This window comes from Colossoma macropomum, unplaced genomic scaffold (genome assembly GCF_904425465.1).
Source record: "Colossoma macropomum unplaced genomic scaffold, Colossoma_macropomum, whole genome shotgun sequence".
Classification (NCBI taxonomy): Eukaryota; Metazoa; Chordata; class Actinopteri; order Characiformes; family Serrasalmidae; genus Colossoma; species Colossoma macropomum.
The window spans coordinates 1,707,152-1,779,240 of record NW_023495267.1 but is presented as its reverse complement, the minus strand read 5'-3'; the positions used below and the strand labels follow the sequence as shown (position 1 = coordinate 1,779,240).

The 72,089-nt window shown below is 39.3% G+C and overlaps 2 protein-coding genes across 3 annotated transcripts; one reads left to right on the top strand and one right to left on the bottom strand.

The window, feature by feature from the left end:
- The first annotated feature begins 25,433 nt into the window (after positions 1-25,433).
- znf710a (zinc finger protein 710a) lies at positions 25,434-33,400 on the top strand. 2 transcript variants are annotated; one of them, XM_036561611.1, is made up of 5 exons: positions 25,434-25,704; positions 27,894-29,423; positions 31,273-31,464; positions 31,909-32,077; positions 32,579-33,400. In XM_036561611.1, exons 1-5 carry the CDS (start codon positions 25,660-25,662, stop codon positions 32,740-32,742), a joined length of 2,100 nt encoding a protein of 699 aa, XP_036417504.1. In that variant the 5' UTR covers positions 25,434-25,659; the 3' UTR covers positions 32,743-33,400. The 2 variants fall into 2 exon arrangements, with proteins under 2 accessions (XP_036417504.1, XP_036417503.1); XM_036561610.1 differs by having other exon boundaries at positions 27,894-29,453.
- A 942-nt stretch (positions 33,401-34,342) lies between these two features.
- On the bottom strand, positions 34,343-56,943 carry idh2 (isocitrate dehydrogenase (NADP(+)) 2). Its single transcript, XM_036561612.1, has 11 exons — positions 56,736-56,943; positions 50,306-50,397; positions 48,580-48,745; positions 47,456-47,616; positions 47,199-47,342; positions 43,832-43,968; positions 43,298-43,449; positions 42,880-42,992; positions 42,463-42,560; positions 36,346-36,438; positions 34,343-34,756 (listed from the first exon to the last, which is right to left on the bottom strand). Exons 1-11 carry the CDS (start codon positions 56,845-56,847, stop codon positions 34,672-34,674), a joined length of 1,353 nt encoding a protein of 450 aa, XP_036417505.1. The 5' UTR covers positions 56,848-56,943; the 3' UTR covers positions 34,343-34,671.
- Between the last annotated feature and the right edge of the window lie 15,146 nt (positions 56,944-72,089).

Sequence of the window (72,089 nt, the reverse complement as noted above, 5' to 3'; positions counted from 1 at the left end):
TCCTTTATGTCCGCTGGCAGACTGCCTCAGATGCAATGAACTAGACAGTAGGAGGTGATTGAGGGTCTGCTGCTAGTGTGGTCTGCACTGTTTGTATGGCACGTTATCTGCGCTTATTTGTGGCATACTGGTATAACGGTTCTGGCTAAACTTGCACCTGACAAAGACTTTTGACCAGTAGAGGTTTGTAGAGTAACCTGTGAGATTCATCATTTTCTATTAAAAATGCATCAAAAAGAGCAGAATAGAGCCTAACAAGCTTCCATTCAAATGGATGTTGAATCTACTAAGTGCCTGGACCTAGTAATTTTGTTCTCATGTTCAAGTTGCTTTTTGGAAAGATAATTTTTCCTTTTACTTGAGTCATTATTTCACAGAAGGAACAGTACTCGAGTATGGCTTAAATTGTGACCAGTTACCCAGCAGTACAGATGTTCTTGCCAATGTAACAATGAAATTAAACACAAAAAATTATTTAGTAACTTTAGTAAGTAAAGAGTAGATTACTCATTCAAAAATATACAATATGATAATATTTTATCATTCTTATATCACCGTATGCTTTTCTGGGCCGATCATGGATATCGTCACTTAAAGACCATATCATACGATATCAAAGATATCATACTCAAGGAACACTGTCTGACTACATGTTTCATTACAAAGTGAGCATAATTAGGCCTGTTTAACTGGATTTAGTGCAGTGTAGATTGTAAAACACTGTGTACAAATCATTGTAGTTATAGATTTAATATTATAGGCATAGTATTTTTTATATGTGGCACTGAAGATTCCGTTTTGTCTGTTTCAACTTATTATCTTATAATCAACTTGAAATCTCAGAAAAAAATAAATATTGTGATGCATATTGTGTATCGTGAAAATGTCTTGAAGTGTCATGATATAATATTTTTGCCATATCGCCCACTCTTAGTACAAGTAAAAGTACTATCTTGGGAAAGTACTCAGAAAAGTGCATATATCCATCAAAACTTTGCTTGGGTACATGTACATGAGAAAATGTAATCTAATTACCACCCACCTTTGATAAAAGATCTGTATGTTTTAAGTTCATGATCTTACTGGAATAACATGAGAACCAGAGTTGCTATAGGTTAATGTTGCTTTGCATGAATGACACAATATGAGATGCTATTGTTAAAATGCCCATCTTTAGTAGTCAATAAACTAACTGCTAATGTGGCACAGTTTTTTTTAATACAATTCAACGTTACTGGCTTCCAAAATCATAGAGTAAAGTAATAAAGTCACATGACTGCTATCAGGTACCCCCCCCCCAAAAAAAGAGAGAAAATTATACTTAAGTGGCTGTCAGTATGCACTGTTGCCAGTTTATTAGGTATACCTACCTTGTACCTATGCTCATTAGACATTTTATTAGCCACATCTACCATGTAGGTCCAATTTGAAGGTATACGATTACAGATCGAAGCCCATCTGTTGCTGCACGATTTGTCAGCAACCCCCTATCTTATCCATCAAAGGAAAGTGACCACCATAACACCACTGCTGAGTCTGGCCAGTTTGATCATTCTCAGCACGGCTGTGATGACCAACATGGTCAATGTGATGGTGTGTGTTGCTGTATTGCACTGGTATGAGTGTATAAGGCACTGCAGCATTGCTAGGGGTTTTAATCACTGTGTACACTTACAGTCCACTTTATTAGACATTCCTATCTTGTTGGTTTATCTTATATGGTTACAACCTATACCTTCTTTTTCCATGCACAATTTGTAATATTCATTCACTTTATCAGTGATCAGTTTCTGACCACGGGACACTGTTGGCTGGATATTTTTGGTTGGCTGACTACATTCAACCCAGCAGTGACACTGAGGTGTGTTTATATTAAAAAAAAAAACACACAACAACCAACCAACCAAACAAAAAACCACACACTGCCATGGTAACATGTTGGTGTCACTACTGTGCTGAGAATGGGTCACCACCCAAATAATATCTGGCCAGTGGTGGTTCTGTGGCGATTTCTTTCCATTGATGGACGAGGCAGAGGCTGGTTGAAAAGCTGCATAGATAGGCTACGATCAGTAATTGTACATCTAGTTTTATAAATAAAGTCCATCTATATGGTGGGTGTGTCTGATAAAATAGCTAGTGTAGGTAAAGTAGGTGTCCTTGGGAAAGCTGCCTAAGGATAGTATATCTGTGCGAAACAGGGCTGTTACAATTATTCTATTAGAATGTACATTATTGATGAATCAGCTTAGTTTGCCATTTGAATGATGAATGTGATATCAGAGCATGACTTAAAAAAAACCCACACCAGCAGGAACTCACACATACATGCATGTCTGTAGTTAATTTCAGATGCATGAAGTAAAATTGCTGTTTGCTGTTAATTACACTTCTGAAAATTCTGAAAAATTACACATCTGAAATATTTAACTAAAAACAAACAGCTTTCATGTATATGAAGTAAAAGATTTTAAGTCTAGACTGAACATCTCAGCAGACAGCTGATAGACTGCTCTCTCTCATGTTAAGAAACAAAGCATGATTTAAACACCCTTTTATATTCATTTATACTACATATATACACACACACACACACACACACATTTTCTAAACCGCTTATCTTTCTGGGTCACGGGGTACTACATGTACAGTGTGGTACAAAAGTCAGAGAAAATCACACTTTTTTATTTTTTAAATCTGGAAATAAGCAAAGTTATAGAATTTGGTAAATTCTAGAACAAAAGTCAAAAGACACATAAAATGAAGAAGAAATAGTCAAGATTCTGCACTATTTCTAGTTTTAGGTTATGTAAATTTGTGATATGTTAAGATCTTTTTACAAAAAGAAGATTTTAAGATTTTTTCACAAAAAGAAAAAATATTTCTTCAGTCTTATCACTTGCATTGAAGCTTGTTCAGACATTTCTCAAGTGTATTTCCTTAACTCATCAGAGCCTTGTTTCAGCTGATCACCTCACAACCATTGTTCAACTTGCAACGCTGTCATTAGTGCAAAAGAGGAACATACTAAATACTACATATTGATGTAAAAATTTCAAAGATTTTACTTTTCACTCAAATTGTAATGCTTATAATATTATTTGTATTGAAAAAACTATTTTAAATGGGAAAATAATACAAAATAGAAGCATTTTCACAGTGATCTCAGACTTTTGGACCCCACTATATATATATGTGTGGTGTATTTTCAAGTGACAGCCTATGTTAGATACTACTTCCCTTTTATAATGAGAGACTTTAGTTAATGAATTGCCCATAAACAGGCATAATTTCACCTCATGTCTGTGACCTATTGTGTTTAAATTACCTTGAGGCCTGTTCAGTGGCTACTGCCTTGTACTGACCTGCACACAACACTTGCAGTTGTGTGATGATTTATAATTCATGATGGTTCAGCTACATGAGATAAAGCAGTAGGTACCCCCCCACAGTGGTTGCCCCTGATATGGGATGCAGGATGTCTTAAATATTATGAATGCAGGGTGGCCCAGTCTCCTCCACACCTAGCCACCTTTCTATTCTCCATTTGAATTGCCAGCTTGGTTTATTATTGGTAGTCACGTGTAACATCGCCAAAGTGCAGCCAGAAGGTCATTGTTTTCAATTACAGATTGCATCTCTGATAGCCAGTATCAGATTGTTGATCATGACATCATGCCTGCCTGCAGGAAGAGTTAACCTTATGGAGTCTGCAGGACTGGAGAACTTTGTACTATTATTGCTGCTGTCACCAGAGCTGGGACCAACACATTGTAATACCAGTAGAGTGATGTGTGAATTCTGCCAGTATATGATTGCAGTCAATGTAAATGTATGCAGTCCTATTTGTTGTCATAGAATTCAGCCAAAGAGATATTGGCCATTTCCAAAAATAACACACTCATGGGACCGGAAACAAAATAAGGGGGGGGGGCGCGCATATCCTTTTGTCCACAGACTACGGATTCTTATATTGTAGGGGTCTGTGTCCATTTCTCCAGGTAGTGTAGGCGCTTGTGACTGCTTTGCCCATTTAAACTGTATTCTTTGTCTGTTTGCATTGCACTGTAGGAAGAGTAGCTGCAGTGTTGCTCAGCTAAAAACAAAGCCTGAAACAGTTGAAATCTGTTGTTTCTAAGCCAACTAAACAGTGCATGTATGAATTTCATCAGCTCCCAAGACTCCTTTTGAGCTACCCTGATCTAACAAATAATCTGTCTAATGAGAATGAGAACCGTTGTGACAACTGTGCATTTTAAAGCTAATAAGACTTCATTGCTTACTCCAGTCAGCCAGGCAGTGAAAGCTAATATCTCCATTTGCAGTCTGGTTTTACCATTAAACCGAGATTTCACCCACTAGTAATGTTTCACCATCAAATCCATCTGCACTGAAACATGTCTTTTTAAATAGACAACCACCCCCCTTCTCCCCCCACTCCCTCTCTCTTTTCCTTTTTTCTCTCTCCTCTCTCTGCAGAGCGCTTGTTTTCAGTGCTTTGCTTTGCCTCTTTTTCTCCGTCTCCCCTCCCTCTCGCTGTCCTTCTTTCTTCTCTTCCTTTCTTTCTGGCTGCTTTTCATTCCTGTTTTTCTTTTCATTGTTTTTTTCTCCCCCCCCCACCCCCCTCTTTTCTCCTGCTCTTTGGGACCTCGATTTCTTCTCTTCCTCTATTCAGCTTGTCTTTATTCTCTTTTCTGAATAGTTGTGGTACTTAAAGGGAAAGGGGAAGGAGAAGGGGAGAGAGGTTAGTTTCAGTCAGAGCACAAAACTTCCTCCTACTGCAGTCAGTCTCAAACTACACTCTGCTATAGGGACTTTCTCTACAGCACACACGCCTGCCTTCATTGAGAGAACATAGCACGTTTTAGTCACACGAAGCACCTCAAGGTGGTCTTCTGCATGTGCAGCAAGGCTTCCTGGTTTTGTTCGGGGGGTATCGAATTGTCACACGGAGGCATTGTGACGGCTTGTTGTGTTAAACTGCCACAGTGACGCGTGATCACTGTTATTTCTTCACCGGCGGCTTCTGGAGCATGTCTACACCTCACAAGAACGTCTTCTCTGGTGCACTGAGCTGACCGGCGACAAGCCCTGCTGCTGTGTAGTGCCGGTCCTTTCGCTAGCACTGGCCAGGGCCACACAGGAAATTAAGAGCAGGAACAGCTTGTAGGCCGCACACTCGGCACAATAACTACATCTCGTGCAACACGGACATCCTTCTATAGATGCTATACTGCAGCCTTGGAGATGCAAATGCATCAGCTTAGCTTGGAGGCTAGAGAAGGAACAGCCCTGAGACCAATATGTAAGATTTGACCACACTGTCTAGCACACATGTAAATGAGCAGCGGCCGAATTTGGAAGAAAAAAAAAGTGGCTTGGACAGACGGAAAATGATTAAAAATGCAGAATTGATAGGGCAACAGATGAAACTTTCTTTTCTCTCGCTCTCTCTCTCTCACTCTCTCTCTCTCGCTCTCTCTCTACTCCATAAGTAAGAAACCAAAACAGCATGATGGAATGGCAGGCTTGAAGGGGAGAGAAAGGTGAAAGACAGATGAAAGTGAAAAGAGATAAAAGCCGGAGTGAGGAGGGTGTGGGATAAAGCAGGAGGAAGGGAGGCAGAGATGAAAGCAAAATGAGAAAGATAAGAACAGAGTGAGAGAGACAGAGAGGGAAACGGAGGGAGAGATAGATAGTGTACAGCGCGGAGAGAGGGGTAACCATGGAAACAAGAAGAAGGTACAAAAGGAGAGAGAGAGACAAAGGGGTTTTGATTTAAAAGAATGAAACTTGGGAGAAAGAAAAAGTAATTCAGGTTGAAATTTGTTACTGCGAGGTGAGGGAGAAATACAAAAGAGCGGAGAGTTGTATGGAGGGGACGGCGGCTCCTTCCAGACTATATGGATCCTTCCAAATGAGACTTTGCACACTACCAGGCACTATAGAGACCCCTAGTGTTAACAGGCCTCTCTACTCCAATGTAGGGCCTCAATGTGAGTGGAGCTCTACTCATACTACCTCTGCAGCCATATAGCTTTACTCTGACTATAGAGCTCTTCCATTCTGACAGAATGGGCAGTGAAACTCTCATGGCATCCGTGCAGCCATGACAAGAGCAGCCTTCGTGGCAACACAGGCCACCTCATGCCACTAGGCCGTTTAACCACCATTATCCAGGATTATGAGGCAAAGTGGCGGGAGGTAGGTGCTTCCTTTGAGGCCGCGGTACACAAGTCGGCTGGGGGTTTGACCCTCTGACCCCGGACTACAGGGAGATTGATGAGGGGAGAGGAGTGGCACTGTTGCGTGCTGCCAGGGCCACACGGATTGTGGTGCCTGATACAATGAACTTGAGGCTTTAAAGCTGGGCTTTTCATAGCATGTGGACGGCTGGCTCATTCAGATGCATGCACTATAGGCTATAGCTGAAAATTTACATTCATATTTGTCGATCTGTACAGAGTTGGAGGCAGACACTGGGTTCTTATTCTGTGGTTTTTGAGTCTCTTGTGGCTCTCTCTTCTTTCTCTCTCCTCCTCCCTTCCCCCTCTGTTTTTCTCTCCTCTCTCTCGCTTTCTCTTTCTCTCTCTCTCCCTTTGCTCTACGTTTCTTTCTCTCTCGCTCGCTCACTCTCCCTCCCTCCTCCCTTCCTCTCTCTTGATCTCTCTCGCTCTCTCTCCCTCTCCCTCTCTCTCTACTCTCGCTCTCTCATCTGCCCCCCTCTCTCACACGCTCTCCTCTTTCTCTTCTCTCTTTCTCTCCCTCTTTCCATAGCTCTGTCTCTCTCCCTCCCTCGCCCCCCTCTCTGTTCCTTTTATATCCTCCTTGCTGAATGCTCTTCTCCTCTCCTCCCTCAACTCTGTCTTTTCTCTTTTTTATTCAGTATTTTCCTAGCTCTCTCCACACTCCTATCTTAGCGCACCCATTTCTTTCCCAATATTCCGTTTCTCCATTTTGTTCCCCCCATGCCGAATGAGAGGGGTAATCTTTTATTTAGGATTTGGAGTGTGCCCATCTCTTTGCATCTTGTGTGATTATGTGTATGTGTGTCTGTGTGTGTCTGTGTGTGTCTGTGTGTGTCTGTGTGTGTGTGTGTGTGTGTGTGTGTGTGTGTGTGTGTGTTTTGTAGTGCGACTGATGATTTCCGAGGAGCCTTGCTGAAAACACACAAACACCAAAATGATCGCAATTAAATCATGAGCTTCTGCAGGCGCCTGCGCACGTTGCATCACTGCAACTCCAATTCTGTGTGAAAGAGATTAAGATATCCAGACGTCCAGGATGACGTTAACACCTCAAGCAACACAGATGAGGATGTTCCAATAAGCTGCATGTGTGTATTGTTCGTAGAGAACCCTTTTAACCAGAACCCCCCCTCTAATGTCCTCATCACCCCAACTTCACCCCACTGAAGACAGGTGTAGCAGTGGGCCACACTAGTCCTCCAATCTCCCCCTAACTTTGGTTCCCAGTGCTATACCTCAAGTGACAGGTCTGTTGTATGGACAGAGGGCATTCATGTTTCACTGAGAGTGGTATTTCAGCTAGTCAGTCCCAATTTTGCACACACTATTCTTCCCTTTTTCTGTTGCAGTGGAGCAACTGTTAGGCTCTAAGTAAGTAAGTAAGGGTGAAGATACATGGAGCCAAACAAATGTGCTGCAAGATTGAGCAGGTAGCTTCTGATACTTATTTGAATATTTTATAGAGGGAAATCTTTGCTCAGCGGATGAGAACATTACATTTAGGTATATTTAAGCAGTTTAGTTTCATCATTTTAAGTGGGGTATTATTATGGCAACAATAAAACAATAGTATGATTGCTACTAATACAAAACTACTAATTTGCAAACTCGTATTGCTGCTTTTGGGGCAGCAACTAGAGCATTCTGTTGGCACATATTCATCAAGGATCAGGGTTTGATCAGGGTTGACCACTCGTCCAGTAACCGCCTGACCATTGAGAATGCTGCTGGTTTTATCATTGCACTGGATCTAATGACCAAACTTTAAAACAGGCTTGAAGTTTGAATGTATTCATTTCCTGGTGACAAAAACAGTAGAATGGAGCACTTTAGAGTCTAGAGTGTGCAGGCTTTTAAGGCTAATAGCCTAAATATTATTCCACACTGCAACACAAATAAATAAAGTAAAATACAGACAAAATCTCAATCTAAAATCCAAAACAAGTAATGGCCATACTGGGTATTTTCATAGGTGCTTTTATTGGAGTGTGCAATTAAAGCAATGGTTCAGCCAGCGAAAAATATTTACACAATTCCCCCCTTAGTTGAACAGCTAAGACATGTTTGATGTCTGAAGTTTGCTTCTTTAGATTTGCACTGAAGCTACGAGGCTAATCAAGTAGCTTATAGCCACCAGTTTAGCATTGTGCAAACTGCATGCCCAAATCATCACAAACAGTTGTTAAATAATCTTCCACACGCTTGCATATGTGGTTTCTGACACTGCATGATATACTGTTCTCTATAAAGTGGACATATGTTGAGCTATACTAGAAGCGTCCATTATGTTTTAGCTACATTAGCCTCAAAGCTTGATTTTAAAACTAGAGAAGCAAACTTTGGACACAAAACATGTCTTGGCTGATTGACTACATTTGAGGGGAAATTTCTGTAAATTTTCTTTTTGGTCAAAACATTACTTTCCATCTAAATTAGACATCACCAATCATAACTCATTATAATTTATTTAATGAGCCAATGGGCTGTATAGTTATTACAAGATTTTTAAAGCAAGACTTTATAATGATGAAGAGACCACTGTTTAAATAACTCAGAAGTACAAAAAGCATAACAATGTAAACTTTTTGTAAAAAAGTGACATATGGCATTTAACCTATTTAGAAGCCCTGGTGACCACCTTAGTCTGGTATGGGAATGTTTTCTTCTGTTGTCTCATTATTGAGACCTTCCAGCATTTTAGACTGTGCTAGCAACAAACTGTCAACAAAACATTACAAAAAATTGTATATCCGTTCCAATAGGATCATAAAGGTTTACAAAACTTTCTCATTTCACCCAAAAAAGGCCACTTGAACAACTAAATATTTGTCTTTGTTTAACCTTACTTGAAAATTCATGACCAGATATTGGAAGTACTTATAATTGCTTTGTACCTGAGAATCAACCAATATTTAATTCTAAACCAATGTTTAGAAGTGCTTATATAGCAATTAGGGTTGTAACAATACAGCATATTGTATAGTATCGTTTGAGACAAAGCTCTCGTTTTAATACACACATGGAACAATACATTCAACAGACCAGAGCAAATAAAGCATCCTTTATTCTAATACCCTGTATATTGTGTTAAGAGAAATAAAACATTAAACAAGAGAGCCCACAACAGAGGGTATATTATTAGTCCTCTGAAATGGCTGCTTTCTCTTTTCTTCAAATACAGGGGGGCAAAGCACACACCTTCTAGATAGGGGTGGACAATATGGCAATATGTCTTGTTATTGTGATAAATTACATCACAGTATGGTTTTTTTATTTGTGGATATCACGAGTACTTAAAGAACACTGAACATTTCATTGCAAAGAGAGCATAATTAGCCCTGTTTAAATTTAGTGCAGCACAGTATGTCAAAGTAACATGATAAAAATACTTGTATTTATAGGTTTTGATAGTATTTGATAGTATTTTTAAATGTTGAACTACAGTTTTATATATTTATATGTGATACATATTGTGTGTCAGGAAAATGTTTCGGAAGTATCATTACATATTACTTTCTGTACTTGTGATATAATAACTTGTGGCTAACATAAAATGTGTTTTAGCACACTTACGTTCAATGTCTGTAAAAAGTGTAGTCATAAAATTATAAAGATGCCACATTTCATACATATCTCTCTCTCTCTCTCATATATATATATATATATATATATATATATATATATATATATATATATATATATATATATATGGAACAATACATTACACACACACACACACACACAAATATATATATATAGATATATATAGATATATTTGAGAGAGAGAGGATAGCCATGTTAAATGCAGAAACATTTTTAATTTGCTTTGCAATTTGTTACTTATTGCTACCACATCTAGAAGATTCCCAATGTAAAGTATGAGTATATTTTATCTTGGGCAATTCAAGAGACATTCAAGTATCATATTTTTACACTTTGTATGTTGCAGTTTTACATTCTGAATATAGTTCACAGTGACTAGCCAATAATGTCACATTTTGCCCAAGCATTTTTTTTGGAATCACATCATGTTACAGGCACACTGTAATATGACTCTGCTCTATTCCTACTCTAAATACAACCCAAATGTCCAGTTCTAATTGGTTACAGTTTTTGTTTAATTGGGTACAAGTAATGTTTAATAGCTATTTCTGGTTCTGAGGAGCAGCAACATCACAATATTGATATATAATGTTTTTAGGGTTAGTGTAAGAGAATTTGAGCACAATCTAAATTTACATTGAATTTTACATTTAAGGAATGGCGTTACAAGATATAAAATGAAGCTTTAAAATATTACATTTTTAGTTGCAGGACATTTAACACATACTTATGCGTGTGTGCATGCATATATACTATGTATATCGCAGAAACATCATATTTCCATTAAAATATTAACACAAAGCACACAGACATTGCTTATTTTTGCTGTATTGAAAAATGTATCATATCGAGAGGTCACCACATTGTATCAACCCAAATTTCAGAATTCAGAATTTGTCAATTGTTATGAATGTTGGGGTAGATTAATAGTGATCTATTTCAAATGACTAATTACGTTTCCCAAACTGTAATGGCATTACTTTACTTTTTACTTCCTGGAAAAGGTCATCTTAATTACTCATTACTTCATTGTTACTCTGTAAAAACCCACATATCTGTACTAACTGTATGAGGGAAAACCCAGGAGCTCTTTTCAGTCATTTATTTAGAAGGAAATAGCTAGTCTCGGTAAACATCATTTAAAAGGCCTTTCACTATCTCTGACTTTGCTCTCAACAAGACACAGTCAGTTACAGCCAGCTGATTGAAATAATGAACTAATGCCGTTTGCAAACACAGTCAGTAGAAATAGTTTGAAAGCAGCTGCCACAAAATGAAATCTTTATGAATAACATTTAAATATTACAGAGCTTTTTTGAAAGTTCAGTCTTGCCTGTGTAGGTGAGGTTGGGTCTCTCAATCCTTCAGTAACCGTCAGTTTCATATTAACATGATTAGACACTGCAACAGATAATTTGCTGAGATTACAGCTCTTCCCATGCGCACGCTGTTCTTCTCATATTCACAAAGTCATGCAGTCTTCTGATGCATGTAACACATGCACATGCAAATTATGTACAAAGATGGCCACAGATAATCTATATAGAGGAAATTTACGATTTAAATACATCATACATAATAAACATTGTTCTCTGAGAGACACAACATGAGTAATTCTACTCAAGAGGGCAGTAACTGTAATGTGTTCCACTACTTTTTTTACAAGACAAGTAATCAGATTACTGTAACGCGTTACCCCCAACAGACCATTAAACCTCCAATAACAATACTGTAGCATCTTGCTTTCCTCTGTTCTAAGACGCCCACCCTCATAAGACTTTCAGGCCTGAATTCCAGGCCTGCATATATAACGTTGCTGTGTAAACATGTATAAAGACTTCATGTATAGGGCCCTTTGATTAACTACAAATTAAAGATAATCTCACTGTCCAATTGTACTAATTAAAGTATTAGTTAGGCCTGCAATACAGGGTGATGTAATATTGACAATGATCGACAAGTAACCCTGTAGACGATGCTTAAAAAGGGATAATCACTGTGACTGACAGAGAACTAGGGAGGACTGTATTTCTGTTAAACAGCTTGCTAAACATGTTGACATGTGAAATTGTGTTTAATGTTTTGTTAAGAAGTGTGCGGGTGCGAGCCCAGTAGATCCTTTCCGCACTTCCATGTTGGACACAGCGGAAGTCGTCATAGTAGAGAAAACGTTACAACAGAGGCAGCGTTTACGAATGAGAACATAGAGAAAGTCTGATGTGGAGGAGTTGCTATTTTAACATCCTTATTAAGGAAATTACATTATTTTTTCCACAAAGTTGTAGTTTGTTTGATGGAGCAGTTTTCATTTTTAGAGAGGAGTGAGTTTGACAAGATCTACAAGTTTTTCTTTGAGCATCACCTGTGTGCCTACGAAGGGAAGTTAAGGATCTTATGACAACTTACCCAATGACGTCAGCTAACGTTAGCTGTCTGATGTTCACTAGAATATAGTCAATGTTGTCCAGGTTGAGATTAAAGTTAACAGAATCAGTTTACCTCTTTGTATGTGGGTCGTATGTGATTTAACTTTGAATCATTGTAAAAATGTAATGTTGTACATGACCAGGTCACTGTTCCTATGTATGCTAACAGACATGGCAATGTTGAATTACGTCAGTGTTTGAGCGGCCATATTACAAACGCTACGAAGCTCAGGTTAGCTTCTTATTCTAATCGCTTCTCATTCACCAGCTTCTTGTTTGAATTTTCCTGTTCCACCTTAAATTCTGCCTGATGCGCCAGAATGTAAATGCGGCACCATCTGCACGCCAGGGGAAAAGGGACTATTTTGGAAACGACAAACATGAGAAACCATATTACATGTTTCTACTCGTTTTCCTACCGGTTGTAGTTGCTGCCAACCAGAGGACCATTGAGCAAGCAATGTCAAAGCTTATACTCAACTCGGAGGCGAATTACAAACTCTATCGCAACTTTTATTGCCAAGGATTTGCGTCCGTTCTCCGTCGTTGAGAACCAGGGCTTTCGCGCTATGTTGGACACTTTGGAGCCAAGATACAGCGTCTCGTCTCAAAGATATTATACTGATACAGCGACCCCCCCACTCTCTACAACGAGACCAAAACTGAACATGTGCTGCGTGGACATCCATTGCCACAGAATCTTATGTCACCATAACTGCATTTTATTGCAGATGAGTGGCAGCCAGCGTCTCATTTGCTCCAAACAAGAGCAGTGAATGAGAGCCTTCCAGTTCACTTGTCACATCACTTCCATTTGTTTTAGTAATAAAAGATATTGGAAGTAAATTCATTATGGATCATTACAAATACTTTGCTTTGAAAGTACCAAGTCCTCACACAGTGAGAAAAATAGAAATCCTGTATAGAAAAAAAGATGCATAAGATGCATCGATAATTGTTTTATAATCGCATCGCAGCCCTCTGAATCGTAATCGAACCGTGAGGTGCCTAGAGATTCCCACCCCTAATGTTTACTGTGGAAAAACGTACAGTCTATATAGTTCACTGACTCATCAGTTACCTAATGTTAGATAGGTATGGTAACACCACCATTCTTCAATTTTATTTACAGATAATGTCACATTCTCTCTCCTGATCAGTGACAGCTTTTAGCCTTCTTTAAATCCGTACCACTCGCCCACCCAGCGGTGAAACAGCGTCAGCAACTCTTTTTAATGTAGACCTTGTCAAGCTTACTCATCTCTGAAAATGAAAACTGCTCCACCAAACAGACGACGTTTTCCATGGAAAAAAAATATGTGAAGTACTTAATAAGGATGTAAAAAATGTGCGAGTTGATGTAACTAATGTTTCCCCCATAGATATACACATACATATGCCGCTTGGGCTCAGCCAGGCGGTCAACATCGTTACTGTACTGCATTCAGTACCATTAAGTTACAGAGCGTCAGTTTAGAAAAAGTACTGTCTAAAATGACACTATTTCAAGAATACTGCACTCAGAAAGTGGGATAGGATTATATAACAAAGAACGCAGCGATCCACGCTTATGTTTGTAATATCTATTGTTTGTGTGATGTTTATGTGTAGATATTGCCATGTGTTTGGTTAAGCACAGGGAACTTGATGTTTTATATTAAGCTTAATTCATTTAATAGCCTGTACAGAGGATCTTAACTTGATGTAATAGTTATATTCATTTATTTACAATGATTGTTAATGCTGCGTAAACATTGTAGGTAGAGCATTCCTTGTAGATATTCACAATAACCTAGATTAGCACCTTTTTGCACGAAGCAGAAGCCAGCTTCTTATTCAAATACTCCCGTTCCACCTTTAAATAGTGCCTTGGAAAAGGAAATTTCGAACAAGAAGCTGGCTGATAGGAGGCCAACTTCTGCCTCGTCCCTCTTACTGTTGTTAAATTTTTATGACCGCTCCAACATGGCCGACGCGCAGACGTGTCGTCTCAAATATACTACGTTCACATTACAAGCCTCATTGCTCAAATCCGATTTTTTGGTCAAATCCGATCTCTCTGACACGATGGTTAATACTGGTTTAGGTAAGTGATTCAAATCTGTTATTAATGTGAACGAACCGGCGTCCTGAAATGACCCGCATGCGCACATCGTACTCAGTAGCGTAACGTCTCTCGTGCATCATCAGCGAACAAACTAACGGTCAAAACGAGCCTTCGCTGTGATTAACTCTGATCAGCTGTCCATTATTAGAGCGAGAGGAAGGCGAAAAAGGTAAGATGTGTTGCTTTTCCACCGTTTACAGGCTTTAACGTCTGTTAAGCTGCCATGGTAACGCTGAATGACGGCGCACGCGCAGTGGGGGAAAAAAGGCACATCAAATCAAATCAAATCAGATTTATTGTCACATCACAAGAGTACAGGGACACAGGTGAGTGAAAAACTTGAGTGCGAGTTCCACAAATTATGCAGAGAACAGTATTTACACATAGATAAACAAAACTATAGATAGGATAGAAGAGTAGATAAAACCAATTTAACTAAAATATATACATATAATCTTACACATGAATTCCGATCCGAGCGTTCTCATTAAGATCGCATGACCACGAAAAGGATACCTATCCGATCTAGGACCACATTTGAAAGTGACTCAGGTCCGATTTTAAAAGATCAGATTTGCGTGACCACACAGCCCTGAAATCATCGGATCTGAGTCACATTAGGGCAAAAAATCGGATTTGTGCCACTTCAGCCTGGTAATGTGAACAGAGCCATAGAGAACAGACAACACGGCTTCTGTGAATATATATCTAAGATTGTCCCTGCTATGACGATTTCCGCTGCGTGCAAAGGGTCTGTTGTGAGTTTTTTAGTCTGTTTACGAGAGAAAGGTTTGCTAAGAAGCTGCCTGTTTGTTCTCTCTGCTACACAGTGTGATGCTAGCTTTACCCACCCTCTTCTTCTTCCCCTTCTACTTACTTTACGTTAAGTTTAGCTTGAGTGGAACCAAAAATAATGCTTTGGAACTTCAGCTTGCTTTGGTGTGACTCACTGCAGTAAAACAACCGAGCCAAAGTGACTGGGCTTTACCAAAGAACTTGCAGAGAGGAGAATGACCACTTTGCAATGTCTTCTGGGTTTCTCAAACGCTAGGGGGCGCTCCTCAGCGAGTCCAAAATGAATGGGTTAAGATGGAGCATTTGAGCAAAATCATAATTTATAAATGCTTAAACATTTGTAATATAAAAGAATACATTTATTTTCTGAACACAGAACAGCATAAAACATTTTAACACCAATTGTATATTTTTAAGAGCTTGTGAACTCGAGTTATAAGAGTTTAAAACAGCACGTCATGTACGTTCATGACGTCAGTGAGCGTGAACAGCCAATGAGCAGCTCGCCAACCAATCAGCACTCAGTAGCAGTAATGTTAGCATTTTGCTGCCTAAAATCTGTTTGCTATTGAAAAAAAGGAAGAATATAGGTGAGTTTTCTTTTTAGTGAAATACATCCTTTTGCTTTTTAAAATTAAAGGAAAGTTCTGGACAAGTGATTAGAAACTATTTTAACTTTTTGTTTTTAGCCATTTAGCTCCATTTACCCCATTCACTCAGGACTCGCTTGAGGGTGCCCTCTGTGGTTTTGCAGTCATGTTTTTGATATAACCGGGGAAACAGGAAGAGGCCAGCTTTAAATTTTACCCTAGAGCATCTAGCTCTAACCTGGAACTTTTAGTAGAGAAATTTTCTCTGATTCCAGCCTACAGCCTGGAAACAAAAAGTTACAAATAAAATCAAACAGTATGTACACATTTGTTGTATTTACTTGATTTACTTTTACTGTTAAAACATTGGGTTATTAGGCGCCTTTAAAAGCTGGTAGGTCAAGGTAGAGTAAATTCCCCGCTGTCTCTGATGCTCGTTTCCCAGCATATGATTTACTCTTGGAGAGAAATGTGCTGTATTTTCCTTACAGCTTAAGTGTCCTGGTAGTTTAGATGAGTTTATTTTTTGAAAACTGTGAAAATATAATACTACGTGATATTCCAAAGGCACTACTAGCACACAAGTCACAGTGAAGCTACACCAGCAGGCGTTCATGAATGCACGTTTGCAATAACAATTTTTTGAATGACAGGAGAAGTAGTTTGCAAAAGATGTTGAGTTACTCAGTATCATATTATTTAATATGTGATCTTTAATAGAGAAATCTATTGAAACAGTTGAACAATGTCCAAAAAAGCATAAAGTAACAATATAATAGAAAGTAGGTGCAGCAGATTGTGCGTATTGGTTGGGGGAGGCAATATAATTGATAATCACAATTTTGAGCTAAGTAATTTTAGATATGACCTTAGTATTTAGGGCAAAAACTGATCCTAGGTCAGTGTGTTTACTCGGTGCTGGGCTTGTACTTGTGAACAGGGCGTCAGTTACTGTGTTCTTTGTAATCACTGCTGAGTAGGGTTAGGCACACGTGTGTACACTGCTGTTCAAAAGTTAGAAGTCACTTGTCATATTTAATAATTGCTGTTATTTTACTCAATAATAACAAATACAGTGTAGATTGAAAGAATATAAGCTAGACACCAGAGTATATTTTAAGATGTTTTATTCAGTTTGGTGGTCTAGATATAGAGAGTCGCATTTTCTCAGTATCTTTTAATAATTAATTTTAACTCCAGGTTTGGAAACTTTTTTTTTCCCACTTATTTCCCTTTGACTTCCCCCTTCCTTATATAATCTACTCAGAAATATCTTCTGAAAATCAATAACTTCTGTTTAATGGCTGCTTAGAATGGGAATGACATAAATCAAGCGTGGTCTCTGACAAAATTGGTTTTATATTTGTGAAAATTAAAACCAGACTTTGAATAGTTATTCTCAGTCTTTGAACAGGATAGTACAGGTGTGTTTTATAGTAGAGGTGGGCGATATGCCAAAAATAAATTGCAATACTTCAAGAAATTTTCACAATACACGTCATAATATTTATTTTTCAGACATCTGATCAGTTAAAACAGAGAAAGAAGAACCAGTGGTGCTACATTTCTAAAATACTATCAAAAACTGAACACAGTGGATTTTTTTTTTATTCAATATTTTGCATACCGTGTTGCACCAAAGACAGGGACTAAGTTTGCTCTCTTTGTAAGGAGGTCATTGTTCTAACTACAGCTACTGACGATATCCACAATACGTTCAGAAAAGCGTACTGTATTTAAGCAATAGAACATGAGAGGGAGTGTGTTATAGCGAAATAACATTACGACTGTGATTTCCAGTAGATCATCACAGCCATGATGTTATTCGCGATAACACACGACCTTGAGTGTTCTATTGCTTTTACACAACAGTTAAATAAATAAAGTAATAAATTAATAAACTGGGCCGTAAACATGGCATTTATTATGTTTTTATTCAGCAGTTCCTTCCACCAAATTATAGTTCCTTAACAAGCAGCTTGTTGCTACGTCAGAGTAACGAGCTCCGCTCACTTGCTGCACAGCCAGCAGTTCGTTCTCCAGCTCCACACAGACCAACTGACAGTTTGGGAATTTAGTGTAGTCTCATCTTCAGAGTCTGACCAAATCGGCTGTAGGTCAAATGTGATCTTAAAAGTATCCATTTTCTATTTTTTGCGCAAACTAAGAAGTAAAAACGTTCAAATGGCTTGAGCGTCTCCTACAGCTGTCAAAGTCGTTGCTTAGCAACCATGTCTCTGTGGAGTGATAGTGTTTTTGAAAAACCCGTGATGTTGTGGCGAAATAACAGCACGGTTAGAACGTCTCTCAACCAATCAGCTTGCGTGGCCGGAATTAACTGTTGTATAATGTGACATAATTTATCACGATAACGATATACATTGTCATATAGTCCATCCCTATTTTATAGATGTTATGGCATTGAATTATTATGCTATGACAACAATTGCAAAATATATTTTAATATTTTACTTTTATTACAATTACTTTAATTTACAATCTCTTACTCATCATTGAAACTATTTTGTGTACAAGTAGTCTGCTCTCTCTTTAGATTTATTATGTTATTATGTGCCAGCAGAGTGAAGCAGTGTAAGTATTCTAACTATTATTACTGGAAGGAGGGGTAAGTGTCAGGTGACATCTGCTATAAGCCTACAGATTTGTTGTCTTATGAATGAAGAAAATTTGTTTACACACTACAGACCTTCTTAATGTATGACATACAGCAAATCAAACACATTAAGTAAATGGATACCATTTAAGTGTAATAACCAAATTACCTCATACCACAGTATGTTGTGAAAGTGTTGGAATCTCTTTTGTCTAAAACTGGTGACAACTCTATCATGAAGCAAATTAGTCAAATGTTGTAACCCTAATAATGGCTGACTAATTACTGTTGGACCACTAATTCATAAGAGTTCGATTTATAGGTGGTAGAGGTTCAAAAAATAAGTAACAAAATATTGCTTAAATAAAGTATGTGGCTAAAAATACAGCATAAATATATACTTTGCTTAGTGTTAAAGATATGGTTCAGTGGAAAATCAAATTTACACAGTTTTCCCACTTACCACAGATGTAGTCGATCAGCCAAGACATGTTTGGTGTCCAAATTCTGCTTCTTTAATTTAAGGCTGGAGGCACAAGGCGAACATTGCTAACAAACATTAGAAGTTAATAGTCACCCAAATATTCATATGCCTGTGTATTGTGTGTGCACTGGCAGAGGAGTTGGAACTTGTCACAATACCTGTTGTCTAAAATGGCTGCCTGTTGGATTCAGCTACAGGATAAAATTTTGTTGATTTTTACATTTCACGGTAAGTGATATTGTGCCCTAAACCACATCGACGAGTCTGTTCGACTTTAAAGAGTAACACCTTAGTGCCATTTTTTTTTCAAAAGGTTACATGTATTGTTTAGTAATAATAAATGACATTAGTCTTGTTGAAGTGTTAACTTCTTTTTAAACTGCCAACATTATTGTGGTTCAGCCTCTGCAGCACCCTCTCTGGTTTAACTCTGCTAAAGGCGTGAATGAAGTGTATCAGTACTGGAGTATGAGGCTGTGTTCACATTACCAGACTGGAGTGGCACAATTCAGATTTTATTTTTCATAATGTGACACATCTGATTTTTTTCAGAGCTGTGTGGACACACAAATCTGATCTTTTCAAACTAGATCTGAGCCACCTTCATTTGTGGTCCTAGATCACACACACAGCCTATTCCATACGTTTTTTTTTTCCACTACATGTGTGATAATTCAGCGTTAACATGGTGGCAGCACCTTACCTAAAGTTAGTGCCAAAAGTAATGAATCGGACCCTTTTTCACCTTCATCTTGCCCTGATAGTAGAGAGCTGAGAGCTGCTCTGCTCTTTGTTGTTCATTAAGAACGTGGTTAACTTATGTGACATTATTGATTAGGATGTACACATACAGATGTTTCAGGGCACAGGTTCGTTCACATTAATGACATGATCATTTGAGTCAATTAGGCTACGTTCAGACTACGTTCAGGCTCCTTTCACATGACTAATGAGATGTGCAAATTGCTACATTAAACGTGGAGTACAAACAGTCGACACTAAAATGACGTTCTACAGAGTTTACAGAAAAGAATAAAACATTCTGAATTTCGGTGACCAGGTTCTACAGAGTCTACAGTGGAAGTGGAAGCTGAGCAAACAGGAAGGAAGCTTAGTTTCTTTTGTTCACCTGCCATGAAGAAATGTTAGCAAAGTGGCTCAAACGTAATGCCCAAACAGCAGTATATACTGGGTGAAGACACTTGATCTATGTGAAACTCTGTGTAACATATGAAGAAAAAGATCAGATTTAGGCCACTTTTACCTGCAATCTGAACGCAGCCTTACACAAACGTACCTTCCTACCCTCTTTCCTTCCAAGCAGTCCACAGTGACCTTCCTATTTACTAGCATTGTTCAGATGAACTAAGGGTGGAGTTATCTTAAACTAGGGGGTGTCGTTATTCTTTATTGAAGACCTTGAGAGAAGGTTTGGGGATGTATTGACTGAAAATATTGACTTATAGTGTTTGTTAGCAATGTTAGCCTGGCCTAGCCTGGAAAAAAAACAAGAGAAAAGAAGCAAAATTTGGACAGCAAACACATCTTGGCTGAACGATTATATCTGAGGTAAGACTGTGTAAATTAGATTTTTCGCTGAACCATTCATTTAAGATGACCTGCTGCTGGAGGGACGTTAGCGGCAGGACACGTCTGTCAGCACACAACCTATTAATGGCTGACAACAGATGTGAACTTTTAATCTAAGCTGCATTTCAGCTATTTCTACAAGACTACTTTATATATATGTCAAGACTATTATAGAATCAAAATCTCGTTGGTTGAAATAGCACTACAGTGGGGGTCCAACTGGCGTATCCCTCAAGAGCACCAACCTTGATGACTTTGTTCGACCTCCATTTTTTGTGGCGATCTGCTTTTGAGTACTGCATTGTTTTAGCACTGCAGGGAAGTGAAACTGTGTGTATGTTTCGTCCCTGCTCTCATTCACTAACAGATCACAGGGTCTGTTGTGTGTGTCTGTGTGTGTGTGTGTGTGTGTGTGTGTGAGAGCACGGAAATCCCTGCTTGGTAGTGTTGAGGCTCAGTAACCTATCTAGGCCCACTTCCCCAAGTCTCTCTCACTCTTAGCCTAGTGCAGAAACCTGTACATGTGCATGCGCGCACACACTCACGCAGAATGCAGGCAGAAATGGTCTCTCGCTCTCTCACCCTCTCTCTCTCTCTCCTTCTCCCAATGCCCCTTTCCTCCTCCCGTTGAGAAGTGTAGGGAGACAGAGTACACAGTAAAGGCAAAAGCACAGTCTTTCTCACTGCTGTAGAAAACTCAGGTACACATACACAAAGCATACAGGCTCCATCTCTCTCTCTCTCTCCCTCTCTCTCTCTGTAGAGACTTGAAGAGAAACTCAACACACGCACACCCAGCATAGTTGTCTGTTGCCCTCTCAGAAAATTTCCCTCTGCAGTAACCTGTAGAAACACCACACGCTCTCAGCACACAGATAGAGAGACTACTGAGCGTTCATTATTCTTTGTGTATTATTCCGTATGTACGAGTGTTGGTCTGCAGAAGCCTGATACTTCTGGGCAAATGGGCAAGTGGACACGTTTGAGCCCCCCCCCTTCTTTTTCCCTTCGTCTTCGGAGAGATGTGGGCTTGGATAGGAGCCAGTGTATTCTTTCTTTTCCCTCAACTTTTGTTGTTGATCCCCCTCTTCCTTTCTCCCCACAGGCACAGGGCCGTGTGTTGTTTTATGTACGCGTCCCCAGCCGTTTCTTCTTCCATGTGCTTTTCTTTGTCTTTTCTGCCTCTTATCTCTTTGTTTCTTCCCTTGCACTCTTTCTATTTTCTCTCTCCCCCCTCTCTCTCTCAACTTCCTGCTATCTTTCCCCTCACTCACACCCTCCCTCAATCTCTCTTTATCTCTGTCTGTCTCCCTCCCCTCCCTCTCTCTCTCTCTCCCTATCTTTTCTCTCCCTCCCTCCCTCCCTCCCTCCCTCACTCTCTCACTCACGCACACATTCATCTCACTCACTCTTTCACAGCCCCACACACTCTCTCCCTCCCTCCCTCTTTCTCTCTCTCTTCCTGCTTCTCTCTCACACATTCTCCTCTCTCTACTCTCATTCTCCTCTCTCTCTCTATTCTCCCCTCCAAGGTTTGATTTTTTTTTTTTCTTTCTTTCTCTCTTTCTTTCCTTTTTCCCATGGATTGCCCTTTCCTGCTCGGTAATGAAAAATGTTCCTCTGCTCCTCATACAGTACACAGCGCTCAGGTGTGTTTTAGCTCCAGAACTGAGAGAAGGGGACACTGTTTAAATGGGAATTCCACTTGTTTTTCAGAATTTCTGCATAATTTAGTGGTAAAGATGTAAACAAAGACATTCTGAGTGGTTCGATCTGAAATGTGCCGTTCTAGAGAAACTTACCGACTCAGAATTGTTCACAATGGCAGTGATAGGAACCAGATATCCAAAGGGTTTAATGCCTCCAAAAGCAAATGCACAGAAAGTTATAACATGAAACGATTTGAATATATTGCCCAATGTTTAAGACAGTGCTTAAAGGTAGGTTTGACAGAAGATTTTTAAAGATCCATTAACGATGCAGGGCATTGTAAGGTAAAATAGTTTCCAGAGAAAACTTATTTTTTTCAGATTTACTATTTTACCATCATCAACATGACATATAAAAACTCAGAAAACACATGTAAATTCACTGGTCATCTTTGGTTTGAAAATATTTATTTATATATATATATATATATATATATATATATATATATATATATATATATATATATGCACTGTAGACATCGCAAAGCCCTGGTTCCTACAGATATATTATAAAGGAGGAGGAGACAGCGCCCAGAGCCCAGTGTCGTTGTGGAGCTATGCACATGTGCAGTAGCCAGAACAAGCTGAAAAATAAGCTACAAACTAATTATGCAAATTTCTAACAGTGATTGTAAATATTTGTCTTGAAACGTTAACAAGGCTTTTAGTTTTGGGTTTAGGTCTCTCCCCATTCTAAGAGAGTCTGGGGTCTAATTTATAAATCATACTGAATGATTTGTGAAAATATTGTTCATGAATCACACACTTCGACTGAGTGCCAGACACTCACCTTTATGGACCGTTTGTACGTCAGATTGGAAACCTGTGTTGATATATGTACGCAAAGTAACGTACAAATCACTGCTTAAAAATGAATTTTCACTTACGAACAGTTTAAGATAAAATGTGTACAGTAATACAAATGTTTTATAAATAAGGCCCCTGTTATTGCATGACTGGAAATAATATTGTCTATATATATATGCTGAGTGGACAGACTTTCCTATTAGAACTTCATCACCATCACTGTAAAGAAATACAAATAGCTAAGTTTCTCTATAGGGCAGCATTTCACATCAAAATACTCTAAATACTCTGAATGACTTTTAGGGCTGAACTATTTGGGCAAAGTATCTAATTGCAATTTTTCTGTTTAATATTGCGACTGCAATTTAAATTGCGATTACTTGATATAAATAAAGATATAGGCCTATTGTTTGGCCAAGTAGACCAGCAGATCCACTTTATTCGGCTTGAGACTTGAACCCAGACTGCCAGTTAGATGTAGTTGTGATGTCATAGTACATAAGTGTTTGGTTGCTTCTGATTAGTCTAACGCATCAGCTCCATGTTAACTTACCTAAATCCTAAGACAACAGTGTTTATCATGTAAGGTATCTTTTGCAGATTTTGTGATTTGGAAACTGCACTCTTTGAGATTGTGATTTAGGTACAAAAGCAATTAATCTTTCAGCCTTTCTTACATCTCAATGATTGAATTATGCGAAACTTTGGAATTCCCCTTCTACTGTGGGACGGCCTGGGCCCCATCCTGCTGTTAATAATCCAACAGGAAGTGCTATTCTAATCCTCTACCTGTTCCATAATACAGATTGACTAAGTACCACAGCACCTCAGGACCCACCCAGCGACCGCCACCAGGTACACCAACACCACACTACATTCAGCCCCTTCACACAAACCGGGCCTTAAACAGTTAATTTCTTTCCTTGCTGTTTTTCCTTTTCCTCTCTCTCTCTGTCTCTCTCTCTTTTTTCTTTCCTCTCTCTCCTTCCCCCAGCCCCCCCTTCTCTTCCCTTCACTCTGCACTCCCCCTCTTTCTCTTGCTGATGGACTCTTCTTTTTATTTTCACACTCCACCATCCCCCTTTTCTTCTATTTTTCTCTCTCCCTTTCGCTCTTTCTCTTTTACTGCATTCTCTCTTTCAGCCTTCCATTCCCTCTATCTCTCTTTTCAATCCCCACCCTCTCATGAGCACCCTCCCTTCTCTCTCTTTCTGTCTTTCTCTTTTCTTTGACCTCATCTTTTCTTATGCTCTCACTCTCCCTCCCCCAGTTTCTCTCTTCCTCCTTTTTTTTGCTGCATTCTCTCTTTCCCTCCCCCTCCCCCATCCCCTCTCTCCTCCTCTCTTTCTCTCTTTCTATTTCTCTGTCACCCCCCTCCCTCTATACCTCTGTCTCTCTCCCCCTCCCTCTTCTTCTTATTCTCTCTCTCTCTTTCTCTCCCCCATGTCTGTCTCCCTCCCTCCCTCCCTCCCTCTCTTTCCAAACTGCTTTTCTCTCCCTTTTCTTTCTCCTTTTCTTTCTTTTGTCACTCTTTTTTTTTCCTTTTTTGCACTAGCTTTCAGACATTGTGTAACGTCTTGCAGCTTAATTATTTGAAATTTGGAAATAAACAGACCTGGCGTAACTACCCACAGCTACTCTAGGAAGTAAAAAATTTCAACACACCGTACACATTATCTGACACTGACAACGTACCTGTGATTACAGATGCGTGTTGATAGCTTGAAGCATGTTTGTGTGTTTGAAGAACATGTCTCTGAGGTGTGTGTGTGTGTGTGTGTGTGTGTGCACGTGTGAGTGTGTAAAGAATAGAACCACAAGCTTTTGTTTGTTTGGGCTTTTTAGAGAAATATGTTTGTTGAAGGGTCATGCTGTATTGAGTGTGTGTGTGTGCGTGAGAAAGAGAAGTAATACAGAAGTGTGTATGTGTGCGCCTGTGCATTTGCGTGTGAGTAAGAGAGAGAAAGAGCGAGAGAGAAAGAAAAGAGAAAGAGACGGGGAGAGAGAAGGGAGGGGGAGAGCGAGAAGGAAAGAGAAAGAAGAAATGGGTGTGTGTGTGTGTGTGTGTGTGTGTGCTTTAAACAGAAGAAAGAAAGAAAGAAAGCAAGCAAGAGAAAGAAAAAAAGCGAGAGAGAAAGAAAGAGGGTGAGAGATAGAGGGGAAAACAGCAAGGGAGGGCGAGAAAGAAAAAGATATAGACAGATAAAAAAGGGACACATTAAAAGAGAATAAGAGAAAGAAAGGGTGAGAGAGAGCGAGAGAGAGGGAGCGACAGTGAAAGAATAAAAAGAAAGAGCCAGAAAGAGAGTGTGTGAAAGAGAGAGAGAAAGAGAGGGAAAAAAAGAAAGGGCAAGAGAAAGGGACAGAAAGCAAAAGAGACAGAAATAGGAAGAGAATAAGAGAGGGAGAGCTAGAGGTGAAAAAAGCAAGAGATAGAAATATGGAGAGATTAAAAGAGAGGAAGAGCAAGAGAGAGAGAGAGAGAGAGGAAAGAGCAAGAGAGCGAGATAGACAGAAAAAAAAGAGAGCGACAAACAGAGAGCGAGAGAGAGAGAGAGAAAGAGGCCGGCACAGTCAGTTCTGATAACAGCAACAGTAGGCGGAGGATGAGCGGAGGGACCGCCCCTTTCTCTCCCGCAGATATAAATAGGAGGAGGGTTTTTTTGCTCCACACTTCACTTGAAGGATGAGAGCCCTGAAACACCTTAAACATCACACCAGGAGCAATGTGGTGAGTACTCAGCTTTAACCCAGCTCAGTCTGAACACCGCAGACGGGCCTGCGGACCTGTTTCATTTGAGTTTTTTAAGTTTGTTAATTGCTTAATGAAAAAGTTTTGACTTTTTGATGCTTTCTCTTAAAATTAGGGGTCATGAAATGAGTTTTCAGAGTCATTTACTGATAAGAGCAGTCAAAGTTCTCTCTGCTTTTCTGTGTGGCCTTTACAGCACTCTTACCGTCTGTTTCAACTATAGTATGTCTCTTCTTATCTCTTTCTGTTTCACTCACTACTCTCTCTCTCTCTCTCTCTCTCTCTCTCTCTCTCTCTTTCTCTTTCACACACACACACAGAGTTACCCTCAAACATAGGTTCATACCTTCATTGTCTTTCTGGTTTAACTATGGTATGTCTGTCTCTCTTGTTATCTATCTGTCTCTCTCTTTCTTGCTCTCTTTCTTTTATTTATCATGTCTTAATCTTGTAGTTTTTATTTTCTAAAACTATTTTTACATTCAGTTCACCTCTCCTCTCAGAGCTGTGGCTGCTATCCTGCCTGACTGGCTCTCTCTTTCATTTGTCTTTCTGTCTTTCATTTTCTCTGCCTTTCATTTTGTCATGTTTTTTTTTTTTTCTCTGCTCCTTCTCTTTCCTACTCCCTCCCTCCCTGCTCTCTCTCTTTTCTCACCCTCTCTCTCTCTCTCTCTTTCAGTCTCTCACTCCCCGCAACCCCTCCCACTCCCTCTTTCTGTCTCTCTCTTTATCTTTCTCTCTCTTGTACACGCTCTCTCTCTCTCTCTCACTCAGTTTCTCAGTCTCTCATCCCCCACCACCCCTCCCTCTCTCTGCTCTTTTCCTCTCACTCTTTCTCTCTTTATCTCCCTTTATCTTTCTCTCTCACTCCCCTCCCTCCTCTCTTTCTCTTCTCTCTCTCTTGCTCGCTCGCTCACTCACTCATCCCCCACCCCCTCCTTTCTTTTTTCCTCTTTCGCTCTCCTTCTTTCACATGCTCCCTCAATCACCCTTCTCTGCCTCACTCTTTCACTCACTCTCCTTTCAATCTCTCTCTCTCTGTCTCTCTCTCTCACTCAATCTTTCCTTGTCTCTCTCTCCCTCACTGTCTGCTTTAAAAGCAGTAATTATAAATGACGTGGTTATCAGGGCATCCAGGTTCCCCTTCTCTCTCCTCTCTCTCTCTTTCTCTCACTTCTGCCTTTCTCTCTCTTTCCCCATTTTACAGCTGTCAATCACCATGACTCTCTTTCACTTGTGTATTCTCATGCAAACTGTTTGCATATGCACAAATCCATATTCACCCAGGTTTGTGTATCTACACCTATCAAGGTAGCACCTTGTTACAGATCTGACCTGAAGTGTTAACGTTTTTTCAAAGGTGCATTGCCCAGAGAGAGCCTGTGACAACGTCTCTCCTATTGTACCATTGTTTACAGCTGTTTTGTGCCAACCTTTAGTGGTCTTAAAGCTACGATATTGGCTATGAATGGACTCTGAAGCAGAGCATTTGAGTTCACCATAATTAGCCTTTCCTCTCAGCCTTGGGCCAAGCTGTGCTTATGTGTTGTTGTGTTTTCTTGCAGAGTTGAACTCTAAACTCAAGTTTCTTGTAACCACATTAGCATTAGCTTTGGAAACTAGCATGCTAACAGCTCTCTAGGTCAGCAATGGCACAACTTGACTTCACAGGAAATGCTGTGGACAGTCCACGGATGTGGACTTCCTGGTTAGACCTGGGCTCCCTTTGTGCTCCCCGTTCTTTTAAAGGCCGTTGAGGAAGGAAGCATGGTGCTTTACATAGATCTGCTTTATCTTCTCATCTAATGTGCTCTCAGCCTTTTCTGAACACAGAATCTCTCGCTTTCTCTCTGACCAACCTCAGAAAGAGTATACCGGAATTTTTTGGGAGCTTTAGGAGGCAATGTTTACTGCTTTTAAAAGGAAGTAGTGTCCTGTCTGCTGCCCTACATTTGTCACCTTGGTGGTTCTCCCTCAGACTCTTGACTCTCTTTTGCTCCGGTAATGCTGTTGCATTGACATGGTTGCTAGAGTTCTATTGTAGTGACTGTTGCCATGACTCCACAGTACAGTCTTTGTTGCCAGGGCTACTGTAGTAAATCTTTTGCCATTGGATTTACTGTTACCATTAGCATTACATTGACTGTATGTTCTCTGTTCTCTTGAAGGAGGAGCAGGAGCAAAAAGTTCCTCTGGTCCGCTGCTACACCAAAGTGATGGAGCATGCAGTGGATGCTGGCACACAGACCGACCCTGTGGTGGTCCTGTCTCTGGCCCAGGCTGCCGTGCTGGGCCTCATATCTCAGAATGAGATCTTTGGAGCCACCATTGCCCCCAATGGCTTCTACACAGGAGAGGCGCGTGATGGCCCCCCTCCCCCTCCAGAGACGATGGAGTACGAGTATGCAGACCAGCTGATTGGGGCCAATGGAGACTACCTTGCTGAGCCCGATGGGGATGACAAGAGGCTAGAGGGTTCTTATGGGGCTGAGCGGAGGCGTCCAGGGCCCCGGGGAAGGACCAAGAGACCCCGAAGTGAAGATGAGGCAGTGGCGCCGACTGAGAAGTCCCCAGAGATACAGACTCATGTGAAAGGAGAGAGGCCTGACTATTCCAGCCCCTGTTACCATTCGCATGTTCATCATACTGATAGCGAGTCAGAGGTGTTGGACCTTGCACCCCACAGGGTACTATTAAAGGAGGAGCAGAATAGCAAAGACTGCACAGAGTATGTGAACGAGCCGAGCAGCCAGCAAACTGATGCAGACTCAGATACGGACTCTCGGGCTGCTGAACGTAGCCCCATGGTCCGAGAGAAAGCAGTAGCCAGCCGATCTGAAGAAGGTGGGAAAGAGGAAGACCAGGAGGAGGACAGAGCATTGAACATCAAGACTCCAGATGAGGAGGTGAGCCCTGTGATGAGGCGTTACTATGAGTCTAGTGTGGTTGCCTATGAAGCTGCCGAAATGGGTCTGGCAGGGGATTACGAGGAAGGCGGACAGGCAGCAATGTGGACTGACGGCGAGAATTCCATTGGCCGTCGGATGCAGATTGACCGACTGGACATCAATGTGCAGATCGACGAATCGTACTGCGTAGATGTGGGCGAGGGCCTGAAGCGCTGGAAGTGCCGCATGTGTGAGAAATCGTACACCTCCAAGTACAACCTGGTAACACACATCCTGGGCCACAACGGCATCAAGCCACACGAGTGCCTGCACTGCGGCAAGCTCTTCAAGCAGCCCAGCCACCTGCAGACACACCTGCTCACGCACCAGGGCACGCGTCCACACAAGTGCACCGTCTGCAAGAAGGCCTTCACCCAGACCAGCCACCTCAAGCGCCACATGCTGCAGCACAGCGACATCAAGCCCTACAGCTGCCGCTTCTGCGGCCGTGGCTTTGCCTACCCTAGTGAGCTGCGCACCCACGAGGCCAAGCACGAGAACGGCCACTGCCATGTCTGCACACAGTGCGGCATGGAGTTCCCCACACATGCCCATCTCAGGCGCCATCAGGTCAGTCACCAAGGGCCCACCACCTTCCAGTGCACTGAGTGCCACAAATCCTTCGCCTACCGCAGCCAGCTGCAGAACCACCTGATGAAGCACCAGAACATGCGGCCCTACGTCTGCTCCGAGTGCGGGATGGAGTTTGTGCAGATTCACCACCTTAAGCAGCACATGCTCACGCACAAGGTACTAACACAGCAGGCCCTCGAACACAAGGTACTTCTAACCTCACTGCTTTTTGTCATCCTCCTACAGCCTTCTTTGTTTGAATTATGTGAACTGTTGCCCTTGCCTTCCAACTGTGATCCAACAGTTGTTTAAGATCTAAGAACACATGCATAGCAGAATGTGTAATTAATGCAACCCTGCTGGCCAAAGGTTCCTGTAAGAGAGCTTGTTTCATAGCATGTAAAGCAGCACATCGTGAGACTCAGGTGGCCAAAACAGGTTTGAGTGTAAACTGAGCCCTTTCAGTCAGATCCCACCCTCTCAGTCATAGTCATCCAATCCACTTCCTGAGCTGCTCTAGACCTCTCCCCATCTTGCTTCTAGCACCAATAAGGTAGAGACTTTTTTCACATGTGCTTTGTGCTGTGAATGTCATACTGACGATACTTCCGTCACACGTCCCTCATTCTATGACTATGATTCATCCCTTTATGACTGCAGTCTCCGTAAACAAAGTGGGTCACAGGTCAGCTGCATTACAAACCAAAACACTGGGCATGTACTCATTGTGTAGTTAACCTCTCTTTAGCTGCTTCTTTAAATAGGCACTGAACTCAAATAATTTTCTTACAACACTTTACTGTAAAAGGCGTTATATAAATAGAATATTCTACATCATGCATTTGCAGCATCTAAGTGGACACTGATGAAGCCTTCATGAAAATCACATAAGATGTTCATTTCATTGCTAGACATTGTTGTAATGGGATCTGTCTTAAAAAAATTCACTGGAGTTTATTTTTGCCTAAGTACAAGATGAAGAATAATTGGTCAATGTCTAAAAAAACTAGACACTACTGTCTTTTTTTCTTTCCATTTAATCGTTTAATCAAATCTTTGGACTCTTAATCTGCCATAAGAACATTGGACCCCAATACAATACAAGGTTCCTCCCTTATTTGTTAGTTGCACACAGATCATAAATGTTGTTAGTCATATAATATCAGTATAGTATGGCTCCCATATAACCACTATATTAATTAATGATAGGAAAAAAAAACAAAGGCAGATAAGCTAGTACACAACTGCTAGTTGATTTAAGTGAAACAAAAGATAAACTCATTACAATAACCAACACAAACTAAGCATGTGTATGTTTTATTAAGATCTCAGTGTTGGTTATGTAAGAAATCTTTATTACCCACTGAGACAGAAGTCATCATTGGCATCAGTGTACGCAAGATAAGGGAACCTTCTCTATAAAATATAAAGATACCTAAAAAGGACCTGCACGGAGTTAAGGTGCCAACGTGCTGTTAATGTGCTTTTTGAAGGCCTCTGAATGCTTTATGTAAGATCCCATTCAAATATTCCTAATTAATGTTGACAAAAAGTAGTTCTCGGAAACTATCAAACATGTTAACAGTTCAGCTAAGGGCGAGCTGAACCACATTTCCAGACACAGAACATACATTTCTTTCCATTGTCTGGGCACCACAGGCTCTATAACACTTGGTGGAGCTGCTGGGCTCTCAATGGTATATGTAATGGTTGCTGTCTATCTGTCCTGCGGCAGCGTGATAACTACAGCGTGTGCGCATGTTCAGCTTATTTTCCCCGTTCATATTATGAATTCTTGTGAGCAAGCAACAATAGCAGAACCAGCCTATAGATTCAGCAGTGTCTATGGCAACTGCCTCCATTTCTCATTTAATTCCACTAACTCCTTTTCCCTCTCAGCAAGTGCACAATGAAACTGAGCCAACAGTTAATATACGATTGTGTATTATTATTTTTTTTTAAACCAGTCCAAAAAACTGAACTGTTTTTAATTACAATGTACCACTTTGTTGTGTCTCTCTTATAGGGTATGAAGGAGTACAAATGCGACGTGTGCGCTCGTGAGTTCACCCTTTCGGCCAATCTGAAGCGACACATGCTGATTCACACCAGTGTGCGGCCCTTTCAGTGCCATGTGTGCTTTAAGACCTTCGTCCAGAAACAGACCCTCAAAACCCACATGATCGTCCACCTTCCCGTCAAGCCCTTCAAGTGCAAGGTGAGACTGGAGCAATTATGTCATTTTATGACCCCCCAGAATAACCACAGAGTCAGTGAAGATTTTTTTTACTTTGAGAATTGGGTTATTGAAATGCTATGTCAGAGTACAGTATCACTATATTATGATGCACATACACAATGTGCTAGTAGTGCCACATTTAAAAACAGCCATCAAAAACTATGAACACAATTATTTTTATTCTACGTTTCACATACTGCACTGCAGTAAGTCTAATAAACAGGACTAATTATGCTCTTTTTGTCATAAAACATGCAGTTGTGTCTTTAAGTACTGCATCCACAATATACTCAGAAGAGCGTATTATCACTATAATGATAAAATATCACCATATTGCCCACCCCTAATCCCCTCTGATCTGACTGAGTTAGGGGTTCCACGATGGAGGTGTAAACGTGTAACATTTACCAATCTGGTTTTCAGGTGTGTGGGAAGTCATTCAATAGAATGTACAATCTCCTCGGACACATGCACCTTCATGCCGGCAGCAAGCCCTTCAAGTGTCCCTACTGCACCAGCAAGTTCAATCTGAAGGGGAACCTTAGCCGACACATGAAGGTCAAGCATGGCATCCTAGACGGCTCGCCAGAAGGTAACAACGCATGCCCTTGTTTATGGCTCCTTCTTAGGCTTGTTACAATAGAATGCATTTGCAATATGCCCTGTAATGCCCCGAATTGGAATAGTAATTATATTAGTAGTGAGGCTCAGCAATGATGTTAGGGCTACTTAGGTACAATTGAGCTGTGACTCAAAAAATGGTAAGACTTCCATAAATGCTTGTTCGTCCGAGTTATTTAAAGATGTAGTGCATGATCATGACAAAACAAGTACATTTGTCAGACTGAAGGGATGCCTGTGATTCAGAACACAACATGACAAACCATTAGGGCTGGCATTTGCGTCTGTGTTGTCTAATTTTGTATTGGGTGGATAGCATCAGATTCACTGATAGCTAGTTAGCAGAAAATAGACGGCAAGTGAAATGTGAAAAGTGAAGTAGCACAAAATATTCTACTGTACTACTAAAAAGAGTGAATGCAGCATATATGCCTATTGAGTGTGGACTCAAGTGCTGTATTTCCCTCTACAGACACCATGCCTGACATGGAGGGCCAGGAGGACTATGAGGAGGAGAGCTTTGACTATAGCGAAAGGGAAAATCTGGCCAGTAACAACGCACAAGACCTGGCGAAACTGGCCGAGATGGGCTACTACAACTACACCAAGGCTGCTGCCCGTTACGCCACAGCGTAAGTGGCTTCATAAGAGACTGAAACAGCCATGGTTGTTCCTGTAGCCCTCATGGCTTCAAGAAGGACCGATGAGGAAATGGCTGCCTAGTCACTGTGCACTAGGATCCATTTTAAGTACCCTGTAAGAGGAAGTGAGATTTTTTTTCCCCTCCTCGCTAGAAACTGTTACTGAAGTTCCATTTAAACTGAGCATAAAGCTACATTTAGAAGTCACACCATCAGTAATAAAAGGAGGACAAATACTGAAAATGCATTTTGATGAGTAACATCCTAACGCCATGTTCAACTTGTTGGACAACAGTTAAAGAGTAATATTTGAGCCTAATTTAATAGTGCAGTCAAACAGTATGTACAGAGGCACTTATCCAGAAAGGACAATCCCGAGCTCTTTCAAAGAAATTGGAGCAACTGGCATTGTAACTGACTTAATATTAAAAGCACATTGGTAAGCAGCTATAGCTCAGTGGCTACTTGTCCTACAAGTCAGGAGCTGCTAGAAAAGGCCCGTTTGGACATAACCAAAGCTGGCAAGGTGCAAATTCCTACTTTGTTTATGTTTGGCTTTTACCACTGTGGTTTTTAATTTCTTTTGACATAAACCATAACACCAGAATCTTCCTCTGCAGTGTTTGCTGTGATTTTCTTTTAATTTTTTTTTTTTTTTTAAATAAAGCATGTGGGATTTGTGTCCAGTGGACTGACCAACTACGAGGAAGCCTTAGTGCATGTTGCATTCTGGGTTTTCCTGGGGCAAGTCCACATCACCTTCCGGACACAGTTCAGTATTGTACCATTAGGGTATAACGGAGCTTGTATTTATTGTGAAATGTTATTTTCTTGGCATGCTCAAGAGTAACAGACTTTTTGATGTTCCATATTGGGAAAGCCCTGTACCTTTACATGTCTGAAGTGATAGCTAGGGGGAGAATGCAGTGGTGATGGCCTACTTTTCTTTTTACTATACCTGGAATTGAATTTCATGTTGCGTTTGGTCACGCGGCACTGCACCATAAGGAACGCTGTGTCAAAAAATCACCAGAAATAAATGTACATGCCTTCATTTCTATGACTATTGTTGGTCTCCAGGGCTGAATGTGAAGATGATGCCCTGAAAAACTTTGGACAGAAATATTAACTGCCCTTGTGTCTGTAAGAGAGTGTGCCATCCATCATTGCTGCACAGAGCTCTGAAGTGATGAACGACAGTCTGCAGACATGTGACAGGGCCAGAGACCCAGCACAGAGTGACTGAGAAAATTTCCAATGTATTCTGTTTCTGCTTAGCTTTACATGGACACCCGCTGCCCAACCAGCCAGGCAATGCTTCGTTATGTTAATATGGCACATTTAAAAGAGAATGGGAGACTGGGAGTTTTGCTGTTTCAGATTGTGTCCTTGAGGCTTGAGCCATCATGCCAAGCTGCTGAGGGCAAGTCATGTTTTAGTTTTGTATAAGCTTTCATTCTTTTGTTGCACATAAATATGTATATGCTGTTGATAGAGTTCTATGTTGAATGTTGTGCTCTGGACCATACTGTATATTAATACATTTATTTGCCTTTAAAAAAGTGTTGTGTCATGTTTATAAATAGTACAAGAGGAGAGGTTCAAACAGATTTATTAGAGGGTTCCTGAAATGGCCTTTGATCACTTTGTCCATGGTATAATACAGTATTTGACATACAGTACTTCATCTTACAAAAATAAAACCTTGGAGTTGTGAGGAGAGATGGGTGATGGAGTGGACCAATGGCAGTCTAGCCAACAGCACTGCTACAGACATAACTTCTAGTTTTTGTTTTTATTTTTTTTTAATTTATTTATTTTTTAATTTATCCCTTCAGGCTTAATGCTTGTGGTTATCATGACCTTTAAGTTAAAAATGAGGTACAAAAAGACAAGATGCTTTTCACCGGCCTCCTGTGTTCCTTCATTTACCCAGGGCCTTGTCAAGGTTGGTCTTGATTGCGTCCAAGAAATCTGTGGTGTTGACGTAGTGCTCGTTGAGCTTGACACTGTGGCAAAAGTAAGTCAGGTCACAAATCAGTAAAATAACAGGATACAAAATTAATTTGAAAAAATCTAAGCCACTCACAGTTCAATGGCAACACATTGTACTGAAAACCTACCAACAAAATCGTTATTAATGTAAGAATGGATTAAACACAAACAAGAAAAACTGGTTCAACGATCCCAAATCTCACTAAAAGCTGCATATTTTCTTACTAATATTAATGATACTTGAAACCATTTCTATTTTTATTAATATACATTTAAAAATGAAACAGTAATAAATCTAGAAATGGGTTAAACATTTGTTGGTGAAGCTGCAGCTGTGCCATTGACTGGCAAAAACTTGTGGGTTTTTTTTTCCCCCCAAAAAAAACATTCTGCAATGAGATGTAAACAAAGTCAGAGTGGTTTAAATGTGAAATGCTCCTTTCTAGAGAAACCGACCAAGTCAGAATTGTTCAAAGTGGTGGTGAAAGGAACTGGACGTCAGAAGTCTTTAACGACTCTAAAAGCTTCCTCTCGGAAAGTTCCAACATGAAATGCTTAAGAATGCATTGCTGATAGATGTGCACTGAGCATTTGGCCTAAAATGTATCTTTAAAGTATGCAAGGCCGAGAGATGCATCTGGGGCAAAAACAGTAGAAAACTCCCCGCAGATTGACTAATTTTCACCATTAATAACACTATATATAAAAACCTTAGAAGACCCAAGTAGGTTCACTGATTATTGGTTATGGCTATTTTTTTTCCACTGTAGACATTGTGACCCCCTGGTTCACACTGACTCTTTACAGCAGTGGTAATAATTTCTCTACGGTGCACCATTTCACATCAAACCACTCAATGACTGATTACATCTCAATGAAACGATTAACTTGCGCAGAAATGTTTAAAAACTGGCACGGTTCCCCTTAAAGATGAAGTGTAATCATTATTTTGATTGCTTCAAATCAGAATAGATTTCAGAATGTCACCAAAGTGAAAGGCACTTTAGGTGCACCAGTTACGTGGTGTCTGCAGGCATTCAAGATAAATGTAATACTTTAATATCATTTAAAACACATTCCAGACCAAAATTGCAGCAATACACTATGTCCAAAAGTTTGTAAGCTTCTGTTTGTCCAACATTTGTTATGTTGGAACATTGCTTTGAAGATCTGATCAGCAACAAGAGCATGAGTGAGGTCAGGTACTGATGTTGGATCATTAGTTCTGGATCAAAAACAGCATTATAACATCCCAAAAGGTATAAGATTGCCCTCTATCTGATGCTTGCCACTGGGCATTGTGACCTTTGGTTCATAAAGACACCATGAATTTTAAATGATCACAATTAAGTTTGTGAATCTAATAGAAAAATACTACGTCTCTGTCTCTCTTTGTCTCTCTCTCTTTTCTAAAAAAAAGGGGGAAAACGTGTGTTCACGCCAAAATTAAGGGCCATTGTACAAGCTCAGGCACTGAGGATGGTCTGAAAACATCAGCATCAAGCAGCCCAAGAAAACATTGGTGCAAACAAGCTAATTGAGAAACCTGAAAAGAAAAAACAGTGACCAATTATTGTTGACTACATGGAAATGGTTAACCTACTTGGAGAGCCCATGAATGCAACCAGCCAAATCCTTGGTCATGACTCCACTCTCCACAGTGTCCACACACACCCGCTCCAGAGTCTGAGAGAACCTGGGGGATGGCAGCACCATTAGAACAGCATTCATTGCCCCTACTTGTTCATACTCATTATTTGCACAATCACACTAAAATTTCCATTAAGATGCTCATGAACTCCAATGTTCAAGTGTAGGAGGTGGTACTGAAAGCTCAAGCTGATGTAGAATCAATTATAAAAACGCAAAACACCCAGATTGCTCTCAATTTGTTTTAAAGAAAACTTTTTTGGAGGGGTAGTATTTGTAGCATTTAGGCTGAGAACAAGGGACGGGGTTTATGAGCACACGGTCAACTTTTTTGTGAATTCTGTGGCTAAATGGAACAAGAACAAAATATCCCTAATAATTGGCAGGCATTTAATAAGGAAATGCTGTGACCTTAGAAAGAAGCTCTTCAAAAAACACAGTGGTCATAACATGTATTTCAACCACACTGCCCAGAGAAACCTCATTTTATAACTACAAAGACATTTGAAGAGGCTTAAAGAAAGCCTGCTGGAACCCTGGAAAAGTGCAGGTTTTTAGCTAAAAAGTGAAACCGTAAGTAGAGAGTGCCATCAGCTTGTAACTTGTAGTTATGTGCTTTGGGTCAGCAGTTAAAGCCCTCTACCAAGTTTAATGGCTGTACCTTAAATCTGAGGATAACAAAATGAACGGGTTTTAAAGAGAGGAGATGGATGAAAAAAGGATAGCAGGGGCAAACAGATGAGTGCCATCAGTATGAACTGCAGTTATATGTTTTGGGTCAACAGTTAGACACTTCTTGCCAGTTTGATGGCTATAGCTTAAAATTCAAGGAGGCAGAAAATTATTATTATTACTACTACTACTACTACTACTACTACTACTACTACTACTTTATTTTTAAGGGAACAAACGAATAAATGTAAGAATTAGAAAAAAAAGTGAACTTCTTAACGTCTTAAAATATTCGAGTGCTTCCCAGCTCCGCTCCTGGTTTACTAGACCAACATTTCTGATCTATATCAGAATGAAACGAGTTGTTTAAACATCTGATTAAATAATAGTGTGACATTTCTAAAATGACACTGAACACTTTAAAGGATTTTTTGGTGAAAAACTTAGTGGATGAAGTCAATTAGCCAAGATATATTTGGTGTCCACGTTTTTTATTGTTTATAAATAGAAAGACTATAAATAGACATGGTAAAGTTCTGTTCATTTTATAGTTCACAGTAAGTCATACCGTGTCCTAAACCACATTAACAAGTCTGTGAAACCTTATTAAACACCTGGATTCGGATTGAGAGAAGTTTTGGGCATGTTTTTATGGAAAAGATTAAGTTGTCTATTGCCTTCTAGTGTTTTGTTAGCAACATGAGCCTCGTGGCTCCAGCACTGAAGATGCAAAATGTGGACACCAAACATCTAGCCTGATCGACATGTGGGTTAGGTAGAAAATTTTTTCCACAAAGCCATTCCTGTAACAAACTACCTTTTCAAACAAGAACTTCAGTCCCTTTAACATGTAGAGGACTAATAATTTTGTTAATACTGGTGTTGTCAACAATTTGCGTTTATCCAATTAATGCAGGTTGATTTTTGATAGTTTGGATAGCTAAAAACTATGTGAAATCCGATTCAACTCATATTTGGAGGTGGTTTGAAATGCGATTCCAGTCAGATTTTCACAGATGCGTCTCACTTTGGGCGCTCAAATTGGATTTAAAAGTGTCTTTTGCGTCACTTGCAACGCGACAAACAACGATGATGTCAAATCCTGAGTGACCGATGTACTGGAATTCAAGAAGAGCGCCATAGATTCAGGTTCATGCCAGAGAATTTTAAAGCATTTGGAGGGTAAGATGGTGCCCCTCCATCTCTCCTGCATCCATGTTTTAAATCCGCGTCACCAGCGTAGCTACTAAAATACTGACACCTACGTCATTACAACAGCAACCCGTGTGATAGGCTGGCGATGTCTGCACGCAAATGACATTGTGGACAGTCGCCTCAAAAGATCTGATTTGAGAAACAAATCCGATTTGCCAGCAGTCTGAACATAGCCTAATTTTACTACTGTTAACCATCTGTAGTTTCACCCTGAAAACCAGCTGCCTGGGTCCTGTTGCCATGACTGTAACTAGTGTCCTCTCGTTTCACTATTATGACCAGAGGCATTAAGTACACTGATGTCTGAAGTAGGGGTGGGCTGTATACCGGTATAAAAGTGAATACCAGTATGAAGTTCTCTCGTGACATGAATTGTGCAGTACCGTGGAAACCACGATAAGCCCAACAGTAAACCACAAACAGCACCGCCCCCGAGACAAACTTAACATGAGAATGAAGAGCTTAAATAACTCAACTCAGAATGGCGTTTTAGACAAAACTGCACTGCCGGGTGCTGCTTGTAGCTACTCTTATGTTAATCAGAAAGCGAGTGTTGTTGAGAAGGGTCTTCATTGCAGCACCATATGAGGGCGTTTCTGTGATGAAGATGTCCCCCAGGTGGGCTTTGGAGTAATAGCCACAGTAACGTTCCTGAATAAATTAATAAGGTTGAGAGTAAAAAGTGCTCTTATTACAGGTTATGATGTCAGCATATTTACTGTTACATTAACATTCTAGTATGTCCTTAAAACTTGGCGAAAATAAGCACATGGTTGCTTAATAGTCAACAATACTCAACGTTGTCAAAGTTATATTTTGTAATATAATAATGGTGTGTGTGTCTTTGTTCCATCAGGGACGTTAATTTACATTAATTTAAATAATTACTGGTGTGGAGCAGATTGTGCAGTACTGCTAAATACTCTGCAAATAGCTACCATTAGCAATGATGGGCATTCAGACTGCAAGTTCAAGTTGGGATCACAAAACCGCAAAACAATACTCCATACAAAATCAGCAGAAGCTATAGTAGTAAGTAAGTAAGTAAGTAAGTAAGTAAAGTTTATTTATATAGCGCTTTTTACAACAGGTGTTGTCACAAAGCAGCTTTACAAGGAAATGAGCATTAAAAAAGAAAAGAAATCCGGGTCCAAGCTCCCATGAGCAAGCCAGTGGCGACAGTGGCAAGGAAAAACTCCCTAGTTACACTCGTGCATATTTGTGTTTAAATGCCAAATACTCATTAAGTAAATATGTAGAAATAATATTAATTTAGACTCAACTTAACATTTTTACAAATACTGACATTTTCACCACTGACTCGTATCCACCAATGAGAGAAGCCATTTTGCAGACATATCAGCCAATGAAAGATAAGAGGGCGTTCCTGACGTGAGCGTTCTTGTTTTACGGAAACACCTTTTATGGCAGTTCAAAACTACTGGTATTGTTGGGCAAGTACCACGTGCTTTAAGCATCACAAACACATTCACGCTGTGTGGAGTTTGCACATTTTTACTTTGCGAGGCTTTTCATTTAAACTCTCATTTCGCTTTGTTGGACCAGAGCTGTGGCTATTTGTTGGACATAAAATTTTCCCTGTCACTCAGGGTTGCCAGATTCATGGTTTTCCCCAACAAATTCAGCTTGTTCTAAAGTACAGTGCAGGTAAAACTTATACCGTTGCACAGAATGTCTTTGTTTGGACTACTTTCTAAATATACTACTATTTTTATAAATATGTTACTGTTTCAGACATTGACATCAGTTTCAGACTGCTACAGCTTGCACGCACTGGTCATTCAAAACATACAGCATTTGTGCTGCTGAGCAGAGCAGGAAAAAAGTTCTACAGATGTACTTTTACCAAGCAAATAAATAGTCATGTCTGTCACTGCTCCATAAAAATATAATTCTTAAAAGAGCACTATACATTTGTTTAACCTGGGCAGCATTCTGACTTGTGATTGGGCAATTGTTTAAAGCCTGGTGGAGCAGGAAACTGTCCAGCATGAGGTAGAAAAATGAATCACCTTGTTAAACCCATCCAACGGACGCAGAGTAAACTTAATGCGATAACAAACCTGGAACAGTGAGCCATCTTTGTTGGATATAGCAAACAGTGAAATATATTAGACACCAAATACAAGGGGCAAAATGGAATTGAGGATGAGTGAAGAGGTAAAAACAAAAGACAAACATGAGGTGAGGTTTCAGGAGAGAAGCATTAAAAACTGCTTCCATACTGAAGATGCTACTAGAGTGTGTTTGTATTTACACACTGAAGAATACTTTTTCGTTGCTGCCATTGCTGCTTAATAGTAACAACTATACTACCAGTAATTATTATTTTTGCAGTGGTTTGTTACTGTTATTATTTACTATTTTACATTCACTTTTTTATATCATGACACGATATAGTCTGAATAGTGGAAGATACCGTAATCGTCTAAAGTACCATTTACAAGCCAAACACACCGCTAGTGCCAGTAACATCAGTAATTCAGCAGACTGCACTGGACAGTGCTCGCAGAAGACAAACTAACTAAAGCTAAAGGAAAGTGGAAAACTACATTTTCCCTCAAAACAAGACGTAACATAGCAGGATTAGAGCAAGAGGCTACAAATGGAGTTGGTACATACAGACATTGTTGCTCTCACTAGACGTCTGTGATGAAAATCGGAAACTGTGTACACCTTATTTTCCATGTTCATCCTGCATTCACATGACTCATGTTCAGGTTTATTGGAACCTTGTGTTCACATTATAATTAGGGATGCATCAATACCATTTTCAGACCAAGTACGAGTACTCATTTTTTAGTACTTGCAGATACCAAGTCCGTTAAAATAATGAGTAACCTACTTAGAATTAAGTAGCTGTTAGTGTAAGTGAGTGCAATGTACCTGAACAGTTAGATTACTAAAATTTAGCTGATTTAAAATGACGTGTATGAACTAGCTATGCTACATTAGTTACCTTTGATCGAGCAGCGTTCCAGTGGAGAAGCGCGGGTTTTGTTCATCATCAGAAATGCGCTAAACTACGTTTCATAGGTTTGAACCCCAATCTATCTTTCAACAACAGTCTCTGTAGCATAGCAACAGTAGGAATCAGATCCAAAGCATCTGAGGAGCTCACTTGCGAAGTTTTACGTCTGAAGCATTTTGTTTGGCTGGTTGAGCTGTAGTTGAATGTCCTCTAAACTCAGACATACACTGATTTTAGAAATCTTGTTCTTTGATGACATATGAATAGACCATCATGTATGGACAAAGCCTATGATTTATATACTCACACTGTACAAAAATGCTTAGTCCACGCAACATGAAACACTCATTCAAAATAACGTGCTGCACGCCGAGTACTGACCATAGAGAAACTGAGCAGCGCTTCTAACACTGCACACAAGCTAAAAGCCAGGCAGTGATGTACATGGTACGACAATATTTTGGTTAACAATACAGGCTATTTAACCAAAAAAAACAAAACAAAAAACCCCCCAAACAAAAACACAACTCCTCGCAATTCTATTCAGTCAAACAGATTAAAGCTGGCATATATAGATTTTGGTAGGAAACAATGACTTTTTGCCTCCGCGTCTCCACTGAAGAAGAGGGGAGACATTGCGATCGTGTCTTTAAAAACGGCTTGTCACACAGCATAGGTCTTGCAGGAATATGCCACCACTAAGAAGAGACCAGCAACTTTGTGCCCAGAGGTCACAGAGTCAGTAACACTTCTCTGAGTAAGCAGAGCCTCTTTCACTGCCAGCTTGAGTCATTTGTTCATTAGTGCAGCAGAGTTTGGTCATTTTCCTCCTCGAGCATACCACATTCAACTCAGCGGATAATTGCCAGGTTTAGCTGGTGTGTTGAGAGGAGAGGAGAGGGTAAAATAAAAAAATAAATAAATAAAAAATAGGCTTAACTAAACTAGGTCTCCAGGACCTCATCTCACCACCCCTGCATTACATGTTCAATGTAACAATATTTCGATACTACATCAAACTATTATTTTAGCGTTTTATATTCTATAAGTGAGGACATTTCCGTTTTTAATGACACAAGCCCTTTTGATCGCTTTACTATATGACTATACTAATGCTCTTTTATCTGTGCCATTAAAAATCACTCTATGGTGTAGAATGTTCTGGTTGTTAGGCTAAGTAAAATAACTTACTTAATCAGGTCTTGGTTTCCATCAAGCTTGCCTCGGTGCTCCAGCCCCCTGGTCCAAGCAAAGATGCTGGCAATGGGATTAGTGCTGGTTGGCCTTCCCTGGGGAGAAGAGTTGCCAAAACAGTGCAATTTAATAAATAATGAAAATGACGTAAAAATGATCTTCTACTATGTATATGTAACTCAAAAGACTTTATCCTTGAATAATTAAGACCTGTAATTCTTTTAGCTACCACTAGATGGCAGAAGCAGTCTATAATCCCATCCATGAAACATTAGAACCATTAAACTGTTAAACACTTGCTCATCACATCATGCTCTGATGCACAGACTGTACATTCATCATTTGTAATTTACATGCTCCTTTTTACACAGGCTATGCTAGAACATTGTATCTCAGAAACCAGGTAGCACTGACCTTCTGATGCTCACGGTAGTGCCTGGTGACTGTTCCGTGTGCCGCCTCAGCCTCAATGGTTTTTCCATCGGGACACACTAGCACAGAGGTCATCAGACCCAGGGAGCCAAAACCTAGGGACAACACCTTGTTTAATTCTCTAACTCCTTTATACACTGATCTCATCAAGGCACACCCCTCGTCAGCACATCCTAACTTGGGCTGTTCAATTTCAAGCTCTGAACTAGCAGAATAAATATTCAGATCCAAGTGCCAAGGACAGTGTGGTCTCCAAATACTGCTGCTGAATTTAACACATTATTGACTCAAATTTACCAGCAGATTTCACAGTCTATGCCATTACCATGACAATGTGCAGTGGGAACAGACAGGACGCATGAATATAGATAATGAATGTATTTAGGACATATTAGCTTACCTTGAGCCAAGATATCTGACTGTACATCTCCATCATAGTTCTTGCAAGCCCAAACAAAAGCACCTGAGGATTTCAACACCTGAGCCACCATGTCATCAATGAGTCGGTGCTCGTACCAGATCTTCAGCTTGTCAAACTCAGGCTTGTAGTTCCTGTTAATGGAATGAGGATTCACCATGTCACAGCAGAGTCAGTCACCAAAAAAATAATATAAATAAATAAATAAATAAATAAATAAATAAAAAGTGTATTATGGTTTTATCCTCAAAAAAAAACTATGTAGAAAGTGTCAATACTTGTGTCGGCTGTCAAACCAGCTATAAAGCACAAATGGAGGAATACTTTGTTTTATGACCAGCAAAAACTTTCCACTTCACCTAACGGACTGATTTCAAAGAACGCTACAATTTTTTAGGAAGCGAATGTTCTAAGCAAAGCAGTGGCAAACAAATCAATCTGAATCAACTGACCTATACCTTCCTCTTTAGAGACTCTGCTCCCTGCATCTATATTTAACAACATAGCATGGCTTACTTCTCAAAGATGTCCTGGAAGATGTCCTTGAAGCGCCCGTCGTAAGCCTTCAAGATGGTGTTCTTAGTGCTCATGTAGAGAGGCCATTTCTTCTGAATGGCATACTGGAAGCAGCTGTGAGCAAAGCCAGTGATGGACTGACAGAAAGAACATGAGACTGGCAGGTCATATATTGAAATTTAAAAATACAAAAAAAAAATAAATAAATAATCCATCACCTCACCATAAACTCCAATCGTGGAACAAACAGACTTTAAGCTAAATTTCAAACAATGATCTTCAGAGACTTCAATAAGGAATGTCAGAATGTCATCTTGAGACCTTAGTCTTAAGGTCTGCTAGATGAGTAGTGCTTTACTCTGTCCACTATAGCTTCATAGGAGTTGTTTAGTTCCAAGTTTTCAACAGACCCCCATGACACATTTAAGCGATATCCATAAAGACAAAGTTTGAAAATAACGTGATAAAGTAGAAAATGCATTAGTTAGTAAGGAATTACTGTAACTGTAAATTAGCTTAGGGGCAACAGAATGGCTTCCAAACAGCTAAAGCCGATTAGCCACCAACTGTGCTGAGCAATGCTGAAGCTCATTATATCAGATGAGAAAAGAAGCTACTTGTTTAACCCTGCTTTTCAGGGCAACACGTCACAAACCTAACATCCTATCTTAACCAGTAAAACCCACTGTGAAGACCTCAAGGAAAAAGTGGAGAGACATCGATTTAAAAGGCCTTAAATATCATTTGGAACACACTCCAAACAAGACGTTAAGTAGAAGGTATATGGCACGACAAAGATCCTGCCCTAGATCTGGTCACTACCCTAAAGATCAAGACCGTGGAAGGACACACTTTAACGAGGCCAGTGAAGAACCTCCAGAACTGGGCCAAGGAATGGCTAGCTTGTGCCTGTTAAAAGTGCAGGTCATAAGCTCCCCAAAACACCACTCTACAGGTAACAGGAGAGGCATCAAACTTATGGCCTGTGAACCAGGACAGACTAAATTATGGTTCTTACCCAGCCTGCTAGATGAACTTAGAATCCACGATCTAATTTTAAAATCATCCTGTGGACTGTAATAGACCAGTTGTAAAATAATGATTGACTTGACTGTCAACAAATCACTGCTTTACAACTACCTCTGAACACTACTTTGACCAATACGTGAATGAAAACTCTAACAAAACCCCACAGAACAAATGGCAATGGTGATAAATTAGTCTAATTTATTAGGCTAAGTGTCACTGCTGAAGGTCAAAGTCTTGGATTAAACTATCTGGAAGACCACATTCACAGCTTAGCGTGAAAACTATTGACAAGCAGCTCTAAGATAAATTACACATTATCTGGGTTATTGTATTTGCTAACATCCATTTTAATATGATGTCTAATGATAAATAACCTTGCGCAAGAATGCTGAGATCTGTTAGATAGCCAAGCTAACTTTCCTTAGCTTAGCTGCTGATACTGCAGACAGCTTAATAAATTAGCCACATTAACCGGGACTACGCAGTGCTCGCATGTGTGATTTAACATTTATCTTTGAACAGAATGTTTTATGCACGCATATGCGTGCAACCCTTTGCATTCTTTGCTAAAAGACCTTGGGTGAACGACAAGATATCCTCAGCATCTACTGTTGCATCGATTAACATCAGTCTGACCATCTAATCTGTTTTGTAGGTGATAGTTGTTCAGTTTGTTCATTCAGAATGTACTTTTCAGATAAATTACAATAAAAGACATATTTAAGAGTTGTTGATGTATTCTTGGCTTACTAAAATGCGGTAGTTTTTCTTGGAATGCATGTAATGTGGCCCGTTGCCTAAAATGAGGTTGACACCTTGTAGGTGCTTCTGATCAACGTAATTAACTGTCCCTTTGATTTTAGGCCATTTGTTAGCCTAAAGTCACCAATCACGAGTTATATGTTAATTTTGCATTTTAGACTCTTACTATCCTCATGTGCTTCATCTAGACTTTGTGAAGAAGAAAATTAATTGTTTTATCTGTTTTTTCTGTTTAAGACAACAAGAGCATTTCCCCCACATACAAACCTCCAGAGCATGCAGTTCCTTTGTTTTATGACTGCCCTTTCTAAATCTAAATCACAAAAGCTTGGACATGATCAAATTTGTGTATGTAAATATAAAGGTGATTCTGAGCTCCCACTGGACTTGCTCCACATGCAGGACAAAAAGCTTGCTTTCCCTCCTAAATTCTGGCAGGGGGCAGCCTTGTTCCATGTGTGAGCCAAGACGACACTCGCAGTGGTGAGCTAGCAGCAACACTATCAGCATTTTTGAACCAAACCTCTGGCAGAATTTGAAAGGGATGTATCGAGACCTGGCCCAAAACCAGGTCAGGATGATTTCTTCTTAAGATTTTATGAGATAAAGAAATGTGAATGTGAACAGCTCACTATCAGCCTGTGAATTTAAATAAGTACTTTTGTCACTGGAAATATGAATGAATTATCAGGGGTCCTCATTTTGCATATATCTTTCTTGCCCAATGTATCAGTGAAAGGGCTGCATAAGAGATTTCTGAACTTAAACTTCTATTTGTTTACAAAGACTGGTACAGCAGATTTGGGTCAACTAAGTGCAGAAGGCCTTGTATTTCTACTTGATACATGCCTACTAATTAAAAATTTCCACTCTGGTCTCCATTACTTCAGCATGCACTGACCATCTGAGAAGAGGGTGAGACATTGACCTGTGGAAGAGCACTGCCCAATTTAGTAACACTAAGATAATCCTCCTCTTGTCTATCATAATGTGGACTTTAGAGCCAATCATAATTATGACCTCAAATTGTATAGCCCAAAAAGGTCACATACATTATCCTTGGAGGAGGGCACCGCCTCTGTACAGCCCAGTCTTGTTCCTTAAAGCTTCTTTAGAAAACCATGGCCTTTTCTTTCTACAGGATTTCAGTCTGGAACAACAATGCTTTTCCACTTTCAATAAAAAGCTACAGCCACTAAGCTCAAACGAAATAATTTGGAAGCCTGTTCTACTAAAGCATTTGGATATCTGATCCACTGGGGAGAATGTGCTTTCAGAGTGTGAAAAACAGCTTATGTAGTTGCTCAGATACCTGTGGATTGTAAAACTAAACAAGGCATTCTTCTAATTGTAAACAAAAGTTGATCACATCAGTGTTCACAGTTACTAAAACCGTGCACACAAATACACTGTGATATGAAAAGCAGTGAAAAGTCATTTTAAACTACAGACAAAGCCTAATAATACAGAACATGTTTGTTGAGAAAAGTTACTTTTGCTTTTCTTCCCCCAGAAAAGATAGCAATGTATTGTTAACAACTACAAAAAAAAGAGCAATAAAATGGGGTTTGCTGACCTCATCAGTGTTGTACATGCCCATTCCACACCCACCACCAGGGAAATCATACACTTCCCACTCCTGGCCTTTGCTCCCATCAGCTGGTACGAAGCTGATCTTAAATTTGCCCGGTTTGTTCACGACAAAGTCTGTTGCCCTGTACTGTAAAATGGCAGACAAAATTACATAATTACACATTATTTTCAAGAAAGACGTCCATTATATCTTAACCATTATAATTTCTGGTTTAAAGAAAAGAGCCTAGAATAGCAGACCTGGTCACCAAAGGCATGTCTGCCGATTGTGATGGGCTGTGTCCAACCAGGAACAAGTCTAGGAATGTTCTTGCAGATGATTGGCTCACGGAAGACAGTGCCACCCAGGATGTTCCTGATTGTACCATTTGGGCTTTTCCACATTTTCTTCAGCTTGAATTCTGAGGGCAACAAAATTGTTGAGGCAACAAAAGCAAGAGCAATGCGAGCAACACTAAACAATATTCCACACAACAGCTGTTATAATTGTGGGGCCAGATTGACAAAGACCATCTTATCCTTTTCAAGCCACAGGCATAACTGGCAGCTCCAGGGATTCTTAAAACAATTCAGCCACCGTACTGTCACACTATAGGTGAAATTTAGGTCTACCTCAGAGTAGTGCTAGCAGGATAAAAACAGGAAATATTCATGACCTCTCAACAGAATGGCATGTAGACAACACTCCCACTAACTGTAAACTGCACTGAAATCACCTGGGAAGCCATCAAAACCCACAGATGGCAATTCTTTAATAGCATTATAATAGGCTATAATGGTGCTGAAGAGCATAGCTGACAAACATTGAAATAACAGACTGCAGCACAATCTAATAATAAAAAATAATAATAATAATAATAATAAAAAGAAAAACAAGTATCTCCTTAATAGTAACTTTACAGGAGAGGGCAAAAACTTTCTTTACTTTCACTGTAAGTTAAGCTAAGCAATGTAAAGGACAGCTGCTGAGCTCAACTGATACAGAAAAGTGAAAATCGCAAAATATGAAGAAGCATGTTTTTCTCTGGACAGCAAAGAGATATATATATGTATGCAGTAACAGACATCAGTGTTCACATGTGCATATATGAAACAACCAACATAAAATTACTACGCCAAGGGCAATAATGCATCATGGAAATTATTCACTCCCTCCCCATCAGCATATAAAATATAGATATTTTATCACCTGTCTATCAAACAAAAAAGCAGACACACCAATTTGTTGTAAAGGTTTAGCTCAGTGTTCTGCTATTCCTTGGGATGGCCCAACATAATTTTAAGAATTACACATGAATTACACCTCCATGAAGCTCTGAGAATCCAACCCCAAGATACTTTTAAAACCAACGATTGGACCATACCTTCGACCCTAGCCTCATCAGGAGTGATGGTGGCACATTTCACAGCAACACTGTACTTCTTGGTGGCCAAGGCAGAGTCGATGGTGACCTGGTCATCAGTCTGATCACGGTAGGGTAGACCCAGGTCAAAGTACTTCAGTTCCACATCGACATTGGACAGGATTAGCTGGGTACAGTAGATACATGTTAACAGGAGGAAAGCATCGAGAGACAGAAGCAAAATGCAGATCATGCCTTGCCTGCTAAAACTGTAAAAAACAGTGTTGTAGCTCAAAGCATTCTGGTACATTTTATGCAGTCTAAATAACATCCTGCTTAAAAGGTCAAAAGCTCAGTGGCCTAAAACAAACACTTAACTATCCAAATCTGTTGTGGTGTGGCTTTGTATGTGTCAAAACCACAATGTTGTTTACACTTGAGGTACATCACTTATCTGCCATTAATATCAGACTTTCTGTTGTGTAACAATATCGACTCAACTCCTGGCACCGTTTTGGCTGCATGTTGAATTACAACTGCCTGACAGTTAAGCTACTGGATGTCACTGTCACATCTTCCTTATGAGCCTGTAACTTTAATCGGAATCACTTTATTTACCAAGCATACTTGCATGTATGAGGAATATGTAGTAGTGTGGTGCTTATTTTCTTTGTTTTCTGCTTTGAACAGCTTAAGTGCCAAAAACCATATGGAAATGTCAACCTGAGAAATAACCCAAAAAAAAAAAATTCAGAAAATGAGATTTTACCTCTTTCCCTGGCTCAAACTTTTCCTACCTAAACAACCACTGACTCAGGCACAATTATATTTTTCAAGTCAGGGTAATAATGGCTAAATTGCCCCACGCTGTATTCACAGCTGAATAACTAGAACTGGAATCACTTCGTACACAAATACTTGAATACGCCTGGACAAATTATAAGTTCTGTTGATTTAAAGTTTGAAGTTAAAATAAGTTAACACATCCTCTACAGTGTACAAACATAGATAACATTTTTCTGCAAATATTAGTGTATAATTTCTTTTGTACTTATACTGGAAATAATAAAATGCATTAAAACATGCACAAGTGGGCACTCTGCAGAAGTTGTGTACTTATTTTCACATATAAAAATCAACAAAATTTGCATACAACTCTATAATGCTTTAGCAAAACTGGTGCATATCTAAATATGCAACACGTATTAATTAAGTTTTCGTGCGGACACTTATCTGGTTCATGGCATAATTTTGCTGTTGCATAAAAAAGGGTGCCAGTGGCTACTCTTGCTAAGGTTGAGCTAGAACAATATTAGCCTGTGACACGTCATGTACAGAGCCAGTTTACCATCTGCTGATTCTCAAGGGCAGCCAGCCAGTGACCAACAACCCCAACCCCAGCCTGGTTTATCATACAGTCATAATCCTTCAGCCGTCACAGACACTCAGTGTCCTCAACAGCAGTGTCGTGCTCCACACACTCCCTCTGTGGGTTTCATACATTCAGAATTTTGTTTCATTCCAATTTTGCTACCCTGTCTTTGCCCTGTTTTTACTATGTGCCTTTATGTTGCTCTTTTTCTCAGCACCTTTTTTTTTCATCTCACTCACATTCGGTCTCTGGTGCTCGCTCTCACTCTGCTGCAGATACAAAAATAGACCACTCAGACGCTGCCTCCCCTCCCCTGCAGTTTGCAGTCACTTTCCCCTCCCCCACTCTCATTCTCTCACTCTCAATTTTAAACACCTTCTCTTTGATGAACTCCCAGATGATCCTGGTCATCTCATCTCCGTCCATCTCCACCACTGGCTGAGCCACCTTGATGCGTTTGTCGGCATCTATTAGGAGAGGAAACAAAATGAATTATTTTATCCTCTATAATATCTGTGTTGCACACCACAGCAGTTCAATCCAGTTAACTAGTCCTGCAAGAGCATTTTAGATACAAGTAATTTTCTCCAAGCACATTAAATATTAATTTGTTCATCATTGCAGCTCCTACAAAGAACACACAGCACTACGTACTGCATCATATCTTCACAGAAGTACTGAAAACTGACAAGATAAAACCCTATGTTAAGATCATATCTATAGACATGTGGTCAACACTAGACTGCTTCCATCTTGCTCAGGCATAAGGATTATCCATGGCTTGGGTACCTAAACCTGGATCAACAGGGAAAGTTGTTAACAGTCTTTAAAAAACAAGTTAACTGCTGTTCCATTTGTTAGGGTTTCTAAAACTGAAACAGTCAGGAACCCTGTCTATGTAGACCTTGCTTGATGAGACAGGCCAATGATCTGTGGACAGTAGCGCAAGTTTCTCCTTGGGGCTAGCAGGATAGATACCAGTGAACAGACAAAGATTCTTCTACAATTAGGAAAGCCAGATTCAAACCCAAGTTTTCAGGTCAAAGCTTCATAAGCAGCCCTAGAGTTTATTTATGTGAACACCTAGTGACACCAACACCTCAGCATTATAGCAGTGAACAAAGCCTATAAAAAGAAGACTGATTACACAATGTAGGAGTTCAGCAGATACGGTTTAATTTAAGAAAGTAACTATAATAGTTAAGCAAAACACAAAAATACATTGGTTCAAAAAAAGATGAATGCTTATCTTTTTCTAAAGAAGTCTTAGCCTATAAAAATGGTCAATGAAGAAACCTGAGCAAAGTTCGAATACTAGTTATTAATCACTGACTGGGATCCAAGCAACGCAGGTTTATCAACCGCGTATGCGTAATTTGGTAACAGCATATATGCAGATTTCTATGCATCAAATGTGAAAATATGAAATTTTGTGACTATGAAAGGTGGAGCAGATGGCAGCTAATTTCGGTTTATAGTAAAACATATCTAGAAGTCTGACTAAAATAGAGGTAAAAAGTAATTCTTGATGTGAAATTATGAAATAAGATTTTTTAATATTATTATATCCAAGTCTCATTCTCACATGTATAAATGGGAAGCTGTACTTTTAAAATGTAAGAAATTTTTTTTTTATGTAAAGTTCAAGTCAACTTTTCACATGCTCTGTGTTACACAAGACAAGCAGCATATCAGGCTACTGGAGCCTTTTAAAGGAAAGCCATTTACCATACACTAGACATTTTTTATGCAAATGTCCCAGACCGTGTATGAGCAGAACAGTGAAAGATAGAATGCGTAGGATTCATCACTGTTCACAACTGATAAAAGCCTAGTGTACACTGGTGATTCTTGAACACAGATTTAGAACATGTTCTATTCATACTTTATATTACTGCTGAGACAAAGTCACAGACAAAGGTAAGGTTGCCCCAGGATGCCCGACTCTAAAGGGAAGTTGCATCACCTAGATGTTAACATCTGACAATCCAAACAGAGCTCACCAGCACTCACTTTCCCAAAACATCTTAGTGATAAGATTACCTTAACTGGTAGAGTGAGAGTTCAGCGTGATGCTTGCTCTACCATTTGAGAATCATCTTTGTGCCAAAATGCTTTTTGGGAAACTCAGTTCAGTTAATTTTGTGCATATAGTAGAGCCAACTGACTTATTTGTTTTACTTAAAACAAACATGACATTAAATAAATATATCCAAGATTAAATATATTCAAAAGCCCATAACATATCTGTTCTACGCTGAGCAACCAAACTCATTACTCTACTGTATGCTGAAAGGTTTTGTAGTTGAGCATTGGATGAATGGATGAGAACAAACACTGGAATTAAAAGACTAACTCTCCTGCCAAGGTGTGGATCATGTTACAATCCTGCTCAATGCAAAGTGGTGGTGCTGAAGAGAGAGGTGCTCAACCCAATGACTTCTGAGGTAAAAGTCTAGTGATAAGACGGCACAGGACAACTTTTACAAGGAGGCTGTGTAACACTGTCTCTGGCCCATGAAAATTTACAACCAACCTATAGATAAGATGTTAAATCACACCCGAGCTATAAACTACGATCCAAGTTTATTTAAATTGTGTAACACGATGACAAATGTATGAAATATGTACAATTTCTACCATGAGTGTTTACACCATCCATGTAGTGTTGCTCCATCAGTAAGATATTAAAGCTAAAAACCAAACTGAGCATTTAGACTCACTGCCTAAAATAATTTAATTTTGCTGGAAAAACATATGGGATAAAAGAAAATGGACAGCCTATTTGTACATGGTGTCACAGGCACAGTTATGAGAGAACCTTTCAAATCAGCCCGCAAACCTAGTTCATAGCTCTTGTAAACATGACTTATAAAAATTAGGGATGCACCAAAATCTAATCTGAAATGGTGAGAAGGAGCCGTTGTGGTTTTCGACTAAAAGAGGGGAAAAACTTTACATTCCTTTTGAAAGCACAACATTACAGTCGATATGCAGAATACAGCAAAAAAGAAGCAGAAAGAAAAGTCCCTGCTAGCATGCCAAAGCTATCTGTAGCCACAGGTTTTGAAATGAGAAAAAATTACAATATTACAGGCAAAGTGCAAAGTATAAATACAATGCAAAGTACAATGGAATTTATTGCCATTGATGACTGTTCTCTGTTGTTGAGGACACTGGATTTCAACACTGCTTTTGGATTTCTATTCTGTAGCCAACATACCGTAATAATTGTAGTAAGATTATTTTAGGTAAACAGTTTGTGCTATTGAAAGCAGATCAAAAATAAAAGTGCATTTTCTTTATTTTTTTGCAGCTTTTAATGTTTAGTGTGTTTATTCAAAAGCATAAAGAAAACGGCAAATGGTCCTGGTAATCCTCAGTCAGGAGTTTTATTTTCAGTGCATCACTGATAAAAATTCAGAAAGGATCCAGCAAAAAAAAAGAGTAAGAGACAACTATTAGGACCCTATGATTTCCATAAAGAGGAAATCATGGGTGAAGATGTGGAACCGAGATAAGTGGGCTTCATATATATCTTGGTATTTAGAGATTTGTGGGAGATATTACATTTTAAATGTATTAGTAATTAGTACACTTCCTCGATGTTATATTAATGTATGGAATTTTCATTCTACTTCATTTTTTACTTCTCCTGCTGATATTGAACAAACAGTTCCAACAAATAAAATTTGGAAAGGGAAGAATGGAAAAAATGACAAAGGCAATTCACGCTAAGTCACACCACCTCTTTACACATCACATTAGATAAACCTGATTTTATTTAAATACTACAGCTGTGCTTATAAACTGAAAGTCCTCACACATACTATTTTATCTCTACAAGTCCTGCATATCATTTGACCTCTAAATGTTAGTTTAAGAAAGGCAAAGACTAATCTCATTGGCCATGCAGGCAGCCATGTTCAGGTTAAAGCCGCAGAGGACACTGAAGCAGGCTCATCTTTCACACAGCGCCATCTCTCAGCATAACAGTGTGCACTGCATTATGGGTAGGGTCTTTCAAACAACACGTGCCGGTTAAAATCAGCTGGGAAGAGGGGGAAAAAAATGAAAAATACACAAACAAAGGGGCAGGGTATCAAAGGAAAAGAAGCCTCTTGCTAATCAGAAGCAGTGGACACAGCAGGGAGAGGAGGGGGAGTGGAATTACAGCCATGATTATGTAAGCATGCTCCGTTCCCCTCTTCACAGCAGCAGTGAATTCACTGCATTCAGCAGCAAAGAGAACTAATCCTGGGGTTCTGCACGTACACCGCCTGCGCTCGGTTTATAGGCATGAGCGGACTTGCAGCTGAGAGCTCGGTTCACCACTGAAGACTGAATCCCTTTCCCCTAATGCAGATTTCAGGAATCCCATCAATGAAGAGTTAGTAAAACTACAAACAAGGACTTGCTTGTTTATCCTGATACAAGTCCAATGCTCATTCAGAGCCAGACGAAAACTAATGAATGAAACTACTCCCATTGTGGTATTTCACACAAAGTATCATTCACTCTTAAAATGTGGTGTGTGTGGTGGCCTCAGTCTCAAAGCTCACCATTTTAAATGCTAGGCTAATCTACCAAATACCAAGCATGGCACACCAAGCCATCACTTGAGTGATCGTAGAGGTACATATTGAACAATGCAGGCCTACATCCCACTGCACAACACAGCTATACAACGTTACTACAAACTGAAACCTACAGAAAAAAAGTGTGAACTTAAGTATAATGTAGTTCTGCCATGAATTAAAAACTTGGAGGAAATCAATGTTATGTTTAAGCTGTAGCTGCGAAGCCCATATCAGAATTCAAGCCATCACGCTAACATTACCTACACCTGATTTTCTGTTGTTAAGGACATTTGCAAACAAAGCATCCACTCACACTACACTTGAAGGGCAGAAGCTGAGAACGTACAACTTTTGGCACATGAAGGTACTACGGTTTAATGTTCTACCCTAACTCAAGCACACAGAACCTTTCATTTGAGCCAACACAAATGTGTGCAGGGGGGGAAAAGGCAGAGTACAAAAGCAGACGCTACTGAATTTCAAGAAAGCATAAACCAAGAAGTAGTATTTGATACTGTGTATTCCCACCTCTCATTACAAGCAGTAAAACTGCTTGGCAAGGTCAAACCCTGTCTTGTGACTGGAATAAGAGAGTGCTTGTATCTCCGCCAGAAACTTTGTGAGGGCAAAACAGAAACATGATACAATACAAAAAAATATCATCATTTCACTTCACACATAACCTACTTTCCTGCAAACTAGGCCCAAAAACCCTGGCGGCTTTGCCTTTGACCTGGACATGTTGCTTGTCATTAGCAAAGACAGAGTCAGAACAACAAAGTTTCTTAAACTATTCAGCATAGCATGAACCAAAGAACTGATGATCATCAACTGATCGACAGCTCAACGGTTCAGAGGTTAACAATTGTGATGAGGACAAAACGAAAACTGGTTTAAATGCTAGACTAACCGAACTAAGCAATCCTCTATGGAGACAACTTCTATGGAAACTGATTTCCAAAACACAAAATGACACCCGACAACTAAAGCATAATTCAAAAACAGCTGTGAATGAAGTTCATAGACGCAAAGGGAATATGCGCTGCCCTTCAACTGCCCTAGTTGACCACACAACTCCAAAGTCAAAGAGGACTGAGGACAAAGTCTGTAAGGCTCTAAAACAAGGCATTTGAGACAAGTATTTATATTGGCATAAGCAGGCTATTCTTCCTAGAAGAGGGAATCAATAACTTTCCATTTAGCTTCCATTTAAACAACCAAATCACCATGTGTGACTCATTTAACCTCAACTTCTGAAACAACAGAAAAAGATTAAGAGTAGTAGTTAAAAGTTAAAAGCAGACGTGACTGCAAAATAACCAATGGTGAAGGGAATTTCTCTCGACGCAAAACTACAAATGGTTGATCTCGGGCAGCCATAAGTCTGGGGACAGCTTCACATCCCCACCGGCTGACCTTGAGATTAGGCTTCATAAACCTCGATGAAACAAAAAGTAAACTCCTGTAAAGACGGTTTCAATGAATTAAAATAAACCGATAAGCTATCTGAAATGTGAAATAGCCTATTGTGTGACAAGTGTAACTCTTGTGTGAAGACAGAAGTCCCGTAACTAGCTAGGTTAGCAACTGTGGCCAATTCAACACCGCTACTCCATTTGCTCAAGTTTCAGGAGGCAAAAAAACAGAAGAGTCGCCTGACGTGCCTCCAGTAACCAACACTACAGCCGGTCTCCAACGGAAAACGACGAGGTCTAGCTCTTCAAGACAAAACCGTTACTTTGGGTTTCTTAAGGATAAACGCGGGGTTTTTAATTTCACATCCGCAAACCATCGGAGGAAACGAAGGCTTTTTGTGCCAGCAGCTTGCAAACAGACAAAGAGCAGCCAGTGATCTGAGCCGAGCCGAGCCGAGCTAGCCTCCTCCGAGCGCCGGTTTCTGGGTTATTCTTCAGACTATTCCGTTCATATCTCGGGCGGTTATGTTTGAAAATCAAATCACATATAGGGTTAACGTTTTTCGTTGCTAACTTAGCTAGCTAGCTTATACTGGAGCACAGGGGCTAAATAAAGAAAGCGAACGACAAAAACGGAAGGAGAAAACACTGATGCCGTTTCTTCAGTCTCTTCATTCATACCGAAGCAAACTGTCGAGGTTTCAAGACTGACAACAATATTACTGATTAATATCAGAATGAAACTCACAGCCCTACAAATTTACACCAACTCAGCAGACCTTTTGAAGGGTGTGTTGCTTGAAAACTCACAGTTCCTCTGCTGCAAACTCTGGCAAGTTGCTGGAGCGAGGACTGCAGGGGTTTTGGACAAAGCAGCCGCAGACCGAGTGAGGGAGCTGAGGACCTTCAGGTAACCTGCCATGTTTCGCCGACGTTTACTTACAGCTGCTGACCGAGTCGCACTCCGACCGAAGGAAGGGCCGAATGAATTACCGCGCACAGCGATGAACCTCCGCTCACCGGCTACGTCACAACGAAGAGATTAGGCGGGGCTACAACGCAGCGCTGTTTTTTCCTCTGAACTGCAGCCAATCAGCGTTCACTGTATCTCATCATGACGTAGTTGCGATGATTTTTGACAACGGGGCAGAGAGAATCGCCAGTAGAAATGGGAAGTTCGATTCACTTTACCGAATCGATTCTTTCGAACCGTCCGTTTAAGCGAATCGGACGTCCTTTCAGCGATTCAGGTCAACTCTATGCTGCCAGATGCCAATGAGGGGACTGAACGCTTGCTGCTATGTTCTCATTTGCTTCACACACAGCGAGGTTTGGTTCAACGGGAGAGCCTGCTGTCGCTACGTCTTAATCCTAAATGGCCCCTTATTGGACATATATCGCGCCATTTGTATGTAGAAGCCGTTATTTCATTATTTCTTATATCTTATAGGCAGTTTGATATTCAGCGTTGGACTCGTATTGCTCTAGGCACGTACATGGCAGAAAGAGGAAGCCCGTGTACATTCCTGAGAAATTACAAGCAGAATCAAAGAGGTCGTTCATAATGTGTTATAGTGTGGCATTTTTTCTGTTGTGTTTTTAATAACTGGAACCACAAGAAAATAGAGAAAGAAAAAAATCCAGCCCGCGCTACATAAAGTTCGATTCAGTAGTGAATCGGTTCAATCGATTTGCGCAATAGAAACAACTCAAAGAACGATTCGTTTATCGTTTCACGTGTCCTTTCATTTTCATTTGTCTGTAGCTAACGCGTTTGTCTTACAGCAGTTTTACCTACAGATTTTAAATATTGTTTTATTTTCTTGCTTTTCTTCAAACACTCACTTTAAAACCAATGCGCGAATTCAAATGCTACCTTTCGAGGCTTTTATGTAAAATGTTTGGTGTACGAAACGGCGAAAAGGGGACAGTAAGAAGTGTGAGTCAGAAATAAAACCGCATTCCGGTGTTTCGTGGCTGAGCAGCCGGCTAAATTTAGCCGTGCTGAGATGCCGTACTCGGAGAAGGAATGGCACATGCGCAGTCATATGACACTAGCTGAACAGAAGCCAGGCAAAGGTATTAACCACTAGAGAGCCAACCTTCTCGGCCTTGTTGTAAGAACAGTGACTTTTAAAAGGCCTGTACATTTTCACTACTGCGGACCGGTTTCAAAATCACTTGGTTAAGATCATTAAACCTTCTAAGAGGAACAGTGATGTGAGCTATAGGCCTGTTACAATGTTAGATAATCGGCAAATCGCAATTATTTGAGATGATAGCAATGTTTTAAGTTGACTGCACTCATGTTCCTCAGTCATTAGATTTTGTTCATATTATCTTGCAACAAAAAAAAATAATAATAGGGTGTGTGGGCTGAAGCAAATAAATGTAAATAAAAGAATAAATAATAAATGCGTTCATTGAGACATCATGGGGCTTATGAAAACAAAAAAGTTCTAACTTGGTTAATTCTGATTCTAACCTTTTAGCATGTATGGTGGCAGAATGACAGTGTTTTTGCTGTTTCAGTCTGTTGAAGAACATGTAGCTTAACTCTACACATAACTCAGCAGATAACAGAGCAGAGCACGTGTTAATATGGGATATGAGGAACACCCCTTAAAGCCTCACATGAGGAGGAGAACTATAATGACCTTTGCTCTGCAAGCCCCCCTGTGAGCAGCAGATCTATGCTCAGCTAGATCCAACTTTACACTTTGGTATTCCACCCATCTGTAACACTGGCACAAAGTTCTCACAGTTCCCTGCATTCTCAGACTGCTGCCAAAAGCATGTTTGCACAGGGCAGTAGTAGGATGCTTGTCTGTAGGTCAATAAACATTACTGGTAACATAATCCCTTTTTAGCCTAGATCAGTTGTCTGAAGATCGGTGCTCCTTTCCAATGTGTCATTAAGTAATTTTGACCCTTCATGATGAAAATGACCTCCACCATACATTTCCGAAGAGTTGTGGCTCTATATTAAATTTTCTTCATTCAGAGGCAGTTTGAAGCATTTGGCACATCCATGTGTCATACCAAAAAGCACTAGACCAACACTAATTATTAGACTCTTTTGGTAGGTTTACAGTTAAAGGTCAAGAGGTCATCTTGGACAGTGTTTGCTGAAGCCAGTCTGTCACTATATTAAACTATATAAATGCAAGCAAGCCTGTGGGAGGTAAATCAGTCCATTTTGCAGTCTGCCAAATACAGAATGGCAGAAAACTCATACCACTGAATTTGAAAAGCCTGAGGACTTATTGGACACTTGTTTCGTAGGTGCGTGTACTTCTGCTGAAGTCTGCCAGATTTAGCAATAAAAGTTGTACGTTTAAATCTATTGGTATTGGTACTGTTCTTGAGTGTTGTGGTTTTTAAAGGTGTGTTGTGACTGAAGTCCTATGCACAGCCATTACGGTAATGTCAACATTACCTCAAATATCATGAAGCGTAAGCCTAGTGTTGCTCAGATCTAACTGTTTGCACTCCAGTGCTTCTCGGAGGTCAGTGACTCCTAAACTGGGCCAAAGCCAAAGGAAATCCAATATTTTTCCAAATGTAATTAATCAAGCCAACAGTTTTTACTAGGAAAGGGTCAAAGTTGTGTGTGTATTTGCAATATTTGCGTAGGAGGAGATAACATATAGGGCTGGTCTCCCAGACAATGATTAAGCCTAGTCTACATTTTCTTTTAAATAGAAAATCTCCATTAATTCTGCTGTGTAGTCCATGACTAGGCCTAAACCCTGTCTGGGAAACCAAACTACTTAGTTAATTTCGTTCATGCCCGTTGAAAGGCTTATTTGATTTAGGTGCATATTTATTTCAGGCCAGTTTAATGCTTTTAATGAAAGATCTTTGGTTTCCATGTGGTCTTCTGTAAAATTTCCCTTGATTGCACCTGATTCATCAGCCAATTATGAAGGCCTGTCTAAAACTCTATAATAAGATAGCTCAGGAGGCACATATAAGAATACAAAACAGTTGTGTATTTTATTCCTTAAAAAGAATACCTTTAAGGTGAACAGTATGTATCCTTAACTGCATGGGTTTCACTTTGCCCATAGTGCCATCTTGTGGCGATTTATAAATGCAGAAGCTATTGACCACTGATATTTAATAACATGCTTTCAATCTCGTGATTAGCTCATTTTCAGTGTTGACGATATTGTTTTATTTTTAATGTAAATCAATTAAACATTAAACCTAAGTACACAGTTTAATTAACCAAAAAGGCATTTTACTGCCTCGTGTTTATATTCTTGTCTATGTATTTAATTTGATTTGTCCAGCATAAGAGCCATGAAGTGTCAAAAGTGCAGTCCTAGATTGCTGCAGTCTGGTGTACATCCTGCACCACACCTTTCAAATAGCTGCACCTCAAAATCACTAAACTCTGAGTGCAGTGACCTTTCAAGCACTCTGATTTGACACCTGTGGCCTTCAGATATGATCCAAGACAGTAATGCAGCAATGTGCATCAAATGCAGGACTGGCGATTGCAGGGTGTAAAGAAAAGTCAGCTTGCAAAAGATGTATCGGATGGGAAACTGGACGTCCAGAATGCAGCTGATTGCAGCTTCCACTAGGGGTCAGTAAATTGCCGCTAAATAAAATGAAAGTGGCGAGGATTCTGTAGCCCAGTGTTCAGTAACCCTACTCAAGATCTACTTTTCATCAGTTTAGTTCAAACCCCACCCCCATCCCCTTCAGTCATACACTCACACAATGCACCTGATCGGACTGGCATACAGGAAACCTCAGGACTCAGGAACTTCAAAGGTAGAACCGTCCCGGTAGCATTTTTTATTGTTCCAAACCAAAGTGTTATAAACATTGCTTTAAAAGGTCTTAACTAGACGGCTTTGACCGTGACCTCCGATGAACCCGTAGCTCCCAAGATTCTTCATGGTGTCATTCTAGCAGTGAAATATCAACAAGATAATGTTAGCTAGCAATAAACCTACTTACTTAACATTTTAAGTCTGATGATATATCAACCAGCTCCTATGACAAACGAGGGTAAAACAAGCTAGATTTCCAACAGGGACAGAATATTGATTCTGCTGCATTTTTTAATAATAACAATTTTTTTGACAAAAAAGTGATTGTTTTCTGTGATCGTTGGCACAGTATATATATATATATATATATATATATATATATATATATATATATATATATATATACTTAGCGCGAGGACATGGAGGTCCTCGGTAGTTCAGAAACAGAGACGAGACTAAACGATCAGCAGTGACTGGTTCTCAGCTGGTCTCAGATCAGCTGTGACTTGACCGGCCGCTCTGTTTATCTCTTCATGAGGCGCCACTCTGCCCAGAAGGGGGCCTACACACTAGAGGACGCTGCGTTAGCTCTGTCGGTCTAGAAACTGCATGCAGAGAAAAGACGCTTCGTCTATGGCAGAGGTCGGCAACCCAAATGTTAAGAACAGCCATTTTGTCAAGTTTTTACAAAGATCTAACGTTAATCACCTTAGGAGCCACAACATATCATGCCCACTTTATCGAAGTAACGTTTCACGATCTAGGCTGTAAATATGTCTCAGTATGTGCTAATGTCCTAGTATAGGCTACAAAAAATATAAACGCAGACTTACTTTAGCTCATCTATAACATTAGCTGCTTTTTTCGCACTGTTGCAAAGTAGAATAGTTTCTTGTAAAATGTCTCTTAACGTTCGACTTCTCACGAAGCACAAGTTGGCTTGTCATTCTCCAGCTTCTTGTTTGAACTTGCCCGTTCCACCTTAAAAGATGCCTGAGGCGCCAAAATGTAGAGAATGTAGTTAGCTAACCTAACTATGTAGCGAACTGTTGCACTATTTAAGGTGGAACGGTAAAGAAATCAAACAAGAAGGTGGCGAGGAAGAAGCTGACTTAAGCTTCGCGAATTTTTAACGTACCAGGACACTGGAGTGCTAATAAATACAGTCCATTCGTCTCCTATTAATCGATGTTCGTCTTAAATCTCTCTCCTCGCCTTTTCGTTCGCTACTAGCTAGGCAAGATTGTTGTCGTTGCTATGGTGACCAGCAGTCTGCGCGCCGATCTTCAAGGGTTAAAGGGTGAATAAGCAGTTATGCATTAACTCCAACGTTTAAAACAATTTATTGTTAAAACTGTTAGAACAATTGGCAGAGCTTTATTTTACTGCAAAGGAGGATTGTTTTATTTTTACCTAAAAATCTAATTCTGCTGAGGAGCCGCAACAGGGCAGTAAAAGCTGCATGTTGCCGACCGCTGTGCTATGACAAGCCAGTTTTGCCAAGTCATATGGCAAACAGTTCTAGCTTTTAATCCTTTTTTTCTTGATATCAGGAATTAAATTTTCACATTCTCTCTCACATCCTAAGTGCAGATTCCTTAGATTATATTTCAAAATAAAAGTCACTCATGTCAATCAAATTCACCTACTTTTAAAAGTATGTGGTGCAGTGCAACTAGATCTAAAATAAAACCCAGATAACGAAATCACAAATTAAACTTTGCTTTATTTAAAATTTCGGGGTACAATCCACCATAAAAATGCCATGGCCAGTAAAGCTACTTGGCACATCTGTTAGCTAGTTAAATAGTATTGTTCAACAAAAATAAAAGAGTAGAAAGCATTATAGCATAGTAAGAACTCGAGTTCGAAATAAAGTAAAACACCCATTTTCACTGGCTCCACCGTCCCGGTGGCAACTCTTGCATGACTTCATCCAGCCATGGGCCACCAACCACTGTGAGACGTGGAATGACGTGAACATGTGAACAAAGCAGCGGTCTAGTTCCAGTAGCTGCTCAGTTTAAGCTACAAACTCTGTAGTTGACGGTATTGTATATTATCTTGTTAACTGTATGAGTATTCAACCTTCACATTAACTGAGGTTTGGTAGAGACAGACTTTTATAACATATATTTAATTGTGGCATCAGAGCTCAAAGCCCCTCCTATAGCTTATGTTCTTTCAGTAATCGGTGAGGACCAAGAAGAAAAAGAAAAGGGGACAAGCAAAGAAAGAGAAAGAGGTAGGAAATTAAATAAAATCAATTTTAAACTTTCACCTGATTTACTAACATTTTCATAAAAACAAATAAAACTATAAATCAGTTAAATGATTAACTAATTACACTTAAACAGGGTAACTTGAGTTGAATCAATTAATGGAACAGTAATAGCAGTTTATGGAAGAATGGATGGAAAAGGAAAAAATGAAAGAAAAAGGTGTATCAGTTAGTTTATTCACTACAAAGTCACTTTTTTGCACAACAGACCTCAGCAAAAAATTGTTCCTAGTTACGGCCCTGCTGTTGTTGCATACTATAATGCCAAAAAAGAAGATTTTTTTTAGAACGTACTTGTTTTGAAAATCAGCAGCTTCATAAACAATATTAATGTCCTGAGCCAACCCAAATCCTTTGGGTTCTTCTTTGACTGTTAGCCTGCTGTTATCTCAGAGCACCATTAAGTTAAATAAGAAACACAGAGACAGAGAGCAGATTAAACTCAGTCTTTCGAGTCACTTCATTTCTAGTGTTTATTAAGTCATTTTTACACTTTTAGCTTTTGTTTGTAGTTGATTTGCTAGCATTATGCTAAATAAGAATACTCAAGTCACTCAGGAGCCTACAGCTAATATTATCTTTAGTGCTTACCAGCTGGTAAACCTGCCTGTCAAATTGCTTAAATTTTAAAGCCAATCTGAAATCAAACCTTTTTTTTACCTTTTCTACCTTCTTACTTCATGTCCCTGATCATATTAAGCAAGATTCATTTTAACATAATGTTTGAAAGACACACTTTTCCACAATCCACCACTGTATGTCCATATTCCCGAAGACTCTCCTCACTCCAGCCTCAAACACAGCACCCTGCTTCACCACATCTCTCTCTCCAGCCACTCTACTGACATAAAAAGAGGCAGAGATTCAGCAACTGTCCTTTAATGCGCTACGAATGAACCAGTCAGAAGGCGTGATGCAGAAAGAACATAAAGTTAGTTACGATGCAAGTTTGTTCTGAGTTTGCTTGGCTTGAAGTTCCTTTGCACAGCTTAAGAAAAGACCTGAAACCGTGAGTTTCACGCCAAAACCATGATAGTTGGCAACGCTGCCTTTTTTGTATGACTGCTACAATAATGCCACTCCAGCAGCATGGTAAGTGGAGCTGATAAATGGACAAGGAGTGTAGAAAAAGGAAGCCTACTTAATGAAGTGGCCGGTCAGTGTAGTCACACTATACGTCTTGTTTATTACAGTTGACAGGAAATTGGTGGGAGGTGGTTATGTCCTGGTGTGTAGGTTAAAATTATGTCTAAGGGTAAAATTATGTTGGTCAATCCCATTTTCAAGATCTCACCTTGATTCCCATAGACTCACAGGCCTGGCTCAGTGAAAGTGTCAGAGACTGTGGAAGAGAATAACAGTGGCGATTCTGGTTAAGGTATGTATGTTAAAATATGTTCCAAATGACTATAATATACAATTGTATCTGACAAAACTTACACTGTCAGAAATAAAGGTACAAAACTGTCTCTGGGGCAGTACCCCTCTTCTCACTGTGGTACCTCAAGGATACATCTCAGCACCTTTAGTCAGGGAACATAATTGTACCATAATCCATTGAAGTTATATTTTCTAAATTGTATTGACTCAACACACCTTGTCTTGTCTCCAGACTTTTTATTTTATTGTTTTGTTTTAAAACATTAGGTTATGAAAAAGTATATATATGTTCTTTTGCACTGGGAAAATCTTATTTAAGTTGCACAATTAAACCTTAAAACCACTGTTGTACTTTGAGGGTACATTTACATTGTTTGTATCTTTATGAATGGGAAATGTACCTGTATAGTACCTTTATTTCTAACAATGTTGAGTCTAAGAAATGTTGCAGCACTGCAGTATTGATCACTACTTCTCAGTATTCTGGATCAAGCTCCAAAGGCTCTTAACAGCAGATCATTTGGAATGCCATATTTATCCATAATAAACATTTAAATCAGCTGTTTTGCTCTATTTTGACCAAAACTTCATGGAGAACCTTTCAGTTTTAAGGTCAGCCTACAAAACTCAGCTAAAACCTTTGCTGCCTCATTATTTTTGCAATGAACTGACTGTTATGTTTAGACAGCGGGTGACCTGAAAGTTCTCCAAGTACCCAACTTTATTTAGCTTAGCAATGCTGGGAGATGGCTAGCACAGCTGCCAAATCAACACTGACCTGTAATGACTTTTATTATTAGAAATGAATACAAGTCTCCCGAGGGTGCACCTAATAAAGCTCTGCTCACTGTTCCAGCACTTTACAGCTGGCATTCAGGTTTGAGGCTCAGCTGTGCCAAAACACTGGCCGCAGATGATTAAGTAAAATTAATATTCCTTATCTGTGATAGTGCATTAACTGATATGTGAGTTTTTTTAAACTGACCAGCAGTATGCATGGTTACTCAGCCAGGAGACTGGCAATAGACCATTAATGTAATGAAATTGAAATGAGATGTAATGAAATAAGAGTGCTTTGTTTGAGACATTTTGCAGACTAATTCGTTCTGAATCTCGCAGAGAAATCTGCCTTCATGTCATGTATCACGGTTTCCAACTGGACTCATAAAAGGGGTGACTGCTTCTCTACTTGGCTGTCAGAGAATTCTTCCAGTTAAAAAAGACAACAGATTCACAACATATGCACTGCGAAAGATATATCTTGGCAAGTGAAATCATCTCAACCCCTTTTCACAGTAGCCATTTAATGATGTTTCTGCCTGTGTTGGATGAGGTCCATTATTTAAACTTTGTATACTCTCAGAAATAAAGGTACAAAACTGTCACTGGGGCATGACCCCTCTTGTCACTGGGGTGCTACACCCCGTCTCGTCTCCAGGCTTTTTACTTTATTGCTCTGTTTTAAAACATTAGGTTATGAAAAGGTGCAAATATGTACTTTTCCACTGGGAAAAAAACTTACTTAAGGTGCACAGCTGGACCTTAAAACCACTGTGGTTCCTTTGAGATACATTTACATTGTTTGTACCTTGATGAACGAAAAATGTACCTGCACAGAACCTTTATTTCTAACAGTGTAGGTGAGAAACCAAGTCAGCATTTATTTAAAAAAATGCTTTTATAGTGGAGGTTGTTCACAAACTTTTGATATCAGTAAAGCTGCAGTTGTCTGTTTTATCATGGCATGGCCATCTCTGTGGAAAGGTGAGAATTCTCACCCTTTCACCTTTACCCCCCTTGCTCAAGAGCAGGCCAACGCAAATTCACAATATTTTACACACAGAGAGTCAGCGGTGTCCTAGTTGAGCTGATAACAGAGTTATAGGGAAAAATCTTTTATTTTATTGTAATGAAAATATGGGACTTGATTTCTATTCTGCAGGAAGAATGGCCACAGAAAAGCGTTAGTTAATGTATCTGAATTTTTTCATTTTATGACTGTTGTAAGAATTTTATAGCATAATGTAACATATTTCTAGACTTTTTGTACTTTATTTTATATAGTAAAATTGTCTTATTCTATCATTTCTCCAAACAAGCAAAATGATCTGCATTACATCTTGAAACAAGCAAAATTATCTGCTAAAATTATCTGTGCATTAATTTTTTTTTTCAATTGAATAAGCTTATAATATCTTTACAATAATCTCATAATGAGAAAAAGAAATATTGACTAGTTGTTTTCGTTTGCTTAGATAATTTTTGCAGCTGTCATTAAAGGTGTATTCCTTTGTTTTGGTTTACAGGCCGCAACAGGTTATTCACAGGGAATGATGAGTTCCTTTCCAAACTGTTATAAATGCCCTTTCATATTTTTGAATTATTCATCAGTAACTAATCATTCCTGTCAAGGGACACGGCTGTTTTTCAGCCATTTATTTACTTATTGATTCTCTTTCTTAAAGATTAACAAAGATAAAGGGCATAATTTCATACACACCAGAGTTCAAAAGTTTGGAATGACTTTTTATTACAACCCCATTTCCAAAAAAGTTGGGATGCTGTGCAAAATGTAAATAAAAACAAAATGCAATGATGTGCAAATCATTTAAACCCTATTTTTCATTGAAAATAGTACAAAGAGGTCAAATCAAATGTTGAAAGTGAGACATTTTATTGTTTTTTGTATTTGATGTCAAAAACACATTTCAAAAAAGTTTGGAAAGGGGCATGTTTACCACTGTGATCACCTCTTCTTTTAACAACACTCTGTTTGGGAACTGAGGAGACCAATTGCTGCAGATTTGAAAGATAAATGTTTTCCCATTCTTACTTGATAGAGGATTTCAGCTGCTCAACAGTTCGGGGTCTCCTTTGTCGTATTTTTCATTTCATATTGCACTCAATTTTTAAGTGGGTGACAGTCTGGGCTGCAGCCAGGCCAGTTTAGCGCCCGGACTCTTTTACTACGGAGCCATGCTGCTGTAATACATATAGAATGTGGTTTTACATTGTCTTGCTGAAATAAGCAAGGTCTTCCCTGAAAAAGACGTTGTCTGGATGTCAGCATATGTTGCCAAAACATGTATATATCATTCAGCATTAATGGTGCCTTTACAGATGTGCACATCATCCATGCCATGCGCACTAATGCACCCCTACATCATCATGAGTACTGGAGTTTTAACTTGCATTTGTGGATGCAATGACAAACTGTTTTCACAGACAGTGGTTTTCAGAAGTGTTTCTGAGCCCATGCAGTGATTTCCACTACAGAATCTTGTCTGTTTTTAATGCAGTGCCAACTGAGGGCCCAAAGATCATGGCCAGCAAATACTGGCTTTTGGCCTTGTCCCTTACATACAGAGATTTCTCCAGATTCTCTGAATCTGTTAATGATATTGTGTACTGTAGATGATGAAAAGCAGACGTTCTTTGCTATTTTATGTTGAGAAATGTTATTCTTGAATTGTTTGCCCACACAGTCTTTCAGAGTGGTGAACTCCTCCCCATCTTTACTTCTGAAAGACTCAGCCTCTCTGGGATACTCTTTTTATACCTAATCATGTTACTGACCTGTTGCCAGTCTGCAAGGAGGTGGCAACCCCTGAGCAGAAAGCGTGTTGTGTTCTCCACTTCAATAAAAGTGAATCCGTCATAACTGTGCGTTGTGATTTTTGTTGGCAGTGAACCTCGAACAGCTCAGAGCATTCGTCATTGGTTCCACGACACTGGACGATCTCCGAAATTACATTGAAAAAGCCGTGAGTACAGTGACACCCAACATGCTCAATCGAGTATGGGATGAATTTTCCTATCATGCTGATGTTGTCCGTACAGCTGGAGGAGGTTCATATTGAGCACTTGTAAAGTAATATAATAAACTTTATGCCACCTAAACCATTTACAACTTACTGCATTGTTCTGTAATGATTTACAAGTGAAATAAATAATTTTGAAACTGGGTGAAACTTTGTGAATCACCCTGTTTAAATGATTTGCATGTCAGCATTTTGTTTTTAATTTACATTTTGCACGGCGTCCCAACTTTTTTGGAAATAGAGTTGTAATATAAAACCAATTGTGTTGCAGATAAATCTAAAATTTATTGTAATACCATATATGTTGTAAACAATTTGTAGAAAGCTGTAAAACGAAGAAATGTTTTATGATATTAACTGTAAAACATTTAAAATGAAGTTAAAAATTAATATCCAAAATGTCTCATAGTTGAAAAAAGCACCAAATCTTGTGACAAGAGTGGATTATAAATGATCTAATTTATATCATAACTTACATGATTACAACATAATACATAAAATGTAATACATTATTATGCATTATGACCATAGCGCCCAAAACTTTGAATTATAAATGAAATTACGTAATCTGAATTATTTTAAAAATTATTAACAAACCATCGGTTTATGTTTTTGGCATCTAGTGTACTACATTTCAATCTATGCTGTAAATGTACAAGTTTTTATTCTTAAAAACAATTAGCATTTTAATCCATGTCTAATTCACCGCTTTATTGTACACCACTGACAGCTACAGCTACTGCATTTGACTTTTCTGTCAAACAGGGTGCTTTTTGTTGTATTTGGATTCAGAAAAAAGTGACAAAGAAAAAAATGTTGCAGACATTTATTCAAAATATACAGAGTACTACATACAAAAATACTATGCATCATACAATGTAAACATCGGCCTCACAACCAATGGTATGTCTCACAGTTTCATGTATGTGGTAACCGTGTTTGTATCCATGTGCTCACATAGACTTAATAACTAACATGAACTAAAGTTAAGTGTTACATTTCTCTGTGAACAGCAACGCCTTTCAGAGCTGGGAGTTGGGAATGCAAATGTTTACAGTCATCTGTTATCTGTAACACATCATCAGTGGCCATATACTCTCTAATTTGAACCCATATAGGCTTCAAAGGATCTATATAAGTAAATCTCTTTTTTTGTGATAAATCTCAATTTTTTTTTCACATTTAAAACCCCAAATCCAGATCTAAACTTTACAAAGATAAAACTCTTTAAAGCAAGATTAACTCAGTTCATTTTGATAATTTTGGAAACTTTTTTTGATGATAGTAATAAATGTACACTACCATTCAAAAGTTTGGAATCACTTGTTACACTAATATTTTGGGTTACTTTATATACTGTAATATCATATACAACATGGATTTATACGTTGTAAGGTAGACACCAAAAGCTATTTTTATTTATTTTATTAAATATTTCAATAATTTTTAGTAAATATACAACTTAAAAAAGTGTTAATTTAAAGGTTCTTTCACAAAGGATATGGTTATATCTAGAACCATCACAACTCAAAGAAGCATTTGAATGCTTAAATGGCTCTTAGCATGGTTAAATGGTTCTTCTCCATTGTGGAGAATCTGCTGTATATGGTTCTTTAAAGAAACTTCTAAAAAAAGTGTTCCACTATTGTTACAAATCTTAGAACATTTTTTGGTACTATATAGAACCTATTTTGCTAATAGTGAATATTTAAATTCTGTAGTGTAATTATTTCTTTAGAATTTAATTCTTGTTAAGTTATTCACCCTAGATTTGATCACTATGAGGCATTTTTGCAAATACGAGACATTTTTGTTATAACTTCATAATAAACTTAATAATATTTTAATACAACTTAATGTTATACAGCTTTCTCAGTCATTATAGAGTCATCTACAACTTATTATTATTTATTACATACAGCTAACATTTTTCACAGCCTCACATTACAGTTGTGTGCAAATGTTAGAACACCCTGATCAAATTACATTTTGTTGACTTTCTAAGTGAAAATAAGACACCCTCTAGAGACAATAAATTTAAATATGGCATTTTTCTGCAAATTGTAGTGTACAGTTTCTATTTATTTGCTGGGTAAGACATAAATAATAAAATGTGCCATAACATCTGCACAGGTCACACTTTGTGTTTTTCTTTTAAGTTCAGCAATAAACAGTAATTGTGCATTAAAATGAAAACATGTGATCTCTATAGAGGATGTGTTAACTTATTTTCACTTCAGCAAAACATTTTCTATGACCAAGGGTGCACAAACCTATGCATTTGACTGCAGATGTTTATTAGAAACCAAATTGAATTTGTATTGTTAAAGACATTGATTCCAATCTTTTGAACAGCAGCGTGAGAATAAATAGGCTGAATTGTACTCGGAAATTGAGGAGCACTGATCTGATTGCTTTTTCGATTGCTTGTTCGATCCATATTTTTCAAAACTTTAGAGTATTTTCATCACACAAAGAGTTAGCCAGCTAACTCTCACAATACACAACATTTATTTCAATATCAGCCCTAAAACAACTCAGGAACTAAGTCAGTGGAGCAGCTACGAGACATTATAGCAGCAAGTGAACTAAAGCACTTTGCAATTGCACAAAAAAGTTACATGGGCACATCTGTTCTATCGTATTACGTTGGCTGACAAAAGGGATTAAATCTACACTGACATTCTGTACAGAAGTGGTTCTCAGCACCAGTCCTGCGGGACCTCTTGACTATGCAACTTTGTCTTCTTGCTGCTTTAACACACCTGATTGAGCTTGTGAAGGGCTTGATAATTAGCTGATGAGTAGAATCAGGTGTGATTGAAGAGCAGGAAAAACGCTGCTGTAGGAGTCCCCCAACACAGGCCTTGAGAGCCACTACTATACAGTGATCATTGGCATCAAATGGCATGTTCCGCTACAGACTTGGATCATATAACAAATATACTATGGCCTCCTATACTATATATGTCTTTTATGTTCAGCAAAGTCACTCTAGGATTGTGTTTCATAGCTCCAGTAACTTGGGAGCCACTGTGGGGCAGAAAGATTTTTCCCCTCCTCCAAAGGCACTATATACTAATTAGCTACAACATTCAATTTTTCACACTAGAGTTATGGAACTCCTTATGAAATAGAACAACATACTATATTTGTGAAGACAAAATGTTCCACAAGTCAATTTACCGACTTTGTGGACGAGCCATCCTTGCATTAAGGAGTAAGTCATGATGTTGCATGTATTATTGCACCCAATGCTTGATTTTTGTCACTTCCAAGACAGACGGAATAAGCGATTGTTATCTCAATGATGGTCAATTTCTCATCATGGTCTAGTCCAAATGACGACACTTTGCACATATTTATAATGAATGTCTTTCTTTACCACATGCCTGCGCAATAGTGATGCTAGTGGTCAGAAGCAATTTGTTCTACTATTTTCAGTTTAATTTGTTCTCAGAACTTGCAGCTTTGTCACTAGGAGCCAACAGGATTCTCTGCTTTAAAGGGCGTTATGTGGTGACCTCTCTGCTGTGTCTGACAGTCTACTTTCACAATTGCCCTCCTCTGCTGCCTTTAATAAGTCTCACACAGAGTCGTCTAGACTTTGAAGTCTTGACAGACGATTCCGTCTCTGCTTTTGTTTACAGGCGAAGAGTTTTCTCCCAGAAGCAGCAATAGTTGAGCTGTCGGATTCAATCACTGTGAGCATGTGTATAATCTCACCCATTCTCTAAAAGACCGATTCAGTGTTTTCGGCAAACTGCAAATTGAAAACTACTTTGTTGTTGAAGAATTGGTATTTGTGGTTGAACACATTTAAATGCATTGTAAAGTGATTTGAATGCATTATGAAGTGATTTGAATGCACTGTAAAGGACAGCTGGCATTT

What these genes read in the sequence shown, in the direction of transcription:
- znf710a (XM_036561610.1), top strand. Translation starts at nt 25,660, where the DNA reads ATGAGAGCCCTGAAACACCTTAAACATCACACCAGGAGCAATGTG. An exon ending in ATCACACCAGGAGCAATGTG is followed by an intron (nt 25,705 to 27,893) that starts GTGAGTACTCAG and finishes GTTCTCTTGAAG; the next exon opens with GAGGAGCAGGAGCAAAAAGT. An exon ending in AGCAGGCCCTCGAACACAAG is followed by an intron (nt 29,454 to 31,272) that starts GTACTTCTAACC and finishes TCTCTCTTATAG; the next exon opens with GGTATGAAGGAGTACAAATG.
- idh2 (XM_036561612.1), bottom strand. Translation starts at nt 56,847, where the DNA reads ATGGCAGGTTACCTGAAGGTCCTCAGCTCCCTCACTCGGTCTGCGGCT. An exon ending in ACTACCGTGAGCATCAGAAG is followed by an intron (nt 42,561 to 42,879) that starts GTCAGTGCTACC and finishes TCTTCTCCCCAG; the next exon opens with GGAAGGCCAACCAGCACTAA. An exon ending in TGCATTCATGGGCTCTCCAA is followed by an intron (nt 34,757 to 36,345) that starts GTAGGTTAACCA and finishes CTTTTGCCACAG; the next exon opens with TGTCAAGCTCAACGAGCACT.